The sequence below is a fragment of the Sabethes cyaneus genome, chromosome 1 (genome assembly GCF_943734655.1).
Source record: "Sabethes cyaneus chromosome 1, idSabCyanKW18_F2, whole genome shotgun sequence".
Taxonomy (NCBI): Eukaryota; Metazoa; Arthropoda; class Insecta; order Diptera; family Culicidae; genus Sabethes; species Sabethes cyaneus.
Window position 1 is genome coordinate 57,524,442 of NC_071353.1, and position 60,948 is coordinate 57,585,389.

Consider the following 60,948-nt stretch of genomic DNA (forward strand, 5'->3'; position numbering starts at 1 on the left):
CTCCAAAAACACACACATGCCAAATTTGGTTCCATTTGCTTGATTAGTTCTCGAGTTATGAGGAAATTGGTATTTCATTTGTACAGGAGCCCCCCCTCTTAAAGTGAGGAGGGGTCCTAATTCAACATAGAAAATTTTCTTGCCCTCGAAAACTTTCACATGCCAAATTTGGTTCCATTTGCTTGATTAGTTCTCGAGTTATGTTCTCGAGTTATGAGTTTGTATGGAAACCCCCCCTCTTAAAGGGGAGAGGAGTTATAATTCCCCTTATAAGGAGGGGAGGGGTCTCAAATTACCCTAGAATAAATTCTTGTCACCAAAAACACCCACATGCCAAATTTGGTTCTATTTGCTTGATTAGTTCTCGAGTTATGCAGAAATTTGTGTTTCATTTGTATGGGAGCCCCCCCTCTTAGTGGGGGGAGGGGTCTCTAACCATCACTAAAACCTTTCCTGGCCCCAAAAACCTCTACATGCAAATTTTCACGCCGATTGGTTTTTGATTCTATAAGGAACACAGGACAGACAGACAGAAATCCTTCTTTATAGGTATAGATGAATTTGTAAAGTCAGTTTTTCTATTCTAACTCTTTTTGTAATTATTGTATGATTTTTTCATGTATTACAAAGTTGTACAAATAATAAAAATACACATCTTTGCTGAATTTAGTATACCTCTATGTTTGCTTGTTTAGGAACTGTAGAACTTTGATTATAAAAAATACCCTGATTTTGATCCGAATTACTCGACTACCAACATACGGATACATCTTAAACATTTTACATTTGCTGATAGTTTTGCTGCATACAGACGCCATTTTTCCATATGAAGAAACGAGAGAAAATTCCAGTTGGGGCCAATTGCGGCACACCTCATATTTGTCATTTGTCATTTATTTAAAAATTCATTGGACACAGTGCGGTCTTAATGAATACTAATAATAATAATAATAAAAATAATGCTAATAATAATGGTAGAACAAAAACTTAAATACAATTACTCTACACACGAAGAAACACATAACTATTGTCTTTGGGAGAGTCGTCTTCTAAAAGTATCGATTGAGATGTCGAAGTCAAATAATTCGTAGACTGTGTTGAACTTGGCTGCCATGTACCTTGTTGGGCTAAATAGACTGTAGTTGACTCTCCTTGCTTCGAGATAGAGAAAGTTCCTCGTTCGAAGAGCTCGTTCTGGGGCGTAGAGATTGAGCTGTTCCAATAAAGTTGGGCAATCAATTTGTCCGTTCAAGAGCTTAGCAACGAACACAACTTGGGCGATGTTGCGCCTTTTTTCGAGCGTTTCGAGTCCCAACAGTTGACACCGTGCAACATATGGGGGTAGGTCCGACGGGTTACTCCATGGCAGCATGCGAAGAGCGTAACGTATAAACTTTTTTTGCACCGACTCAATCCTTGCAATCCAGTTAGCTTGAAACGGGCACCAGACAACTGAGCAGGATTCGAGTATTGAGCGTACTAAGGCGCAGTATAGCGAACGGAGACAGTAAGGATCCTTGAACTCATCAGCAATTTTAAATATAAAGCCAAGCTGCCTATTAGCCCTAGAGACAATCTCTTCAAGATGCAGGCGAAAGGTAAGCGCACAATCCAGATTTACGCCTAAGTCACGAACGTGGTCAACTCGTTGCAGTGCATGACCCAGAATGCAGTAATTGAAAATAATCGGGCTCTGATTGCGGTGGAACGTGATGACATTGCATTTGAGGACACTAATAGTCAGCAAATTTTTCGTGCACCAGCCTTCAAATGACTCGATCATCTGTTGTAGTCTCGAGCAATCAAGTACGGTTTTTATAGTCAGGTATATCTTTACGTCGTCAGCATAAAACAAGCGGCATTCATTTGGTAAGACTATAGAGAGCTCGTTGATGAATAAAGTAAAAAGCAATGGGCCTAAATTGCTTCCTTGAGGAACTCCCGAAAGATTGCAAAACAATTCCGACTCTTCTTGACCGATTTTGACGCATAAACTACGGCCGGTAAGGTAAGACCTCATCCATCTTGTAAATGCAGCAGATATTCCAAGTTTCTCCATCCGATTCAGCAATATTTCGTGGTCGACACGGTCGAATGCAGCTTTTAAATCTGTGTATATCGCGTCTACTTGCGCGCCTTTCTCTAGGCTATTTAAACAAAACGAAACAAATTGCGTAAGATTCGTGGCAACAGATCTTTTGGGGATAAAACCGTGCTGATCGAGAGATATGTAATGTAAGCTACTGGTGAGAAGTGCGTTATGTACAATTATTTCCAAGACTTTCGAGCAGGCACAAAGTGACGTGATGCCGCGGTAATTTTCCATGTTTCTCTTATCTCCCTTTTTATGCCCGGGAAACATAATGGATTTTTTCCACAATGTGGGAAATACATTCTGCACCAGCGAAAAGTCAAATAACATTGCTAGCGGACGAACAACAGCTGTGGTACATTTTTTCAGAACGCACGAAGGGATTCCGTCTGATCCAGCAGCGAGGGAATAATTAAGCTTTTTGATTGCAGTTTCAACGAGATGATCAGTTATATGGAAAGTGTTCAAATTGATCATATCAGGCGGTGTGTCTTCGACAGCAGAGGCTACTTGTGCTTCCGATGCAATAAAAGTGTTGAAGGAATTTTTGAAGTGGGCAGCAAAGAGTTCACATTTTTCACCTGCTGTGTTCGCGCTACAGGTACCCAAAAACATGTTCATAGGCAGCCCTATCTCGTTTTTCTTAGAATTCACAAACGACCAGAACAATTTTGGATTTTTACGCAACATGGCTTGAATTCGTGAGGTAAATCGTTTATATAGCGATCGATTGTAAGCTCTGTAGTTACTGCTCGCTATATTAAATTGTTGCTTTGAAAAAGGACAGCGGAGCCTGGTGTATTTTCGTAGGGCAGAAGACCTGAGACGCTTCAAAAACCGCAGATGAGCGTCACCCCACGCTGGTTTTCGAGGTGAGTTGCGGGTGGGCACACAGTTAGAGATGAGACGTGTCATAATTTGAGTGAAATGACTAACGGCATCATTAACATCCGTAAACCGGTCAAGGCAACGCCAATCAACACGAGCAATAGCTTCGGTAAGAGCGGGAAAGTCTGCCCTTCGAAAGTCCAACTCTCTTGCGTCCGAGGTATCTTCAAACTCAATAGGTGCTGGTAAATCAACTGTAACTTCCAGAGCAGGATGGTCAGCGTCGAGTGGGGTTATAGGATCTACTGCTTCCTGTACTGAACAAAACGGGGTTGCACATTCATTGACCAAAACTAAATCGAGAAGACGTGAGTTTCGGTTGACTACCGTATTAACCTGCACCAAGCCTTGGAGATAAAAACCATCCAGAAGAGCAGCGCAAGCCGTCGAAATATGCGATCGCAAACCATCGACCATAGGTGGTACACTTGATGAGAAATTCCAGGTGAGACAGGATTGATTATAATCGCCGAATAACAATGTGAGATCGGAAAGGCCTAGGTCCGAATAAACAGCTTCGATAGAACGAATGTGCTCCTTAATACTATTCGGATCCGCTTTACGGTCGGGGGGAAGGTAAATTACTCCGATGCTCATCGTTTGACCGGGCAACCTTACTCTTACCCATATTTGTTCTAATGAGTTACATATGGGAATGGGATCGATGGAAGCGCTTAGCCTCGTGGAAACCGCGATCAATACTCCGCCGCCACGTGATTTGTTGCTATTGTATGAGCTCCGGTCACAGCGGAATACCGTGAATGTGCTGCCGAACAACTGCGCAGAGTAGATTTTCTCGTCGAGTCAAGTTTCAGTGAGGACGATGATGTCAACATTGGATTCCGCTATAGCAACGAAAAATTCGTCGATTTTAGTGCGCAAGCCTCGCACATTTTGATAGTAAACCGACAAGCGCCCTTTCTGCGTGCTTTGAGTAGTTGTAGGTTGTACGTTAGCTGATGGCGAAGGGAAGCAGCCGCTGGAAGATGTGGACTCTTCAGACAGTAAAATGTCATCAGACAGTGAGTACTTGCCTGAGTTCGAGGGCGGGAAGACCCCTTCTCCAGTTCCGACCGCAGGACCGGGACGGCTATGATGAACGCAGGCTGCGAGAGGCTCGACTGGGTCGGACGGACAAGGGGCTTCCGAGATACTGTACACATTGCGTCCCGGTAAAGATGCGCATACAGCGTGGGAGTCGGCAGCAGAGAGTATGCATGGGCTGGTACGAGCATTATTGCTGAAATTCTTTGAACCGTAAGGGAGCGAAAGATGTCCAAAAGCAAAGCGGTACTTGCCTGTGCAAGCATGATGGAAGACCTCCTCTCTACCAGCAACCACAGGACCGAGACGACTATGATGAGCGCTGGCTGCAGTGGGCACGACTGGGTTGAGGTGATCGGAGGCTTCCAAAATGCTTTCTACGTTGCGTCTCGGTTTGATATGCAGTTTGATATGCTACTTGCTTCGTTTCTGTGATGTCGGTTTATGCTAATCTTGTTTCCTAACAGTTTAAAGTATTAATGCAATGAATAATTCTGACATTTTACTCATAACAAGTTTACTGAAGAATATACGTTCGTATATACGTAATATACGATTTGTAACTTCATAACAATATGGCATTCAAAAACCTACACATGTAGTAAAAAATACAACAGCGTGAGTAACCGAAAGTTAATAAAAATTGATGAAATTTATTCAAGAAAACTTTATTGTTGTGAATCAAATAGAATGGCATTACAGGAAATTATGCATAGTTCGAAAACTTATAAACTAGACCTTTACTACGCAATGTATATGTTAAAGAATAATATTTCATCTTACAACTTACTTTTACTTGCACTTACCCTCATTAGTAACAACTTACTCAGAAATTTCATGAGAAAAGGAACTATCAAAATTTATAAGTGCTTCTATTTGGTTCAAATTTTGTTAACTTTTTCAATTTCCAAAAGTTTCATGTAAACCAAACGTGTCGATTTCTATCTCAAATAGCAAGTAAAATCGTATAACAAAGGTTCCTTTCACCACTAGCTGGATTAAATCAGGTTTTTATATTTTAATTCACAAACTTAGTAAGATTCATATATCAGATTACCTAATCGCGTTTTTCTTAATAATTTGAAGATGATGGAATTACCATTGACAGTTTGATGCTCATGAGTCATGACGGAGGTTGATCTTAATAGAATGGGATGGGAATCATTAAAAGAGATCCAAGTCTGCTGATATTGAACTTTATTAGTTCAGCGAGGCCCTTTAAAGAAGACGACAAAAAGGAAGAGTTACCAGTGTATAAATACTTTTACTTTTTCGATACACAACTTTCATATAACTATTTTCTCAAGAATGTAAGTAATCTACTGTTTATTATTAATAGAACGTCAAAACTACCTACCACTAGAACTAGGCCTAGGCCGAAAAAATAGAAGCAATCGCTTAATGCGCCGAAAATACCCTCCCGTGCCCTACGTGTGCGTTTATGTGCGTATGTGCAAATATAAATTATACTCATACGCTTTTCCATTTAGGACCATGAGCTAAGAGCATTGTTAGACCGTCATCCAAGATTCAGAAATCTGTTATCTGTACGCCAGCAAACTAAGCGTCAGTGTCACTCTGAATCATAAAAAAATTCTGCTGATGACAAGAGTCATTTGTGACCATTTCTTCGCAAAAAGGATTTGGGAAGACCAAAAGTAAGTTTTGTTTAATACAGTGGACTCTCGGAGAAGTTAATCGACCAACGTCGAATAACTTCTCCGTAGTCCTACGTCAAAAACGACACGTTCGTTGTCCCCACAGATCGCAAAACGCGCGGGGGTTACAGCTACCCAAGCAACCAAAAGTTCGAATATTACTTGACACGCGAACTCGAAAGTTCATAATTAGTTCAGATTCAGTTCCGTGGAACTTTCTTGCTGATTAGTAGTGTATATCAAGTATACGTGGAACTAAATGCCTTAAGAAGTGCTGCGAGTACTTCATAGATACTTCAAAGCTATTAGGATGCTACATGAAGTTCTGAAGTAGCTTTAGTTGCTAACAAGTTCTGCGTGCTGCTTTTTTGTTTATATTTCTGGTGATCAAACCACCCAAGTAACAATTTCAGGCTGATCAAACGCTTTTATAGCTGATTTTATTCAACCTGTGGCTGATCTATGGTTTAGGTTTAGAAATGAAAACCTTTTTTCAGCTCTTAAACATCTAAATCTGGTGATTTTATCAAGCTTCAGGCTAATTATTAGCTGCTTTCGAAGCTGCAATGAAGCTTAATAGAAACTTTTTTGCACTTTAAATAGCCAATTTGCGCAATGCTGTCAATTCTATTTTTAGAACAAGAAATAGTTTTGCAATCTACTTTTCCAGTCGCTTAATCAACGCTTCATCAACCTTTATGCAGCCAAAAAAAAATTTATTTTTAAATTTAAAAAAATAGAATGCGTCGTTTTTATTTCGCCGTGAACGCGATATTTTTAGTTTCGAATAACTTTAATTCGTACAAGTAAAGTAAGCTAGCTAGCTAATTACAAATGCATGTGTTTTTTTCCGGGAATTGAACCCGCCATCTTTTGATCCATAAGCACTCACCGTATGATCCGCCCCATTTGCGTCTGCAGAACAGACAGTGAGAATATCTTTACACCTGAAGCCTTGCCCGTCTAGCGTGAAGCAGTCGATAATGTCGATAACTGACAAACTTTTACCGTCAGTCGAATTGCGAAATTTTATGATCTGACAGTATGTGTGCTGTGAGCCGAAAGAAAACTTGGTAGAAGTTCGTAAAGCCACTTTAACACCCTTAAGCAGACTTAAAGTAGTTGGAAAGCTGTGAGCCTAATGAAAGCTTCCACTCTACATTTTAACACCTTTAAGCAACCGTAAAACGGTTTGATGTTTATGGCTGTTTAGAAGCAGATTGTTTAGTAGAAAAATCCGCTATTAAGCTTGTTTATCAGCTTTTGGGAGAGAACTGGTTTGAAAAACTTAAAGTAGCTTAAACATCGCTTATTTAAACACCATTTGAGTGCTTACTTTATGCAGCTTTGATCGCCTTAAACCAACCCGTAAACAGGCATTGCTCTTGCAATTCAGCTACCGTTGTTACTTGGGCAGCAGAACCTGAAACTATTGGAGATTAATTATTTTTATTTCACTTGAATAAATTTAATCCTCGCACATTTCTAATTACAAATGTCGACCAACATTTGAAAGGGGCGGATAAGCCAACTGTCAAACAGAACGAGTGAGAGTTATTTTTTGCTGAAGCAGCATAGGAAAATGAACTCTCACTCGTTCTGTTTGACAGTTGGCTTATACGCCCCTTTCAAATGTTAGTCGACAAATATAAATTAGAATGTAATGCTCTTCATTATTGTGTTGTGTTGTGTAGCATATGCTGTCGGTATCTCACTACTATAGTTAATTGCCTGGTTCCAAATTTTATGTTCTATAATTAACTCGCGCTGCATAAAGCTGCTGCAAGTTCTAAAACGAACTTTTACTTAACAACTCATTGGCAAAATTCACATCGCTTGTATACGACAAAGGTGACGCAGTGGATCGGTATAGGTTTACAACGCGGAACACCCGGGTTCAAACCCAACAGCAGGCAAATGCAACGAATATAGAAGTTAGGTAGAAATATAAAAATAGAACATATAGAAGTGCTGCTAAATTTGTTTTTTCTTAGTTTTTGACAGTTTATTTCGAAGCTGCTTAGCGTTCTATGCAGTGGACCCAAGACAGCTTGAAAGTTCTGTTAATTACTTAAAAGTGACGCTGCTTAGCAAGTTATAGATTGATATACATAAAGCTGTTTAACCCTTGTTAGACACCAGTATTCGAACTCTTGGTTACTTGGGTAGTGTCTTATAAATTCTGAAAATCAAAGTGCTTTTCCAAGATTTCAATAGAATTTAGTAAAGAAATGTTAACACAACCATAGTGCGTCATTAGTTTTGTATTATATAACCTGACGAATTTTCTAGATGATGTTAACTTTGGAGCTGATTTTCTCTTACTTCCCTTTCCTTTTGACCCACTCATTTTATTACAATAATGCTTTACAGCGCCCCCCCCCCCCCCCGCTCTGGAAAATCCCCCTTAAAAAATCGGGGGGCAAAAAATAACTTGTAGGATTGAGTTAATTTTTTTTCATTAAGTCAATTGTCTGTGGGTTCTACAACCTGAAAAACTTGAAAAATGAGTGTACGAGTTGAGTTAATGCTTCTAGCACGAAACAGAAATGGAAATTCGAACAAAGGAATTTCCGAAAATCGGCCGAATAATTTTTCTTTCGTTTTTGTCGTTTTCCGTAGATTTTTGCATGGAAAATAATAACGTATATATTAAAAGCAAGAATAGATTTTGTTTTAATGTTTAAACTTTAAGTAAAAATGCCTAAAATTAATATTTTTTTACTCGATTAAAAAAAATTCTTTGTTTTCTTTTTCGACCTCCCCCGCCCCCCCCCCCCCTTTAGTGGCCCTACACCGGAAAGACAAAAACTTAATAAAATATTTGTAATAGCCTTACTGAATAAAATGCATATAAGCTATAAACGATTGAACGGTATAGTATACATTTTATTTCAATAACACGTATATTCGTTGTGAGTCAGGTAAGACAGTAGTAATGAATATACAATAGTTGCTTGCAGTAAATTGAAGTTTGAAAATAAATATGGCTAACTGAATTATAGATACATATTCAGATACTAAGAAATAAAAAATGATCTAGTAACACTCTATTGGCAGGCAACCATGTTGTGTGTGCCAACATGATGACACGTTGAATGTCAGAAATGAGATAGCACTTCGTCGCTACGTTTCACTCGACTGCCGCGACATTGTTTTGGGCCCGCTGTCAAATTTTGAGCCCGGGACATTCAGTCGTAGTCACTTACTACAGCTCGATATACAGATGTCAATAGGGTGAGTAGAAAGGCCAGGTCACGCCGCTAGGTGGTTTAATTCGGATTTTTTAAGAACAACTCACATTAACCAGTCGGTGGGTATTCACCATAGTACCCAGTTTTGGGGGGACGTACATAAAGTGCGAAATGGGTTAAATTTTACCCATAAAAATGTAACCGATTCTTAGCGTGTAAATTTTTAGCTTCACTCTTCACTTGCTCTTCACTATAGTCCCAAAAAATGAGTTTTCTTCGTCACCTGTGTAAGTCAACACATTGGAACGTACCGGCTGTGGCAAGGGCTGTGGTCAGAGACGCCATATTTTTTAAAAAAATGTCTGGAACTGCTCGAAAACTGAAAAAATCGAGCAGTTTTTCTGCTACTTGAATTTTTTGGTTTGAAAATAATCTGCGAAAATCTATACACTTTTTTAGGAAGTCTGTGAAAGTTTAAAGAGCTTCGAACAAAAATCTGCACCAAAACAATAAAAGCCATAAAAACTGCAAATATCTGCAAATATATAATGATCTGCAAGACCGTTCCAAAAATTTGGAATTTGCAGACAAATCTGCAAGTCTGGTATCCCTGGCTGTGGTACCGGTTTGCAAAGGTCATCTACACGGTCATCTATAGCCAATGCGATATATACATGTGTGGCGATGTTGGTTAAGTGGCGTTAGTGCAACGAAGAAATTTCATCATGGTGTGAGTGGAAGCGTAAACCGACCAATCAGTGAAGCGTCAGGTCAAACTTCAAAAACAAACCCCATTGTCCGACATCACAGCAACTGAAATAATTGATGGGTCCCAAATTTAAGCATGTACAAATATCTGTATTTGTGGCAGCTTTGCTACTACAGCAAAGTTTCGTTAATTGGTGGTTCGTTAATTGGGCGGTTCGTTAATTGGGTGCTCGCTAATTGGGCTATGTGACAACTTGAATGTCAAAATTGTATGGAATTTCCGAGTTTAGAAATTTCTAACAACTGTCAGTCGGCCCAATTAGCGAATCAGCTGGAGTGCAGTCGTGGCCCAATTAACGAATTCAGGCTGTAATACCATCAAATGTCTTCTTCCACACCTTTTTGAACCTCATTGATCTATAGCGACCAGTCAAAATATGAACTTCGTTTGACAATCATATGATGTGCGCCTATATACTATATACCATACACATACAACACCGTCTTACCTTACTCACTCACTGCTCACTGTGGGGACAGGAGGCTGACAGTGACATGCGCGATTGCACGCGTGGCAGCAAAAACACGAAAATGGAGCAAATTAAAACATTGAATATGGACCAAAATCGTAAAAAAAGAAGTCGAAACTACGATTTAGCCAAACAGTTATAGAAGAATGCTTTAAAAAAAAAATTGGAAATAATATATATTAATATAAAGTTATTTAACTGGTATCACTATTGTGGGTGCAAACCGTGTCAGGCGCATGGTCATACTTACACTATATTGATATCTGTATGTAGTTATAACATCATATTCGCGGGTTTCCGGAGCATATGCGGTCATATTGTGACAGGGATACCAGATTTGCAGATTTGTCTGCAAATTGCAGATTTTTGGAACGGTCTTGCAGATCATTATAAATTTGCAGATATTTGCAGTTTTTCTGACTTTTATTGTTTTGGTGCAGATTTTTGTTTGAAGCTCTTTAAACTTTCACAGACTTCCTAAAAAAGTGTGCAGATTTTCGCAGATTATTTTTAAACCAGAAAATTCGAGTAGCCGGAAAACTGCTCGATTGTTTCGGTTTTCGAGCAGTTGCAGACATTTTTTTTAGAAAATATGGCATCTCTGTATTGTGATTATTTATCGTAGTTAGAAAGAGGTAAAGCATTTTATTGTTATAGAGTGTTTCCATAGTTACGTGCGTTGAAGACTACTGCGAAGCTTTTTTGAACTACTAAAGCTCAGCTTTTAAGCGAATGAACAGCTGTTTATCTAAATAAATAAAAACGCGATATATGATAACGCAGCAGCTGTTTCAATTCGATGTGTGAACTGGTGAGTAAATAATCGGATGTGCAAAAGTATTTGATGAATGAACTAAGATGTGCTGAAACAAAATAAAACAAGTTGCGCGTAAACAAACTACATGAAAATGCTTTTGTAAGATTACGAACAATTTGTATTTAGGTTTATTCATAATTACATATGTACCATAAATTCTGTGCCCGCCCAAATACCTACTCGAATTTGAGTTTGTGGAATACAAAATCATTGCAATTTTAAGTGATTTTAAGCCTCAGTCAAAACGAATTCGCTGCGATAAACGGTGTTTGTACAATTTCATAATATGGAGTTCGAGCTAAATTTAAACCTCAGGGTTTTTTGTTTATTTTAGCATTCTCATCGGTTTTCAGCGTAGGAATGCCATTTCTTGTCAAGAGCCGATATCACCTCTGCCTAATATGCACCATACTGTCCTATCTGAAACATTTATTATTTAGTATCTACTTGATAAGATGAATATAAATGTAAGTACCGTCAAGCGAGGTAACTTGAAACAATGCTCAACTTGGAGTAACAGTAAAAAATTATGTGAAACGCATTTGAGGACATCTAATTAACATGGAGTTGTTAGGTATAGGGAACGATAACACATATTCAGAAAAAATATGTGGTATAAATAGGTACTTGCTGTCGTAGAAATTGTAAACTACAGTTTTGGAAATGACAATTTGCAAATGTTGCAAAAAACGGAACTTCTCTTGAATAATCTTATAAAATACATGGTAACTCTTCGTAACTAGGCCACTTATATTGTTATAAATGCAGTACAATTAGGTCTGAGAACGTCTACTTTTATCACTTCTCAATGATGAAATATGCTTTAGTGTAAACAAAGTTGATTGAATGTTTAGTAGGGTAGATGCTCCAGTAGTTGTGGTAGTACCAGTAGTGGTGGAAACTCGAAATATATCATAATTTTGGCGGATTTCGAGATAATTTCCGTTTTCTATTGTTAAATATATATTTGTTAACAGTTTTATCTAAGATACACAGTTAAAATTCAAGATGTTGGTGCAAAAATTACAAATTCCTTTTCAGCAGTCCAATAGAGTGCAATTGCTTAAGAAATTCGTAACAATCCATAGCATTTTAACAAGCATACGTTGTTAACCACCTGCTGCCATGCTCATTACAAGCGTTGCTAAGGCGGTAAACAACATTCCACTATTATAGGCAAATTTTCCACTATTATAGGAACATTACCACTACTTTAGGAGCACATACTAATGTCAGGAAAAGCAATATTTTAGATATATTAACCAGCAGAATGGTATAATTTTGGTATGTATTTAAAGCCAACACTATGGTGCACCATATTATCATGTAGTTCAATTGGAAACTGATAAATTGAGCGTTCAAATTGTCTTTACACACTATCCCCCGACATAATCCCTCCATTACTGGAGCATCTACCCTACTCAAAATAAATTTCGCGTTGAAATCCTAGGAAAAGTTATGTGAATATTTTCCATCTAACTTTTCCTGTACTATTTACGTGATTTTTAGGTAGTTCGCACGCATAGTAATGCGTTTACGTGAAAATCAGATAGATACTATTATATTTTCCAATAACAGTCATCTGAAAATCACGTAATTGCCTGTAGAGAAATTTACGTGATTTTTCACGCGGAAAGGACGTGTGGATTATTTTGAGTGAGTAAGAGTAGGGTAAGGTGGGGCAAGACGGGTCACAGGGCAAGATAGGTCAGTTGCATTAACATGAAAGTTTCAGCTTAATCCAAGTCAACGATTTTTTCATATAGTACAGTAGACTCTCGGAAAAGTTAACTCTCTAAAAAGTTAATTGTTCAGAAAAGGTAAGCGAATATCAGCTCTCATGCAACGCTCTAAAAAGTTAATTTTTACCTTAACTTTTCTGAGAGTTTTGATTTATTGGTTGTCCAAGCGTTCGTACACACACGTGTGTTTACCTTCTATCTTTATTTCTCATTTTTCGGTTTATTGTCGCCTTTCCACAGTCATACAGAGTCATACAAAGTCGCATCATAACTGGGATCAAATTAAACTCTTGTACCGGATAATTGCAACAATAGCGTATTGAACTCTTTGCTAGTTACACATAGTTACTTCAGGATTATTGATAACATACTGGAAAAGCGCAAACTCAGATTGAATTTTAAATTCAAAAGAAGGAACAGCAATAAACTAAAAATAAACGCGAACATTATCAAAACGTAGTCGCACACTATACGAAAAAAAAAACAAAAGTAAACTAGTGTAATCGACTATTTTAAACTTACTGAAAGGAACTAAATATTATTTCATAAAGATCTTGATACATATTTCTTTTCATTACAATTTCAAAATATATAAAAATGTGTATCCTATATCCCGGAATGCATTTTTCGCTTTTGTATTAATAATTTTCAATGATTTTTAGGACTACTCGGAAAAGTTAATATTTCGGAAAAGTTAATCGACCCATTCCCCAATCGATTAACTTTTCCGAGAGTTTACTGTACCTAAACTAACGCTCTTTCATAATCATCATGATTCGTAACATATCTTTTACCCGTTTTTGTTAGAAAAATTTGAATGTAAAATCGCTGCATTTCTTACGCGATACATGAAACGATACAAAACGAAGCAGATCCAATGATTCGTCAGCATAAAATATAGCAATATGTTTTCTGTGTGCTCTTATCATTTGTAAAACCACATAGGATAACAATATTTGTTATATACTACAAAAGTTGTAAATAAACATGTATATTGTTCTACCAGCTCAACAGGGGCAAGATGGGTCACATTGAAAAAAGCTTGTGTGGCACCCTATGTTAGTCCATATATCTGTATTTTTAAGTTTCTTTATTGTTTTAAATGACTTTTTAACTGGCCCGGCGTATATTTTATCGATAAAACAGTTAATCCGGGAAAAGGTTAGTTTGTCAACATTTCACTTTTTATCTGATATAATTTTTATTTTGTTTCGATTATTTTTGTCGCCGATTTTGAAGCACCAATGAATTATTTTTGTTTCTGTAAAGAATTCATAAAGGTTTTCGATAAAAAAAATTCGCTTTTTGTTATGTGACCTATCTTGCCCCGCCATTTGACCCATCTTGCCCGTACTGTTTAAGAGCTTAAAATAACATATCTTTTAAACGTATTTACGAAAAATATATGATCCTCGAAAAATCGCGTTTGTTATTTTTTTCTGAAGAGATTATTAGTGACTCCATCTAAATAAATGATAAGTGGGTTAAAATTGAATGCGTAGAAAAACGCATCGGAACTTTCCTTAGGTGACCCGTCTTGCCCCACCTGACCCTACTAAAGAAATTTCAGACATCAATCCATTGAAAATTGATACTTTACCCATCCTTACCTGCTACTGTTAGGATATTAGCTAGGTACCTTTACCTACCTACATTTATTTGTTCAAATGTGTGCGGATTTTTGCTAACCATGTCCCCAATGGAAACGTTTTTCTTTGTTTTCTAGTCGTTGTATACAGTTTTGAAATAGCATTTTTTGATAACTTCACGACGAAGTAAGTGTGTACCTGTCTAAACTGACAGTTAAAGCTACTTAGTAATAACGAAAAAAGGCAGGCGCCGCGACTTGTCTCAGTATTGACCTACTAAGCAATTAACTTCGTCGAGTCACGTCTATCTTCGTTGCACGATTTTTTTTAAAATTTGATCGAATATTGTCGTTAGTGAATTTGATACATGTTTTCAAGGAATGGTCTATTATGACGTTTAGTGTGTTGTATTACGTTATTTTAGTGTGTCGTGATCTTTTAATGTCTATACAGGTAACATTGGGTTTCTAAATGTGTATAGAAAGTCTTACGAATCGATTACAGCTCTAAGAAAGCAGGTAATGTTAGAAGATCTTTTACTTGTCATGTAAAAAACTAAATATGTATAAATTTAAACTGAGTTTTTCTGGCCAAAGTATTGCATTATAAATAGATTTAGATAATCTTGTGGATAATCGATCAAATTATATAAAAAACATTCACGAGTTTACGCTGGCATTAGAATAAGTTCGCAATGCGTATTTGATTTTGAGATATTTCGGTTGTTAATATTTACTAAATGTCGTTAAATTTTGAGCAATGCTATTTTAAGCAACTAAAATGACGAAATCAATTGGTTTTATGCCTTGGCGAAATCGCTAGTTTATGATGCGACACCTCTAAGGACGTTAATAAGCATTTCCAGCCCATCTAGCAAAACGGTTTGTCTCATCTATATTTGATAGTGGTGAAATTTTGCAAATATGTTGGATATCTAGCACGGCTTCATTTTTCTATTAAACATAATTTTTTTTGTCTAGAGTAACTTTTCAAAAAAAACTTATTTACGAAAAACTGAAGAGCTTCACTGTTTCAAGTAGCTGTAATTTTGCTCTTACTTTTACGTGAGAAATTGTGAGTTGCTTGCTTGAAAAATGTAAAATTTGAAATTTGTTAAAGATTTAAAAAAATCTGAAAGAATGTCCATACATAGCTCTTAGACATAGACTTGGACATACAGCACTCGTTCGCTAATTGCACGAATGAGGCGATGCGATTAGCGAATTTCGGTTTTTAATTGCACGATGGTTGCCAATATTTATTGTAAAACATAATGCGTTATCACTGTAAAGAACTCTTCACATGCATTCACACGTACGCTAAATTTTGGGAAAAACATTTAAATTTTTACAAACGAACTAAAAGTTTAATGAAAATGTGTTCAATTAGTCAAAGTTTGGCCAAATTTGTATGAATTTGCTTGTAATGTATCTACGTAATGTAGAGATAGAGAATTTGCAACGCTGCATTTTTGTTTATAGCAACCACCTGGGAAACCACGTGTAATTTGACAGATAACTGTTTTTTAGTTGCACGATTGTGCAGTTTGAGGACGTGCAATTAAAAGACGGTGCGACTAGAGGACGTGCAATTAGCGCACGAGTGCTGTACATAGTTTCGAATGGGGGGGTTATGAAAAAGTCCACGCTTGTCCACGGAAGGGGGGGGGGGAGAGGGTGTGAAAAATGTCCACGTGGACAAGTTTTTTTTTCATCAAAAAAATAGAAATTAGAAATTTTCTTATAGGAAAGATTAAGCCTGCGGTGTTGAAAATTGGTATTTTTCTGTCGACGTGGTATCTGGATGACCCCTTTTGACTTTTGCAAAGTTTTTTATTTCAGTGCATTATTTCTGAAAATATACTTAATTTTCTACAACATTAAATGATTATTTTCCAAGATATGATTTTGTGAATAATAAATAATTTCATTTAAGCCCTTTTGAAAAGTTGCTCTTGACGAAAAGATGTGTTTAATGGTGTTTAACGTTGACCGAAATGTTTTTTTCAAGCATTTTGAGCTGAAAGTGCTCTAATGCGATAGCAAATCATTCTTATGCGGTTTAAATGCTCATTTCTCTATTACCTTAAAAGGAAATCACCACACGGCTATAAATTTCGGTTTAGAAGGCAGTAGTCATTTCACTCATGCTTCACACTTGAATAATGGCGAATTTTCGCTTCCATCAGCGTCGAGAAAACGTTTTTCTTAGCCATCCATTTGTACTACTCACCCTCGTAAGCGCTCCGTGGAAATGGTTCCCACAACGGGTGATGAGAATTGTCGCGCTTGATTTATCCTTATATTCGTTGGACGGAGAAATCGTCCTACGGAGTGATGGTTGTCAGTTGAAGCTGTGTCTTCCCACCGAGTGGAATAGATAACATTGAGGTTCTATTCTTTGCGTAATAGGAAACACAAGGAAAACATCTGTCACGCAAGTTCGAGGCTTCAGTTGCTGGTAAGTGCGATATAAATAATGTCACAATTGGTGAATAGTATACGACGGCAATGTGGTTTGGTTGGGCATTATTAGACGGTATGAAAATATACTGTTTTACTACCGAACTTGAATTGATTCCTCGAAATAAGCCGGCGGACGTACATAACGTCTAAAGGCCCCCATACACGTACGTACATGTTGGCCGAAATGTTGGTGAATTCATGCTCGTCGAACACGCTCGCCGGTGTGTGAGTGCCACGAACCAAGCTGACAGAAAAAAATGTTCGGCTCGTCGCTCGACCGGAATGACCCTCCAACATTTTGTTCATTACCAACCCAGCATATGCGTACGTGTATTGGGGCCTTAAGGGGAAACCGAAAATGGCTCAAAGATGGCTGGATAAATGGCTACCGTTTGATGCATGTATTGTTTTGTGCCTTAAAAATGCATCTGTATTGGCAGAGCACGCTTTCGCCACGTGATCAGTGCTTCTAGTGCTGTTATAATTTCCTAAAACTTGTCATTTCATTTATCGATCCGCTATATATCAACAAACGCTCAACAAAACATAATTGCTAATGCAAAATAAATTTAACTGATCATATAGATCATTACGTGTTCATAAAACGTATAATCTGGAATTATTTAATAGATATTTGGTTGCGCACATATTTCGTTGCACTAGCGATTTCCGAAAAAACAGCACCACGGTCTCAAAGTTTCGCCACATCAATAAGCTTTTAAAGAGCTTTCAGCTTTTGCCGCATAGATAAGCTTAGAGTAAAGTAAACACACGGAACTGGCCTTCAATGCAAACGAATTAATTAACTATCCTATTGATTCTATGCATTATTCAGTTGCTGCTGGAACTCTTTAATGAATCGGAATGAATGGATAAAGAAAACAAACCATATTTTGGGAATTTGGAGTCGCAGCGGTTGGCTGCCGATCAGCTGTGTTTACATTTGCAAGCTCTGCTATTTGACATATATTACTAATACTAATGCAACATTCAAATAAACGTTTAGGTTTTCAACGAACACATGAGATGTACAGTACAGTGTTTGTCGCTCTAATACTATAACGTGAGCCACTTTTGGTTTCTCCTTAAGAATGAATTTTGATTTACCATGTTGAAAAATTATTTTGTTAGTCCTACTTTTTTATTTGTAAATAATATCGTTATATTGTAGATCCAGTATTCTCCCTTGTTTCGCTAGCCTTGACTACTTTGACATCACGCAGATTTTAACGTCAAAGCAGATTTTAAATATTACCTAGGTACAGTAGACTCTCGGAAAAGTTAACTCTCTGAAAAGTTAATGGTTCAGAAAAGTTAAGCGAATATCAGCTCTCATGCAACGCTCTAAAAAGTTAATTTTTGCCTTAACTTTTCTGAGAGTTTGAATTTATTGGTTGTCCAAGTGTTCGTCCACACACGTGAGTTTACCTTTTATCTTTATTTCTCATTTTTCAGTTTATTGTCGCCTTTTAACAGTTTCATACAGAGTCGCATCATAACTGGGATTAAATTAAACTTTTGTACCGAACAGTCGCAACGATAGTTCAATACGAGCACGTAGTTACTTCGGGATTATTGATAACATATTGGAAATGCGCAAATTCAGATGAATTTTAAATACCAAAGAAGGAATTAAAAATAAGCGCGAACATTATCAAAACGTAGTTGCAGAAAAAACAAAAGTAAACTAGTGTAACCGGTTATTTTAAACTTACTGAAAGGAACTAAGTATTATTTCATAAAGATATTGCTACATATTTCTTTCCATTACAACTTCCAGATACATAAAAATATGTATCCTATATCCCAGAATGCATTTTTCGCTTTTGTATTTATCATTTTCAGTGATTTTTAGGACTACTCGGAAAAGTTAATAGTTCGGAAAAGTTAATTGACCCATTCCCCAATCGATTAACTTTTCCGAGAGTCCACTGTACTAAGCAGTATTTAAAAAAAAATCAATCAAAATCAAAGGCTGAAATTAAATAGCTTGAGCATTTTTTTAAGCTGAGGCCGAGACTCTAACAATAATGGCATGTAATTAGGAGCTGTTATCGAAGTATCCTCATCTAAATTAGTCTAACAAAGTATAAATTCTGACAAGAATCACCAGCATTACACCTACTATAGCTGCGGTGTGTCTTGTGTTTTAACTGTGGCAAGCCGACACGCTGACCCTGGCGCCCAGGGCATATCCTGATTGATGGCATCATAAACGTTCTCTTGGTCAATTTAATATCCAAGTAGAGTATCAAGCTTCCCCGAACAACTGCGCTAACGAAGTCAAGGCAGTCTATTTTAATGTACAATGCCATCACTTCTAATGACAATTTCTTTACCGTCGAAAGAACTCTTTGTAGCGACATTACTTCCCATCTTCTGGAAGTGTCGGTATGGTGTAATGAATAAACTTTTTAATTAGACTCGTTTGACTCGAAATCTCACAATGCCGTGAATCCTGCCTAGCGGCATTTTTTTTTATTTTTTTTTTCAAATGAGATTTCAACCTTTTCTTATCGTATTCGCACGAATCGTTTCGTTTTTTTCATGCTGTTTCAATCGGAATAATCAGAGATGGCATTAAGGCCGAAGCAGCGCAAGCATCAAACAGCATTGGTACGATCGAGAAAGATAGCATTTTGAAAATCTCTAATATTTCTTAAATAACGCTACAACATAGTTTTTCGAACCATCATTGTGTGTAAAACCCGTACCTGATATGATATATCACTGCAGTTGAGTATTCAAAACCATCTAATAAAAGTGCACTCTCATTGAAAATTTTGCTGCGTCTTTTTTCTCTCTGGCTGGCTTGGCCTTAACGGGAAACTAGCAGTCATTAACTTTTTTGAACCTAAAAGTAGGTTTCTGTTTATAAAAATCTAAATACTGCATTCTTCTTGCCAATCTGAATACACCGAATATATTTTCATAAACAGAACTTTTGTTTCAAACAAAAAAACTGCTTTTAAGATTGGCAGAATCGATGACGACTAATTTCACACATTGATTTCGAATAGAAATCCTTGAATTTTTTTTTGCAATTAGGCTACCGTACCTTCTTTGTTAACGTATTTGAGTACTTTCGAAACACTGCGGTGATCGGCCACACGAAACGTCAAAATTAGAATCAAAACAAACTATTCGTTCGTCGTGGCTTTGTGTAATCTAATTTTAGCAGCAACAAATTTAAGGGATTTTTGTAAAACAACAGAGTGTTTCGACGTTTCTCCGTGTCGCTGACGTTTGTTGAAATATGTATGTTGCGGCTTAAGTGAAAAATGCAAAATGGTGAAGATTGTAAACTAGGGGTAAGACGGGCCACTTTTCACAGGGTAAAAGGGCCATGCATTGTAGCACTAATAATGTTAGGAGGTTTTCCTGTGTGATGTTCGTTTTTGTTTGCGTAGATGTCTCGAAAGTATATTAAAAAAACTTCGCGTGTGCAGTAGACGGCGGATCAGATGAATCAGGCCAAATTAGCCATTGATAAAGGTATGTCCATCAGGACAGCTTTACCCCATTCGGAATTCCCTAGACAACTCTTCGTCGGCAGATTAAAGTACGTAACGATACGATACGTAACAATGAGGCTCGGAACTTGAACTTGTTCAGCATTTGCTAGAACTGGAGGAGCGGTTCTATGGACTCAGTATAATCAAAGAACTGGCATTTGAGTTGGCTGAGCGGTATAACTCAATTTTATGTTAGTTACAAGCTAATTTTATGCTATTTTATGAAAAATCTTTAAAAAATTTGTTTCTGTTGATTGAGTAAATACTATTGAAGTTAGTTTTGCAACTCTAAAAACGCATAAAAACTGCCATTAATCGTCTAACTCCGTCATGGTATGTCTTACCCCTTTGGTAGTCCTTCTTATTACGCCTGAAAATTGACGCTTGGTATTTAGACGGTTCAAAAATTGACGAAAAGTCGTGGAAAAATACACAAAACAAATTATTGTATAATTTTTAATGATAGGTAAATAAATGCTTATTCGTGTGTTACAAGAAAAAGTGAACAATTTGATTGCTTAGGGGGACCGTCTTCCCTTACTCTAAAAATGCGATTGTTACGAGATGGACAGTTTTCGCGTCAACTCGGCTATGAGGCTTGCAGCACCCTCTCATAATTCAATGAAACTCGGTGTTGAAGAGTTCATGCAAATAAGCAGCATTGTTATTTAGTTTTTCCGAAATTAATCCAGGCTAATTTCTATAAAGCCGCCGGATTTTTGTGCAGCAACTCGAAGGGAAATGACGGTAGACATTTTCAAGCATATGATAATGCCGAATTTTGCTAAGAAATATGTGATTTGGCAGGCTATCTGTACCTGTGGCTTGAAAAGCCACATTTTTATTGCTTCCGGAACCGTGCGCCAGGAAATTTACGCGAATGTGTGCTGCCTTTCCTGAAGCAACACGATTGTTCCGTGGTGTTTTGGCCAGATTTGGCATACTGTCATTACGGAACAAAGAACGACGGAACCGGCAGAGGACCCAAAAAACTGTTGGAAGCGAGAAGCAGTTTAGGGCAAACTGGCGTTCTGTGGCAAGCAAACTGACGAGGTGCCTGTACGTGTACAGAATCCGATGGCAGGAGTTAATCGAAAGGTCCGGCAATTCGGATGAGCGTCTCATTGTCATTGTCGTGATCATTGGCTTGCACCTCGTATTTATTATTTATTTAACTAGTTCATCTGAGACAATTTCCTAATGAAAATAATTTTTGGCCTGGAAAAAGCAGCCTTGAGCAAGCAACATATTCTTACTCAGAGCGGCATAAAAACCCAGTATCTGTTAAAGCGTAGTTCTTACCAAAGCGCAACATTTCTCATTTAATTTCCTGAAAGTTCCAAAATCAACAAAATCAGACAAATTGTTTAGTTTAGAGGATTACATTTTTGTTGCCACTTTATCGTGGATACAATGTGGATAGAACACTATATGCAACCGCATTTATTCAAAGCAAAATCATTGACCGCATTAATAGGTATGATGGAAAAACGCTAAGTCGTGGAAGTGGAAACGAGGGTTGCGTGGCGTGTGAAAAAATGACGTTTAAAATACCACGTCAATTCAAGGTTTGCCATAAAAATTATCTTTTAATAGTTTTGGGGAAAACATATCCGCCTATAAAGGGTTTAACTTTAGTACTGAGTATGTGCTTGAACGTATAACTACCCTATTAACACAGACAAACAGAGTTAACACTCGTTTTCCATTCTTCGCATCGATTAAACCGTCACTTCAAATTTAGGCTTAGTAAGGAAGGTCTCCGTTTTGGTCAAAATAAGGCTTTTTAACGAAAGAAGGGGATGTCCCCCATAAAAAATACTTGCTAGTTCGAGGGATACTCCTGCCTGTTTCTCTTTGATATTGTCGTTCTATGTTCGTCTATGTCGTTCATAGATGGCACTGGTGTTCAGGCAAAATGTGTGGTACGAAAATTTTTGTTGATTTTTCTGCCAAGTGTTATGTCTGTTTGTTTATGCTATTAAGATTAGAAATCACAAAAGTTTGTTCGGTTCAGCTGTGTTATCCTTCCTACAGTGCGAGCCTCAACAGTAGAAATTCGTTAATGAGGGATTCAGTTGCATAAAGCGCATATAAAGGAATTCAACATGCTAAATTGGGTGATTCTTTAGCGCTGGCCTTATGTAAAATTAAATCTTGCAACCTGCTTTTTTGCCATTTCACTTATTTAATGTGCCAATTTTCCTTCCATGTGAAGCCTCCAGTGATGCCGTTATCCTCGCTCAAACGAAAAATTGCCAACGGTGGCTAAAGTTAATGAATTGAAGGCGTTCTCTGGTTTCGTACCGCCGCACCGGTCACGTGGTAGGCCATTAGGAAAAACGTTCGGGCAACTGGAAATAGCGCAGACTTCCCAGGCGTCCCAGTTCTACAGCTTGTCGGTATCGTTGGCTACCTGTATACAGATAGTTGGCTTCGTTTCGTTCCAGTGTTTGAGTGTTTGTGTGGGATAGAGGACTGAAATGTACTGTAAACGAAATGGATCCTGTAGAAGAACATTCTATAAAATTAATTTTAATTATCACAACGAATGTCGCACTTCTGAATTATTTTTTTTCTTTACTGTTTCAGCCATCGTATGCTACAGTATGCGTTCAAAAAGTAAGGTTTTTCTCTGGGCGGGCAGTGCAAAATTCTAAAACTGCGCGAGTCATCCATGATTTAGAAATCTATTATGTTTATTTAGAAATCTAATCTGGTTTTTAAATTATTGAAAAATAAACTTATTGGTACAATGGACTCCGTTGAATAAACTTTAAGAACAGGATCCGGGAGAGAAATCTGTATCTGAAATTAAGTAAAACAGTATTTTGCAGGATTACCAATCTGATTACTTATGTTATTGTCGGCAGTGACCAGTTATATTCTAACGAATCGGTTTGACGAATGAAAGAGGTGGATGGTATTCTCTAGCACCACCACCAGCAAAATCAATGCGTTCGAAATAAGTCAAATATGAAGAAATAAAGACTTGTCAGTAGAATACTCTGGGCACTTACATGTGCTTCACTTTACTTAAATGTGCTCAACATATTTTTTGTTCTTAATTTTGAATCTATTTTGTTAATTTTAAATTTAAAGAACTTTGAAAAAGATGAAGTGCACTCACGCTTTTCTTACGCAAATGTTGCTAAATGTGCTAGTATCGTACTAGAGGTTCGCATCCTGTAGCTATAGGGGAATTCGCTTTTTCCATATCACAGCTTTAGAGCAGCGACACGTAACGAGCTCGGGGAAACTAAGTTTTTACGAAAAAAATAAAAGATTTCCTCCCATGTGGACCCAAGCGTTCACGGCAATGTGGCTGTCGGAGGGCGATGTCACATTAAAAGTGATAAATTTTTGCTGCTAATATTCGTGTTTCGTGAAAATTGTTCGAGTTTTTTTTCAGTAAAAAGTAGCGCGATCTTGGCCTGCCAAGCCATAAATTTAGACTTACGACCGGTACTTATTGCTTCTGGGTACTCTTCTTCTCGTCGGGTGAATTGTGCATTCTTTACGTCGCGTGGATTGAACTGGGACGTGCCAACTTCTTCGAATGCAGGCGCCAAACATTAAAGACAATAATAAAACTCACTTTTTAATTGGATGATTTAGCCGTAGCTGGAAGCTGCTGTTTACGATGATTATCCGCGACGTGGTTTACGCTTCGTTTGAGCAAGTTTACGTTAGAAAAAATCAGAGGGGTTGTGTACCAGACACGACCACATATATAGGTGACGCAGGACTACGTAAGTCTCTTTGTAGTGATAGTGGCATGTATTCATGCTTGTAATCATTCGATTCTTCATGTATACATGCTATATGCAACATATATACATGCTACATGCGTTGTATGTAACATTTATCAAAGTAGTAACATTGCATACGTTCAATTCTCAAAAGATTGTGCATTTGAAAACAATTTAACAAAATCAAGAACAGAAACTATTACTTTCCTGATACCTTACTGAAATTAAGGATTGTTTTTATTATCCATGGTTTCCCACGTTGAAGGGATTTTACCAATTCAATGCTATTTTATCAACAGCACTTTTTTTCACTACATTTCTAAATTTTGTCACTTGTTTTGGCTTACTTCCCAAGTACAGATATCAAATTGGTATAGGTTTAGATCATCGTAAAGAATCTTCCAACCAATCACGAAGCGAGAATTCTGGTAAAACATAGGTTCATTATTTTCAATTTTTCAATAGTTCAACATCAAGAATCCATACTTTTCTTCATTTGGGTCACTTCTTAGAAGATTTTCCGATCGATTGGTGTAAGAATATTGAAAATCGGTCGGAAAACCGCTGAGCTATTAGCGCTCAAAACCTTTCATTTTTCGTGACGCTCGCATTTTTCGATTTTTTGGAATGACACCCTTTCTCAAAAATTGCCGTAAGACGTAGTCCTACGTCAAAATTCTGTAAATATGAGCCAAATACTGCATTTTAACCCCCTTTAATTTGCAACTGATTAAAATAGGCTACCCTAAATAGGCTAAAATAGGTTAAAAAAAATTCTCTGCAATCCAGGAAGAATATTATCTGGAAAAGATTTTCGTCAAATTTTTACGGTACTGTAAAAATTCAAAACAATCCGGAAAAACTAAACTCTGTTCTAAATCATAAAAAATTTAAAAACATATCTATCTTGTTTGTTAATTCGTTTGCTGTTTTTGTTGTTTCTTAGTTATGAAAACTCGATGGAACTACTGTCAATATTACCAACTTTAAAACTTTATAGTCATGAGCCAAGCATTGTAAAGTAAATTTTTTTTGTTAGATTATGATCACTTTAACTAGCTTGGGTCATTTGTGACTTCTGCGGGGTTGGGATTTGAACCCGGGTCCTCGGCGTGAATGCTAACCACTACACCGGGACTAACCTGTAAGATTTTTCGTTTTAATATAAATGTACATTTTCGCTACAATTCAGAAACAAATCATTTTGGAAAAATATTTCACAAAGTTTTCTATGGTGACAGAATACTCAAGAAAAGTCAGAAAAACTATGGCAGGAATTTTAAAAATGTTCTGTTTTCTGGATAGGGATTACTTTTGGAATCCACATATGTGGCAATAGCAAGTTCTAAAAGTGTTCTGAAGACAGTTTTTACGTAAAAACTTGTATTTCTGGATGCATCCCAAGTTATGCGCTGTACCGTATTTATATCACAAAAAGTAAGTATCCACGTAAAAAATTTTGTTCAAATGGGAGAGGGTATTCATTCACTCGAAAATGTTCTTTGAGAAGGACAATTAATACAGACTCTAGAGAAAAAAATGAAATTTTTAAACGAGCGATTTTTACAAAATGATTTGTTTCTGGATTGCTGTAAAAATGTACATTCATATTAAAACGAAAAATTTTACTTTACAATGCTTGGTTCATGACTATAAAGTGTTAAAGTTGGTAATATTGATATTACCAGTAGCATATTTAGTATGATTGCTATGTTTTAAATTGCTGGCGGCACCATGGCAATTGAATCGCGTTGAGATTTGTAAACATGATTATAACAAAGTCTGTTTTGAGATAAGCGGTAGTGGACATTAGTGCTGCAGAGGTTCCAATGCTTACCACATTGTTCAGAAATGGCATATTCGAGCGATGATAAAAACAATTCACATCGTGGAAATAATTGATATTGGATGATTTTTCTTATATATGAAATTTCGTTTGACAAAGCAAAGCTTCTTAATTTGACATTGAACTCAGGTGCTTGGTGAAAAATTAACGATTATCGGAGCTCTGCTGTAAACCCAATTGCAAAGAAACGGTTATAAGGGCGATGCAGACTAAGTTCAGTGCACATATATGCAAAGTCTGCGAATTTTGACACATACGCTTAGTCTTTGGATAGAGTTATTCTGGTTAAAGTGGTAAAGTGCAAGAAGTGATCCAAAACGTTGAACGAAAAATTGCAGATCAAACAGTGCAGTCCATGAAAAGATTCTCAGCACCAAGAAGTAAGATTTTAAATAATTCGGTCAATGTCACGATTGTGCACGTAACAGTGACTTTTTCAAACTTTCTGGTGTATTTAAAACAGTGACTTTTCGTGAAACATAGTTTTGACTCTAACAGCGTCTCCCAGTTGATATATGCGAACATACGATGACTAGTTTGTTAAGCATACAGCGAGACCAACTAGGAGGCTTATAATGATTAGGCAATTACAAATATTTTAAAGAGTTTTTGTCCCTCCGGTGTTGGGTCACTCAGGGGAGGGGAGTAGAATTTTTTAATCGAAAAAAGGATTTTAGGCATTTTTATTTCAAGTTTAAATGTGAAAATCAAATCTATTCTATCTATGCTTTTAATATATACGTTATTATTTTCCATGCAAAAATCTACGATAAACAGACAAAATCGAAAGATTGTTGGCCGATTTTCGGAAATTCCACTGTTTGAATTTCTATTTCATGCTAGAAGCGTTAACTCAATTCGTACACTCATTTTTCGACTTTTTCAGGCTGTAGAGCCCAAAGACAATTGATTTTATAAAAAAACTCATAACTCATAGTCAGATCAAAAGAGAGACCGATGTATAACGTGTCGGTATTGCCTACATATCGGCTCGTTGTAGATAACTAGTTTTGCAGTTACTACAGCTTGCTGCTGGCGCTAGTGTATCATTGAATCGTTCATATACACTAGCACCAGAAGCAAGTGGTTGTCACTCAAATACTAGCTATGTCAACACGGTAGAAGAGTTTCAGACGCAACTGCCCCATACATTGGTAGTAGTGTAAATAGAGCACCATATGCTGAAATTAAATGCAAAACTGCTAGTAAATGAAAATTGGTATATATTTCCATATCAGAGGCGAATTTTTTTGTTCTTCAGTGATAAAAAGAAGTAGATTTGTTGTGTGATACCATATTCACAGTTGTTTAGTTTTTAGAATAAGTAAACGTGATCATAATTGTGTGTTTCCCAAACCATCATCAAGAGCGGATACGCGTAAGCGATTGCTTCTGTTTTTTTCAGCCTAATTACGTGCTAGTAAAAAAAACAGAGGTTTTGATGTTTATTGAATAAAATTTAGCAAATTACTTACATTTTTATGCAAATAGTTATAACACATTAAAGCCTATGAGTGTTACATTCGTTTCAGTATTGTTATATAGCAGTAAAGTTTTTATTTCGGAAAGCGCAGCCAAAAAAGGCAATGTATGCCGACTTTAGTAGCGTGCTGGAGATACCCTTCAGCGCACTATGGGCAAAAACGAGAGAAAAAACGGACGCAATTAAGATACGGCCTGCAGGCTTATAAAATATAGGTGATCTTATGTAAAATTTTCCGGAGAATCGCGTGGTGCCCACCCCTTTCCTGTTTGTCATCGGGAAGTGCCCCATTTTGCACATTTTCGCCTATTTTTAACATTTTTCATTCTTATTTGATTATTCCAAGCAAGGTTTAGTGCAGCGGTAGAAAGGTATTGTAAGAGTATAATCAATATATATATATATATATATATATATATATATATATATATATATATATATATATATATATATATATATATATATATATTGATTATACTCTTACAATACCTTTCTACCGCTGCACTAAACCTATATATATATATATATATATATATATATATATACTAGCTTACCCGACAAACTTCGTATTGCCACAAATTAACCTGTGTTGTACATAAATCATGAATCTCGGATGATCTTTGTCACTATCTCGAGTTTTGCAAGCCCCCCAGTGGGCGGCGCTTCCGACGGCGGGTCACCGGCAACACTCGCGACCGGCTCGTCCTGAATGATCTAGTGTTACTATAGATAGTTTTTGTGGTCTTGTTATTGATTAATGTTTTATGGAAGAGTCTCGAATTTCTCGAGTTGGATTAGTTTTTGAGTTTCGCAAAAATTTCTGTTTTATTTGTATGAGAGTCCATATCCCCCTACCACAGGGGTGAGAGGTCTCTAACTATCATAAAATAAATTCAAGACTCAAAAATCTCCTACATGCTAAATTTGGTTCCATTTGCTTGATTAGTACTCAAATTATAAGGAAATTTGTATTTCATTTGTATGGGAGCCCATCCTCTTAAAAGGGAAAGGGGTCGTAATACACCACAGAAAAAAAATTCTGCCATCTAAAACTCTCACATGCCAAATTTGGTTCCATTTGCTTGATTAGTTCTAAAGTTATGAGCAAATTTGTATTTCGTTTGAATGGGAGCCCCCCCCCCTCCTAAAAAGGTAAGAAGTCCTAATTCATAATGGGAAAAATGGTTGCCTCCAAAAACACCCACATGCCAAATATGGTTCCATTTGCTTGATTAGTTCTCGAATTATGAGGAAATTTGTATTTCATTTGTGTAGAAGCCCCCCCTCTTGAAGTGTGGAAGGATCCTAATTCACCGTAGAAAATATTTTTGCCTCCAAAAACCTCCACATGCCGAATTTGGTTCTATTTGCTTGATTAGTTCTCGAGTTATGGGGAAATTTGTATTTCATTTGTATTGGAGCCCCCCCTCCTAATGTGGGAAGAGGTCCTAATTCATCACAGAAAAAATTCTTGCCACCAAAAACACCTTCACGCCAAATTTGGTTCCATTTGCTGGATTAGTTCTCGAGTTATGAGGAAATTTGTATTTCGTTTGTATAGGACCCCCCCTCCTAAAGTGGGGAGGGGTCCCAATTCATCATTGAAAAAAAAAAAATTGTCTCCAAAAACACACATATGCCAAATTTGGTTCAATTCGCTTGATTAGTTCTCGAGTTATGAGGAAATTTGTATTTCATTTGTACAGGAGCCCCTCCTCTTAAAGTGGGGAGGGGTCCTAATTCACCATAGAAAATTTTCTTGCTCTCGAAAACCTTCACATGCCAAATTTGGTTGCATTTGCTTGATTAGTTCTCGAGTTATGAGGAAATTTGTATTTCATTTGTATTGGAGCCCCCCTCCTAATGTGGGAAGAGCTCCTAATTCATCACAGAAAAAATTCTTGCCTCCAAAAATACCTACACGCCAAATTTGGTTCCATTTGCTGGATTAGTTCTCGAGTTATGAGGAAATTTGTATTTCGTTTGTATAGGACCCCCCCTCCTAAAGTGGAGAGGGGTCCCAATTCATCATTGAAAAAAAACTGTCTCCAAAAACACACATGTGCCAAATTTGGTTCAATTCGCTTGATTAGTTCTCGAGTTATGAGGAAATTTGTATTTCATTTGTACAGGAGCCCCTCCTCTTAAAGTGGGGAGGGGTCCTAATTCACCATAGAAAATTTTCTTGCTCTCGAAAACCTTCACATGCCAAATTTGGTTGCATTTGCTTGATTAGTTCTCGAGTTATGAGGAAATTTGTATGGAAGCCCCCCCTCTTAAAGGGAGAGGAGTTATAATTCCTCTTATAAAGAGCGGAGGGGTCTCAATTCACCATAGAATAAATTCTTGTCACCAAAAAAAACACCCATATGCCAAATGTTGTTCTATTTGCTTGATTAGTTCTCGAGTTAGGAGGAAATTTGTATTTCATTTGTACAGGAGCCCCCCCTCTTAGAGTGGGGAGGGGTCCTAATTCACCGTAGTAAATTTTCCTGCCCTCGAAAACCTTCACATGCCAAATTAAGTTCCATTTGCTTGATTAGTTCTCGAGTTATGAGGAAATTTGTATGGAAGCCCCCCCTCTTAAAGGGGAGAGGAGTTACAATTCCCCTTATAAAGAGGGAGGGGTCTCAATTTACCATAGAATAAATTCTTGTCAACGAAAACACCCACATGCCAAATTTGGTTCTATTTGCTTGATTAGTTCTCGAGTTATGAGGAAATTTGTATTTCATTTGTATAGGAGCCCCCCCTCCTAAAGTGGGGAGAGGTTCTTATTCATCATAGAAAAAATTCTTGCCTCCAAAAACACCTACATGCCAAATTTGGTTCCATTTGCTGAATTAGCTCTCGAGTTATAAGGAAATTGGTATTTCATTTGTACAGGAGCCCCCCCTCTTAAAGTGAGGAGGGGTCCTAATTCAACATAGAAAATTTTCTTGCCCTCGAAAACTTTCACATGCCAAATTTGGTTCCATTTGCTTGATTAGTTCTCGAGTTATGAGGAAATTTGTATGGAAACCCCCCCTCTTAAAGGGGAGAGGAGTTATAATTCCCCTTATAAAGAGGGGAGGGGTCTCAAATTACCCTAGAATAAATTCTTGTCACCGAAAACACCCACATGCCAAATTTGGTTCTATTTGCTTGATTAGTTCTCGAGTTATGCAGAAATTTGTGTTTCATTTGTATGGGAGCCCCCCCTCTTAGTGGGGGGAGGGGTCTCTAACCATCACTAAAACCTTTCCTGGCCCCAAAAACCTCTACATGCAAATTTTCACGCCGATTGGTTCAGTAGTTTTTGATTCTATAAGGAACACAGGACAGACAGACAGACAGACAGACAGACAGACAGACAGAAATCCTTCTTTATAGGTATAGATATATATATATATATATATAGAATGCCAGTGTCGCTGCAGTGCGCGTGGTAAACATCACACATGTTCAGATAATGTATTTACATTATATATGCAAATGTGTGTGTGCCTGAGATTCATTAAAAGGGAATCTCATTTCAACTATGGCTGCCAAGTAATGTGATTGGAAACTTCGCTTGCTTCAAATTTCTGAAAAAATCGGTGCCAAAGGGCACAGTTTTGGGATTCTATTCATCCGGACGAAAAGAAAAAGAACGTTTGAAACCATTTCACTGGCATAAAAACACAGCGGAGAGCGCACTGATGACAGCATCAACCAGCGCACAGATAAAGAACAGATAAATAACAATGAGCAACTTTGACAATGAAGTTCCTGATGCACAGACTTGATACAGATTGTTAGCATCATGTTTACCACAATGAGTCCTGTAGAAAAACAGCGACACTGGCATTCTATATATATTGATTCTACTATTGTAAGTGACTGCGTATCGCAAAACTGGTGAGGAGCACTGATTGGCAACCTGTTCTAATAATGCTGGGCAGTCAATATTTCCCTGCATTAGATCAAACAGGAGCATCCTCTGTTGATTGGTACGACTTTCCGACAATATAGTTTGAGTTTGATCAGCTGACGACTACGACTACGACGGTATTCGCGTTATTCTACATCAACATAACGCTCAAAGGTCCTCGGCTTGCGTTCGCCGACGACATAAAACTGTTCGCAAAAGGCAATGACTCATCTGATACTCTCGCACTCCAGAAGCAGCTGTCGATATTCGCCGAATGGTGTAAAAACAATCGTCTAATACTGAACCCCGATAAATGCGAAGTGATTACGTTCTCGAGAATTTTGAATCCGATAATCTTCGAATACCGACTGTCAAGCATACCTTTACGACGTGTAGATTACGTCCAAGATCTCGGGGTACTACACGACTTCAAATTGTCCTTCGAACAACACGTTTCTTTCATTGTCGACAAGGCTTGCAGAAATTTGGGATTCATCATGCGTATCGCCGATAACTTCAATGATACATGCTGCTTGAAATCGCTCTACTGTGCGTTAGTTCGTTTCAATCTCGAATACTACGAACCCGTATGGAACCCGTATTACCAAAACGGTGTCAACCGAATCGAGCAAACGGTGCAGCGGAGGCTCATTCGCTTTGCCCTCCGACGGTTACCATGGAACGACCCAGCCCGACTGCCAAGCTATGAACAGCGTTGCAGACTAATCAACCTGGACTGTTCTTGCAAACAAGTCGGGACTTGACTGAAGTTTTTGGAACGTCTTAGTAGAATACAAAACATGAAATTAAATAAAAGAGAAAACTTTATAATTTAATTCTACTATGTATATTTATTCGCGACATGTACATAGTAGAATTAAATTGAAAAGTTTTCTTTTTTACTTAATTTCAAGTCGGGACATAATCAAAGCCGTCTTTATATCAGATATTTCGACGCCCCTCATGGACTACCCTTGGATATTAGAAAGAATCGACATCTTAGCTCGGTCTCGCTTAACACGGAACAATTTATTCTAGTGTATACCAGACAGGAAAACCAATTACAGCACCTTTCACGCTATAACTAGCTTACACTGTTTTGACTTTGACGTCAGCCGCAACGTGCTGAAATCCGGCTTCAGGATATTAGCTAATAGTTTTTACTAGTCATTAGGATCATCAACAAACTAATAAAGAACCTAAGCAACAATGTGAGTTTTATTGCACTCTTATGGAGGTTTTTATGACCAATTTTGATCTTAAATGCCATCGTAAGAGTGTAATAAAACCCAAATTGTTACTTGGGAAGTTGAAGCTAAACCTACGCTTCTCAAAAGATTGCTTTAAATATGTTAAAACATTAGGGTGAACCTACAGTTGATAAAAAAGTGAATGAATTAATTATCACATGTTAAAACATAGTTGCGGGATTTGTTTTATTTTTATCAATGACTCAATGCTAAGTAATTGAACGTAATTTTCTTAGATCTAGCTAATATTTGGTTTAGATTAAACCACCAATAACTGTGAACTAATTACACGATTCTATTTACAATAAGTAGGTAGGAAACTATATATTACATTTACAAGTTCTTTTTGTGGAAAGGTATGCATCGCTTAGGCATTCTTCAATTCAGTGTTATTAATTTTTGAAGTAGGTATCTCTTTCGCGGAGTTATTTGTTTTACAAAAGTTAAATTGTAACAGAACAGATCGCTGTTTCGAATTTGAACAACACACGTGCGTCGCTGAGCCTAGACGCCGTTATCGGAAATAAACCGACAAAAGTTCCGGATAATACCTACTTGGGCAGTTTATTTCACCATGTGAAGAAATCGAACCTAAACAAAAGATACTGCAGACGCTAGAGGAGAATCTGGTGCATTGCCTACACAAACAAATATATACGCGACGATCACGCGCTAATTGCTCTAGTGGCAGACGATTCATTTTATTAGACCAATAGCGTTAAGTGATTACGATGTTACTGTTGCTCCAATATATTCAATGGCACCGAAATGACTGTGATTCAGTATGCGCGTGGCATTCCGTTCGTAAGATAGTGTGTTGAGTTTTCAGGAAAATCAACAGAATCCGTCGGCACGTTTACTTCAAATAATTGTGGTAGCCACAATTACTATAGCTGGCAAACATGAAACATAGGAAAGGTTGTTTACGTTCCGCTGATAAACTGATATCTAATTTGTACAGCGCATCGTTGCCGGTCTGACTCTGATTTCGGTAAGAGTGTTTTAATCTTTTTCTTTTGTTTACTATCCACAGTTTACATCACTTCGGTGGACGATAGCAGCAACCAGCAGCCTCCGGTGTTAACTATACCGGCGGCTCTTCTACCTCAAGTATCATCTGGTCAGCATCCTGTACCGTCAATTGATCTCAATATGTCACTTAAGCAGCAACCGCTGCAATTGACCGATGAACGCTATGATCCAGTGGATACACTTCAGCGCAGCTACGATCTTGAGAATGGACAAAATGAAGAACCAACCGTCAAGTAAGAATTGTGAAGTTACGAATCGTAGGGCTTTTTTTGGTCAGAGGATTGTTTATCGCTTGTGCAGCCAGCAGGGTATAAGGCTGGGAAATGATTTGATATTTCAAAAGTTTTGAAATCTCTTATGAGGAAAAGTCTTGTGCAGATTATTGAGCAAGTTGTGTACATAACGTACTTAGTGGGAGCCTTTGATTCGGTGAGAATTGATAAGCTTAAGATTAAAACATTTTTAATTAATGATGGAAATTATGTGACCAGATCACCAGATTATACCGAAGCTTACCGATTTTCCGGTCGAGCAGTACGAAGTTACGTCTGAATCTGACTACAAAATTAAATTTTGATTAGAAGTTCTCTAAGTTATAGACGAAGAACTGTTTCCATTAATAGACGCTAAATTCTGGGAAGAACTATATATTTGTTCTTTTATTTATAGTGCGGTACTATGATAAACATAATGATTTTTTATATTCAGCACCTCTTTTATAGTTTCTGTATTAATTTCATAGGATCATTTAACAGGACTGTTAATTTACGACAGTCGGTTGCTAATTTTAATTATTAACTTACTCGTGCATATATCGAGGTCAAATTGAATTATCAGAATGATTCGGAAACGAATATGAATCAGTGTAAGTTTTGTGAATAGATACTAGTTAACCTATCCTCCAGGGTTTAAAACCGGTTGCATGTTTCTGGCACTTTTTTTTTCAAATTTACTTATTTCCAATGGCAATGAGACGTTATCGATTCTTCACTAAATCCAGCTCCGAAGGCCCGCGGCTGTTGTGTTGTCATTATCAATGCTCTCACTTGCACCATGTGCTGCTGTAGTTATCGACAGTTTTTCATTGTCTCGTAGAGGCACCCATGAGAAATGACGAAAAAGTATTAAATGTTTGTCTTGACCTTCAACGATTTGTAAGACGATTTGTTCCCGAGAGCAGTTTGAAAAATTAAAATCCAGTTTAATTAGGACTCAATTTCTGACAATAATAATTTCTATCACTATCAGTTTTTGTTTCACGAATATATTAAAAGAGCGATTGATATACTCAATTGATATGTTCATTGGCGGAACTAGAGCTCATTTCTTGTGGGAGCTATAGCCCCTGTAATTTTTTTCGACCATTTTATTTGGGCGGACAGGTTCATTTTTCTAGGGTGGGGAGGGGGGGGCTAAATCTCTCCTAGGGAGTGCTTAGCCCCCCCACCCCCTAGTTCCGCCGATGGATATGTTATTAAAGTTGAATGTTCTTTCATGTAACATATAATGGCAATTCAAAATAATTAACAATAATATTAAGTGATTTATTTGGTCATTTCCAAAATATTTAGGTATTTAATTTAGGTGTCGAATCGTGGAAGGTTCTTCCGACTTGATATGGGTATTCGTGTTTTCATAGTTAACAATAGCTCCGCTTCACGGTAACATCTCGTTAGAATCACGAAGGTCTCTTACACATCTCGGTGGTTTGAACCGATGGTGACAGGAGATCTCAGCTCTATCCATCTCAAATTAGTTATTGTCCTCGCTGTAAAAGTAAATATCAGCGATTGAAGTTGCTTCGATACCGGACCTGCAATTCTCTCCGCGAGAGTGTTATTATTATTATTATTATTTATTTATAATTCATCGAACGCTAGGGTTTACATGAATGACTTAATACTACGTAAGTTGTCACAAATTACTTAAATTCAGACGATTTTTAAACACATTGATACTGACATTAAAGTCGAATTCGTCAAACACTTGATTAAAAACTAAACACATTGCTCTAACAGGTTCGTTCTGCGCGTATTCGGTTCTATAAAATGGTAATCTAAGGAACGGTCGGAGTCGAAGATTTCTTGGAGCAACGCTAACATTGATCTGACTCAAAATTTGAGGAGCGTCTATTTCACCTAACAGTAATTTTCCAACGAAAACAGCCTTGGTAATGTCACGTCTTTTCGACAGAGTGTTCATGCCAAGCAACGCACATCGACTCACGTAAGGTGGTAAATCGTTTGGGTTATTCCAAGGCAGAAACCTCAAAGCGTAGCGAATAAATTTCCTCTGAACCGCTTCAATTCTTTTAATCCATACATCATGATATGGACTCCATACTGCGGCTGCTGTTTCAAGTGTTGACCGCACAAGTGAGAAGTACAGTGCCCTCAGGCAGTACGGATCGTTGAATTCCTTGGAAATCCGGAAGATGAACCCAAGATTGCGACTGGCCTTCGCTATGATGTAAGAGTAGTGCTCCCTGAACGACAGTTGTGTATCGAGCAAAATACCAAGGTCCTTGAACGATGAAACTCTTTCGATTACTTCACCATCAATCTTGTACTGCCAATGTACTAGATGCTTTTTACGCGTGAAAGAAATTACGGCACATTTTTTCACACTAATCACCATGCGATTTTCAGAACACCAATCTGCAAACAAGTTCACCATCCATTGTAGCTGCTTGCAATCTTCAATGGTTCTCACCCGCAAGAATATTTTCAAGTCATCTGCATAGAATAGTCTGCATCCTTCAGGTATTAGTAAACAAACATCGTTGATGAATATGGAGAAAAGCAACGGTCCGAGGTTACTCCCTTGTGGCACACCAGAAAAGTTTCCAAAAGCATTCGATTCGTGGGACCCAAGTTTTACACACAATCGACGGTTCGTGAGATATGATGCTATCCATTCGACAAAGCTAGTTGGTGCACCTAGACGATCAATTTTTGCAACTAGAATTTTATGATTGACTCTGTCAAACGCTGCTTTCAGATCCGTGTAGATGGTATCAACTTGGACACCTTCGCTCATATTTACCAAGCAGTATGACGTAAACTGTAGTAAATTTGTAGAAATAGATCTTCCAGGAAAGAAACCGTGCTGATCGGTTGAGATGTAGGATTTGACTGCTTGCATCAGTTGCCTACAAACTAGCGTTTCCAGCAGTTTTGATCCAGCACTTAGCGATGTTATGCCACGATAATTAGAGATGTTTCTCTTTTCTCCCTTTTTGAATACTGGAAACATGATCGAGTTCTTCCAGCTGTCCGGAAATGTAGATTGGCTCAACGAACTGTTGCATATGAAACGCAATGGTTCACATAACGCACTAACACACCTCTTCAAAACAAGCGTAGGAATTCCATCAGGCCCTGAAGCAGCCGACGATTTAATTTCTTTGATCGCAGTTTCAACATCTGTAGTAGTGAATTGGCCCACACGGAAGTCCAGCACATCAGCAGGCACATTTCGCAGCGCTCTCCTCACTTGCTGATTGCTAATAGCTTTCTCATCAAACACACTCGAGAAATGTTTAGCAAATAGATTGCATATGCCGTCGACAGAATCTGCACACTCGTCGCCAAGAAACATACTCGATGGAAGACCACTCTCATTGCGTTTTTCGTTAACGAACATCCAGAAACGTTTTGGGTTGCTCTTGAGGTTAGATTGTGTACGTCGAACATACCAAGCATAAAGTGTACGGTTATAACTTTTGTATCTAGTGCTAGCTGTCGCAAACACTCTTTGTGCAAAGATGTTTCGATTTCTCGAGTATTTCCGGAGCGCGGCGGCTCTTTCGCGTTTTAGTTTCCTAAGAGTACTGTTAGACCAGGGAGGTTTCCGCCGCGGTCGGGGAGGCGGAACGTGAGCTCGGAACAGTTCGGTAGTAGTTGCTATCAGAAATTCCACAGATTCGTTGACATTTACCGCTTCATACAGTGGGGACCAGTCAATAGTCGCGAGAGCTTGGTTAAGTGAATCAAAGTCAGCCCGTTTGAAGTCGAATTCTCTGTCGTCATCTAAGTTTTCGAAATGAGCAGGAGCGGCACACGAGAGAGTAGCACTAAACGGAGGATGCTGCGGGTCGACTCGGGTTAAAGGCTCAACAGATTCTGATAATTCGCAACACGTTGTTACATCATCATCGACGAAAAGTAAGTCCAATGTTCTACCATTCACATTCCTAATAGCATTAAGTTGCTTGAAGTTCAGAATGGACAGTCCATCTAGAAGGGCTACGCTGGAAGTTGAAAACGTTGATTTAAGTGGATCTGGGAACACAAAGTTTGCAGCCCCCGAGTCAGACCATGTTAGACCGGGTTGATTGAAATCGCCAAACAACAAATGCATATCAGACATTCCCGAAGAGCTTACAACAGCGTCCACTGACTCGATCAGCTTTCTTACTACATCTACTTCAACTGCGAGATCCGGTGGGACATATGCTACACCAACTTGTACTTTTCTTCCGTTTCCATCTACACTTATCCACAACTGCTCGATATCTTCATCAACGCGAATCGTGCAGCGAGAAAAGATAAGCCGATTACGGACCGCAATCAAAACTCCGCCACCTCTCAATTTTCCAGAACGAATTGGGTCACGATCTTTGCGAAAAACGGTGTACTCTTGGCCGAAAAGCTGGGGTGACTGAATCTCATTATATTTGCTTATATATTTGCTTATCATTGTGAACTCAACCTTCGCGCTGTAAATCATGTGTTTATGTTTACATTCGTTGTGCGGCAGGTGTCTAAAACGCACCCAAGTGCAAGGTAAAATGTCTGTAATGTGATTCGGCTAGACATAGGGCTCTATTCTGTAAGTCACGTCGAGCAACTCGGCTCGACTCAGTCACTGTCGAGTGTCGAGTGCAAGAAGAACGGGCAGCATAGCGGTTCAATGCACGACCAAAACAAAGCTAGCTCAGGCGTCACTTGCTAACCGTTTAGTCACTAGCTTTTTGGCGGTGGACTCAGTCGAGTTACTCGACAAAATCGGGTCGCCTGTGACTTACATAATACCAAAAGTCGACTAGTCGAGCAAAGTGACACTCGACGTGACTTACAGAATAGGGCCCATACATTATCATTTGTCAACCGTTTGCGCTTGGCTGATTGGAAAGATTAGTTTACCCAACAAAGCAAAGACGAATGCTTAAAAGTGTTCAAGCAATTGGTAAAAAAATAATCGAATTGGAACCCTATTCAATTTTTTTTATTTTATATTAGAGAGGTTTTCAGCCTGCGGCTGGTTCGCCTCTCTATTCAATTTTAAATTAGATATATAGAGTGGGCCAAACAAAGGCTGGGAATTTTAGCATGACCAGAAGGAGTTAATAAACATTTAATTTGGCTTGATCCCAACCAGATAAAAATTTCACTCTAATAATGGAGAAAAATCGTCATCTCAAGAAATAAGATAATTATTGTCGTAATGTTTTTACTATAAACATGTGTTGTAATTTCCATAAAATATTGGGAAAACACAAAGTACTTACTAAAATCATTTACTAGACATTTAATGGTTAAATATTTCCTTTGCTGTCATTTTTTGAAGTTTTTGATTACTCGTATGATTGCAGTCATATTCATGAATAGCAAACTGCTTTCAGCTTGCGTTTTATTTAAATTGAACCAAGTTGAATAGCGTTTGACAATTGTAATTTCAAGGTTATGTTCAACAAAATTAGGCGGCGGTTTCGGCTCTGAATTATCGTGTTTTGCGATGCTGAACGTGCGACGATACTGAGTACGAATATTGGTAATTATTTGCTATGAAAAATGTACAATTCTGAGTTGACATTTTATAGTCTATCATTAGCTGCCAGAAACAAAATAATTACGGTTTTGTGAAATATTTCGAGCTGGAACTCTTGGGTTCTCTTACTTACTTACTTTACCAGCCGAGAGGCGGGGTGGCTCCTGCCGTATCAAGAATTCCTTCATTGTACTCGGTCCTGGGCTACTCGTTGCGCGTCTCGACACACGTAAGTCGGCTTCAACCTGGTCGAGTCAGCTAGCACGTCGGGCCCCTCTATTCCTGGTGTCAGTGAGGTTCTTGAAGAGAACGGATTTCACCACACGGTCGTCCGGCATCCTTGCGACGTGGCCGGCTCACCGTAGTCTCCCAACTTTCGCCAGGTGTACGATACGAATCTCCAAGCAGTGCCTGGAGCTCGTAATTCATACGTCTCCACCACTCTCCGCTTTCCGTTTGTACTACGCTAAAAATAGTCCGCAACACCTTTCGTTCAAATACGGCAAGTCTACGTATGTCTTCCGTAAGCAAAGTTACTGTCTCAAGTGCGTAGAGGACTACCGGTCTGATTGTACATTCTACATGCGTTTTGTACATCACCAGCTTTGTGCGGCGGCGTATGTTCTTTGATTGAAGCGTCTTGTGGAGAGAAAAATGAGCTCTGCTTCCAGCTTGAATGCGTCGTGAGATCTCCTTACTCGTATTATTGTCGACGGTGACCAGAGATCCAAAATATACGAACTCATCAGCCACTTCCCGTTAGTCACCGTGTCCCCAAAACGCGCACGTAGCATATCACTTGCTGCGGGGTAGCTTTGATCAGCCGCGTTAGTTTGTCCGGAAAACCGCGTATTCGTGCATTGTCTGCCGTAGCTGTTCGCGTTTAACTGTATCGTCCCGTATCCCGATTGATACTGCCCTACGAGTTCTCTTGCTATTGGGGATAGACGACGCAACAGAATCTGCGAGAGCACCTTGTAGGCGGCGTTGACCAACGTGTTGCCGCGGTAATTACAGCAATCTAGCCGGTCACAATTTTTGTAGGTGGGACATACTACACCTTCCACCCACTCCTCCAGTAGTTTCTCCTCCTCCCAAATCCTAGAAATTATTCAATGAATCCAATCTTGGGTTCTCTAGTAAGGACTCGAACAAAAGACAGTTTTAGTTTTTAACAGAAGTCGCTTCAACATTTCATTGCAAGTGACAAAGAAAATATTCTTAGTTGGCCTGACGTCTTCAGACAAAGCCTCATAACATGATTTCGCGCTTCAACTCGGTTCATGGCCGCTAGTTACCAGTTCCGCGGGTACTCAGTGCTCATCAGATCTTGCTACCACTTTTCGACTTGCTTGTACCATTTTTCGACTTGTTTTTACCGGATTTGATGCAGGATCAGTGCACTTTTACGGAGTATCAGACCGTGGAGTCCGTAGTAGGCATGCCCAGCTAGCATCAACTCGTATATCAATGTACAAAAGTTATAATAAATATCTCAATTCGAAATCGAAGTCGTAACTATAAAGCTGGATAAAGTGGAACCAAGTTGATTTTATATCGTATATAATAATAATAACTGACATACATACGACTTTCAGCACAAAAATGTATAGTAGTACGGAGGGACTCGCGCTTAATCGGAAATTATCGTATATAAATACTTATTACGACGTAGCGTAGCGGAGCGTTACGACTCTCAAAATTATTCGTAATCACGTATATCGCGTCCAAAATAAAACGGATATGCCAATTTTGCGCATCAAATTCGATTTATTAGCATGTATATCTGTACGTAATGCTATTTTTTATCTTTTTTATGCATGGGAAAATGCTAGCTGGGTGACTTTCGCTGATAATACGCATTGTATTCAATCTCACGGCTGGTACTGTTATCCTCGGTTACCAGTGAGCCAAGGTGGATGAATCCGTCGACAACTTCAAGCTCATGCCCGTAGACTACCACAGTACATACTCCCTAAACGGTTCCGCTCGTTTGGAAAATGTCGCAGTCACGACAGATCAACCTGCAGATTTCCGGCGTGCATAGCTTGAAGAAGTATGAGTATGATCACGCTAGAGTTGGTCATGCCGTCAAAAGTCGTGAAGGTAACGACAGCGAGCCCATCGCTGCCAAAACTGGTTTAGGGTGGATGGTGTTCGGAAATGGCTCCAACATGGAGAAAGCTGAACGGTACGTGAACTACCACAGCGTGAAATGTTGCGAGTGCAACAGAGATTCTGTCGAGGATCTTCATGAGATGATGAAATCGTACTTCTAGCTCGATAGCCTCGAAGTAGTTAAACCGGACCAGCTACTGATGTCTCAGTACGCGCACAAATGCTCCTAGAAACTCACACTCGTCGAACAAGAGTTGGCCGATACGAATCCGCCCTTCTCTGGAATTACGATAATCCCGATCGCCGTCGTCTTCTGGGTGTTTAAAAACTCAAGTGGCGTAAAGAAGGTTCAGCCAGCTGTAATAGCAAAGATCTTGGATGGCGGGATCGATTCACAGACAATTTTATTTGTTTTGAGCTTTGTGCGTGCGTCGAAACGCTCTCTCCGACTACCGTTGGATGCAACAAACTAATAACTTCCTGCATTCGAACTTTCTCCTCAATTCTCCTCTTCGAATTCGGTGAACCATCATACAAGTTTGCACATAACTTGGTTGATATTAGACTGTTTTTAAAGCGTGGCAAATACTCAATAAGACAATTATGTTAGTTAAATTTACATTCAAATAAACCAATAAACAAATAATGTTTGGCTTCCGGACAGTGAAGTCATAGCGCTGAAGCGGTGGAAATGCTTAGAAAACCGTAGGGTCATCTTTTTTCTGTGCTGGTGCAGAGTTTCGGGTTACAGTGAATGAAGACATCCGCCAGTTGTTCCACCAGATACCTACTGATGCGGGTCGAACACCAGCACTGCCTACGTTTTTTCTGTAAAGACGACGATCGTTTGGTGCCTGCATAATACGTGAAGAATAGTAGCTGTCGACGCAATAGTTAAGCGTCATGATGTAGACGACATGCTCATGAGCGTGGTGCTCGCCAAAGAAGCGATTCGGGTTGTACAGGACGCACACATCATCAGCCGGTTTTGAAATGTGGAATTGGATATCGAACTCCGGTAGTGTTTTGGCCCCGATCATTGAAAAAACAATGAAGGAACAAAACCATGACATTGGGATGTAGAGGAATACCTAGACGGACTGCCTTACCTACAGGGTTTCGGCCCAATAAAACGTGTAGTTCATCTTAAGGAACCGTTGGGCAAGGAAAAGAGAGCTAGGACTCATCGTACACATTTTGATGTCCCTGAAAGTTGATTTAAGAGTTCTGGCGAACGATGGTTGACTGGGACAATCCATTTGCGGACCCTAGTACTTCAAATGGATATCGTGACTGGCAGTCTTCCCACAGATTGCAACATTCGAGGTTCTGCGTTATTTCGGGACTAACGCGCGTAGATTCTGTAGTGCAGATGCATACGTTCGTCAATACAAGCGAGAATGGATTTCCAGCAATGGTGTGCGTTGGTGGTGGCTAAAACAAGAGTCGCGCCGCTTTAGTTTTTGTCCATTCGCCGTTGTAAATTGTCATCGGCGTGCGTCTTGCGGTTGCGATATCGAAATCGGTTTCGATAAACGTCAGCCAGCGAACGTTCTGGACAGATTCGAAGGATGTACTCTGCTGGATCCGTTCAGGTTACTGGCGGTATAGCCATGTTTAAGCCTTTGGCATTAGCGAAATCCTCGAGACGACACATGTAGTCGATTGGCGATCGATATCGACGAAACACAACGTTCCCGAGGAAGGGACGAAATAGGAGCCAGCATCTGACTTAGCAAATGACAGTCGTTGGTTCCGTAGACTGCAATTCTTTTGTCAGAGCAAAAAGTCTGGCCGGTGTATCTGTTTTCTGGGAAAACGGATGAAGAAAAACTTCGATCTACTGATTCACAGTTTACCAAGTAATCCGCCAATTCGCACACAAGGTTTCAATTGTGTGGTGGTTCAAAGTGGTTCAATTCAAGGTTAATAAAGACAGGTTATATAGTTTATTGACCTGAACGTAACAGAAACGTAACTGAGGCGGAGGAGGTGTTATAGATTGACGGTAACCAAATAGTTACAACAACCAAGAAACAACTTAGGGAAAGATGTACATTTGTTCGGTGTTAAATCAGACCGGACTAAGTCGCAAAATTTAATTAATTGAGTTAATGACAGCAAACGATCAAGAATTTACTAAGCTACATTTTACCTTAATCAGAATACATAAATTTCACAAACAGCCAGAGTTATGACATGAACTCGAACGATTGATAGCTATAAACTATAGAGGGAGAGCGGCAAACTTTGAACGCGTTTTTCTCGAAATCAGAGTTTTATCACTTGGTTCGGTCTGACTTAACACCGATCATTTGGGAATATTAAAAAAAATAATAGAGATAATAGAGAATAATTTATTTTTCAGTTTACTATTGTTGTTGCTTCTCGCTGGAGTTTGGTTAATTTTTCCCGTTCAGCAAGTCTTTGGGTTTATCTTCCGGCAACTTACTTTGGTCCACGTCTTCCATTTCGATGTCGATTTCCTCGATTTCTTCGATAACCGGTAGCACTTCTATTGATTTAGGCTGAGGGTAGGATCCGAAACGGAAAGGAGCACGCTCCATGTAGCGCGGATGCTGAACCAAGGTGTTCGGGATATCCAAACGGGGTTGCAGGAACTGCCAATATTCTGTGCAAACCTCTTCTACGTTGACCGATGGGTCCACTTCAGAACCATTATCCATTTCTCAAGTAGGTAGAAAAGATATACCGATCTCGAAATAAGCAGTTCTAAACTGCACGAATGAAACATGCGAAAGTATTTGACAGCGCAGGTTGTGAACGAATAGCAATGTATTCTTTGATTGCCTATAAAAGAATCCTCATTTAACATAGTATCGTTCCGATTCAAAAACTTTGTTCAAAGTAAAATGAAAAAAAATGTTTGTGGTAATAGTTTTTCCCTTACGATTTGGCGACAAAGAGCCCAAAATAATAGTCGGCCCAAATTAGAAGCAGGCCCAAGAAATTTTTTGCTAAAGGATTTGTTATATCATAATTTGCTGTTTCATTTTAGTTCGACATTCAACAACTTGGCAAGCGTTAGATTGCATATTGATGATTGAGAAATGATCGATTGCATTATATTGTTTAAGTCAATAATCGTTTAAATAGATTGTTTATTTATGAATCATATTTACTTAATATTTACTTAAAAATTTTCGTACATAATACATAACGTATAACAACGTTGAACGTAACTGCATTGCAGTAGTGCGTCGTAGATTTCGTAGCAAATTTCTCGACTTGCTTCCTCAAGAGAACAAACAAACAATTCCCCTGACAGTATGTGCCCATTACCATTCCATATCCGATACCGTCGCATCGTATGTACGAGCTTTCGATGTGTTTACACCCGATGAGATGATTAAACTTTTCCCATCCGTTTCATTTTATGCTCGTCTGCTGTCGGATGTTCCTGTACGGATGTTTCCTGGTCACATGAAACCGTCTGCGTGCCAAACTACAGAAATTCTAGAAGAATTGCCACCCAAAATTGGTCTATTTCATCTCAACCGCTTGCGCTGCTGGCAATATTCTTCCTGCTCTGGGGGATTGCGTTTTCGCTGCTGCCCAGGGAAATGACCGAGCCGAATACTCCATTTATGAGACTGTGTTTTCTGTTCGTCGGAGCAGAAATCAGCGGCATATTGGTTTCACTGACTGGCCTGCCTGACATGCTTGGTATGCTTTTCTGGGGTGTTCTGTACACCAATGTTGGCTGGGCCGATTTCAGTGGATTGCAGAAGTTGGAGGTTTTTCTACGGTGAGTATTTGCTATATTGCCTAATACGATCTACTGGGAATGCCGGCTTCCTTATACAACAATTGCAGGATTAGAACACGAAATGTTTTGATTGTAATTAATGTTCTAGTAGTCCATACAATAAGAGCGATGAAAGCGCCTGAAAATATATACATATATATATATATATATAATTGGACATTTTGTTAAAAACATATTTCCAGGGAGATGGCTCTCGTCAACATAATGCTGCTGGCCGGACTCGGTTTGGATTACGATTCGCTAAAAAAACTTTTTCGTTTCATCATGCAGTTAACCCTCATTCCAACGATAGTTGAGGTGGCTGCAATTGCCATACTGTCCAGGTTCCTGCTGGATTTGCCTTGGATGTGGGGTGTTTTGCTGGGGTAAGTAAGCTATTTCAAATACCTTTTGTTTCTTCAACCGTGATGCCAGACAAAGATGAAAAACCTGCATCGTAAATATGGTTTTCGATGCATTTTCTTTTGAAGCTTTGACCGCAGACCACCGAGACGAACTTACTGCCATGTGCGGCGATAAGTACGGAGAAAAATCCTTTAATTTGGTTTTAAATGCATTTTTTTCGAACTTCGTGAAGCGAATAATGCTAGGAGCGCTAGCGGAGAGCTTAATGGAAATAGCAATCCGGTAGAAAGCCACATTAAAAGAGGTTTCCACAGCAGAAAAATTGAAAATGGCGAAATTCTTTTCCATTTTCCACAATAGGGTCATTCAAAAGATCGACGAAAGAAAACCTCCACCCTTTGGCTAGGCGTAAGTGGGTAGGTCGGAAGGGAGAATTTCTGCTGATTTTACCTCTGGCGTTCTTGATTTTTTGAAAGCTTCATTATAGAGCTCAACGCAGGCATATAGAAAAGTGCAGAACGCAGGAGAAAGTTTTTTTTTCGACTCTGATTTGCCCTAAGTGCAGCACAGATTGCATTTGCGGTGGTGTTGTGTGCTGTAGGAATAATAACGCTGGAAATCAATTTGGGTTTCATCCCTAACCGCCAGCACGGTGGGGAAAGGAAAACTTTTCTTTTCAACTGCGTTATTGAATGCTAACTTACTGTTGGATGTAGAAGTTAGAGAAAAGTTGAAGCGTCGTTCGGTCGATTACCGTCAACAGCAGAATTTGTAGTTTCGTTTTTGCATTGCATTGCACTCAACAATGGCGTATGTGTAATTTGTTTTGAATATTTTTCTAATGCACTGAATGTTACAATCAGTCTAGCCATTGGATAAAGATAGAGATAGTTGACAATATGCAATTATGGTACCACATTAGTTCATGTGACAAAATGTAGCTCAGTGTTCTACTCTTTGCTGATTCGTAATTTACTTGTAGCCATTGTTGTTACTCGTTTCTAGTTATAACTGAAGAACAAGGCTTCATATATGTATACTATCTATATTATCTGATAGTAGTTGAGTTTACACTTGTACTAAAACAGACCCTAAATATTAATGCTCAGTAATAGTTAGAATGCACTTAACATCAACGCTTGGTTCTAATGTTTTTCTACTCTAAATAAGACGGAGACGTAGATGAAGACATTCAGCACTTGAATCCTTCTGCTAGTTTTAATTCTTTGAGAATTGAATTGTTTAACTCTAGATCTCAAAACAGCAAAACTCGATTTTATTTGCTGCAATAATTTCAGTGTTTGTGTTTGAATCTAAATTCTAGTCAATTTTTTCACCCTCAGTCGCATTGGCTATTTACATTACAATTTTTGCAAAGTTTCTAAAGTCTATATTCCAGGATACTTAAACTAAACTGAGAAAAAACAGAATAATTACAATCGATACATCTTCGATTTCAACCAAAATTGGTATAATAACACATTCCGAACCCCACATCTAGATTTTATACGGATTGCTAAATGCCCTTTGAAGAAACGCTTCTATAATTTTAACAGATTTTCAAAAAAAAAAAAATGAATGGCATGGAATGTTCCATATTTGTCACCTTTCAGTGTACTCCGTAACTTGCCATACTGAAGAAGCTTATAAGTGATAAACAAAATGCGTAAATCTGAAATTCGAAAAGATCGCATGAATTTGTACTAAATTTAAATGGAATTTTCTTCTTACTTTTCTCGTTGAATTTGCACTGCGTTTCCGGTTATGGGTTTCATACAGTTGAAATGCGAAAAAATCCGGATTTTTTTTTTTCAAAGTATCACCGAATTAAGTTAAGGGTGTATAGAATAGGCATTTGTTTTTAAGATAAGTTCATTGGTTCACCTTAACTATATCGTCTTCGGAACAAGTGCGTTGTGAATCACTGCTGCACACTCGTAATGAAAATCCCGGGTTGTTCACTCGAGGGTATGCTGAACTGTTGAATATTCTCAAATCCACGATATGTCTTGTCCAGAAATTTAAAAGTGTTGACTCTTTTCAAACGGAACCCGAAGCTGTCGTCAAGAGACGCCATGACAATTGCAGGAGTTTCGCAATTCTTCATATGTCCAAGCAAAGCAAAGAAGAGAGCTGGTCTGAAAAATTTCAAAGTACAACTGATACCGGACCGTCAATGAGGCCGCAACCGCGGTGCTAGGAGAGGCAATCTCGAGCGCACGAAATGATTGGTTTGACGCGGAATGCCATCAAGTGATGGAGAGAAAAAAAGTTTATCTAAGCCAGTGGTGGCCATAGTATAAGCATAATGCGGGTTAAATCGCGGCCTGCGGCATCGATCTAAGCATTCAACATTGCCACGACGGAAAATTTGGCCAAGTATCGACGACCGCGGAATGAGTTGACCATTGAATTCAGAGATGGAAAAAATCGTCAGAAGATGGAAAGAGAACGTTAAGAGCTAGAACAATTATTTTGAGCCAATGAGACGCGTAAGCTCCATGAGAAAGTGAACCAATCTCATAAGCGACACGCACCGAAACCCGATATGTCTAGGGACGAGGAGGGAAACCTATAGCGAATTCATAAATTAACCTGGGTTCGTGCTAACTCGAACCCGAAATTTATGAACGATACGGGCAGTTTGACAGATCGACCCGTAAACCGTAATGCTAGACAGTTTTAACCTGCGCTTCAAACTGAATGCTGTCAGTTTAACCGAGATGCAATCGGTTAATTTATGAACGCTTTGACAGCACTTCGATTAAAGCTGAGTGCTAATCGACCTGAGCCAGGTTAATTTATGAATTCGCTACTACAGTACCGCCCCGCTAATCCGACAAATTTATAGCCGGATTAGCGAATTTTGACTCGATAATCCGACAGTCAAACTGACGTCAGTGTGAGTTTGAAATGTGGTTTTGTTTACATCCATACGTAAACAACTCCGGAAATTTTTGAAAATATCTGTCGAAAGTACGCAATAACTATGTTTTATACTCGGTAATGCTCAATTTCGTCAACAAAATACTTTGAAATTCTTAGCTAGTGTCGAAATAAGCACATCAGTCTATTGAGAGTAGCAATGAAAATATTATAGCCATGGCAAAAGTGAACGTATTGTCGATTGAGAGTAGCAATGAAAATAGCATAGCCTTGGCAAAAGTGAACGTAGTTAGAAGCAGCACCTTGTGCCATTTCCATTTAGTTAGAAAGAGTGCCATTCTGACTTTAACGGAGACGCCAAACGAAGGTAGTGTTCGATAGAAAGAAGTCAAATACAATATGTTTTAATTCGGAATTTTCCAGAGTAGCGAGATCCGGACTATTGAGTCGTCGGATTATTGGGTGTCGGATTAGCGGGGGGATACTGTAGTCTCAAACAAGCACGAGGTGGTCGACAGGTGACTGCAGTTTTTCAATGAGCATCTCAAAGGTGATATAACAGAAGGAGGCGCAACAGAAGTTACCCTAGGAGTGCCTATAGGCACGATAACAGCGTGCCGGTTCCCGATCTTGAAGAGATCCGGCAAGAAATCGGTTACCTGAAGAATAATAGAATCGCCGGGAAGAACCAACTCCTGGCAGAGCTCTACAAAACTGGCCAAGAACCACTAGCAAAGACACTTCACTGGATAATTTCAAGGATTTGGAAGGAAGAGAAACTACCGAAGGAGTAAATGGAAGGTGAGGTTTGTTCCACCTACAGAACGGGCGATCGGTTAGATTTATGAGGGCCCGTGCTAATGCGGAATAAATTTTTACATTTCGACAAATCCTTCAGAAATGTCGGGAGTACAACGTGCCCAAACATCACATTTTCGTAGATTTCGTGGCAGCAAAAAATACAGTCGAGCGCGAACAACTATGGCAATAATACACGAGACAAACTGACACAGCTAATCAAAGTTACCCTGGAGTGAGTGATGAGTTATGTGCGTGTTTCGGGGGCACTCTCGAGTCCTTTCGAATCGCGCAGCCGGTTGCTGCAAGGGGATGGACTGTCCTGTGTGTTATTCAACATCGTTATTAAGGGGGGATCTGGCGAGCGGGTATTGAATCGAGAGGAACGATCTTCAGCAAGAATAGCCAATTCTTAGCCTTCGCAGACTCCGATACAATTAACGTATGCATTAAAAAAATGGACTTTTTTCGGATGGTGACAAAAAAATAACTAAGACAGCTAATTGAGTGTGATAAATTTATATTAGCTAACTTGAAAAAAAAATCTACAGCTCTATCAGTCGAACTCTAAGCGTGATGACGAAAACAGCGAAGTTACTCCGTTCAGCAGTGTGCGCGTTCAAAGAACGGTATCCCGCCATGTCTAAAACAGACATCGCGCGGCACTTTGTGGACGCCGGATACGCCCGTTCCGGCATCTATAACATCTATAACAACTATTGGACAACAATCAGAGCATCGAAAGAAAGCCCGGTTCCGGACGGCCCTGAGCGACAAGAAACTTCACAGGATGCTGAAGAGGAAGACCGAGGGGAAAGTGGCTACATGCGCTTGGCCGGGAGGTCGGTGCAAAGGGCCAAATAGTGAAAAAGTACCTGGCAAACATGGACATACACGTCAGAAAGCATCAGTCCCGTCGTACATCAAGAAAAACCATAAGGGCGAAGATGCGGTGTTCTAGCCGAATCTGGTGTCGGCCCACTACTCGAAGCGATCGTTGGAGGAGATGGAGTGGCTGAATATCAAAATCGGCGAACCCGCCCAACGTCCCCCAGCTGCGTCCCTTCGAGAATTTCTGGGCAAACCTGAAGCGTAAAATCTACTCCAACAATTTTGTCGTGAAAACTGAGAAGGAATTGGTAAATAAAACGAAGAAATAACTCAAAAACATGCCTACACGCACGTTTTTTCCGCCATGGCGAATGTTCCGGTCAACTGCCGAAAGGCCGCTCGCAAGGGCGTAGAATTTTTTTGCAAGTCAGCTAATATAATTAAGGGGAAGTCGTCTATGCTCGGACACTTTAGGTTTTTAAGTTAATACACAAAAAATACCGGATTTATTACTTCTATATACACTTTAATGAAGAGAGAAACAATATTACAAACAAAAAATACAAAGCAACAAAATTTGCGCTGCAAGGTTGATTTTGAAAGTAGATAGTATTTTGAGTACAAATTAGCTCAAATCGGAAGCTGTTCTCTATGCTCGGACATGATAAACTGATCTATTAAAACCATCATCAGTAGAAGAAAAAGATCCTAAAACAATTTAAAACTTCAGCACAGACCTTGTGATTCCAGTCCTGGCAGATTTGCTGTATAAATGCTTTTTTTTTGAGTGGTTTTAACCCAAAGGGTCATTCGCCATGTACAAATGTTGAATAAAGTTCTATTTACATATTTTTTTGCGGAGAGTACTTGGTAATGCGAAATGCATGCAAAAATTTACGCGGCAACTCCATTTACAAGGCATATCGATAGGTTGACATTTTTGCTGATATTTTAATGCAATTTTTTCTGATATTTTCTACGTTTTGCATCACTAAAATAATAGTATTACTGTCTGGTGAATGACAGAGGGAGTATCATGATATACCGAGAGTTCCACTCATCTTTTACAGACAAGTCGAATTCAAACGAGTTCTAATTGAATCGAAATTTGATCCGGCAATAATAACATAAAAAACAGACACTGATAAAGCATGCAATATGCAACTGAAACACGAATATTTCTGGATAATAGAAACTAAGTTTCTTTCTTTAAGGATAGCAATACAAGTTGTGGTGATATTCCGGAGCAATACTAGTTGTGGCCGTATGCATTACAAAAATAAACAAAATATGGACGGCGATGAAAAGAACTACAAAAGGTTTCTTTAAATGCTACTTCTACTAAGCCTTCTACAACAAATGCTTCGATTGGTGTCAGTCCCGGTGTAGTGGTTAGCATTCACGCCTCTCACGCCGAGAACCCACCCGGGTTCAAATCCCAACCCCGCAGAAGTCACGAATAACCCAAACTGTTAAAATGACTATAATCTAACAAAAAAAAATGCTTCGACGCCCTGCCGGTCCTCCAGGCGGTAACTTCCAGCAAGCCACTTCATACTGCATATATCCCCGTTCACCACAAGCCCCGAAGGAAAGAACAGCAGCTTGGATATTCTCGTTCGGACATTCGGACATTCGCTTCTCGCTAATCGTCAGTTACAGAGGGACCTTCTTTGGAAACTTTGTGTGGAAGATATATTTGAAGCCATCGCTTACCTTCTTGGTGGGGCGTAATGTACCCAGTGCTTTGCCAGTCGTTGTCGTCTAACATCAAGTAGGTGTCATCATCCTTCGCTGGACAGATGTTTTTCACCAGCACCTTCAGCCGTCAACCAGCCTTGACTGACGCATCCACATAAGAATGTCCATTTTGGCGAGGTACTTCTTCACTGTTTAGTTCCGACCTCCGCGGAAGGCTGAGGGCACCTTGCTCTCGGTGTCCCTTTTCAGCTTCTACTGCACTTAACCAGTCTCTAGAAGGAAGAGGATATTGCAAGTGCCGGGTCGGCTATATCCGGTGGACACTAAGTGTCTCACGATGTCCAACTTCTTCATTCCGGACTGCATCTGGCAGTACGAACAAAGCTAAACTGATAAAAAACTGCTAAACTGCTAAAAATCAATTGATAACGCTGTCAAATTGTTCATGTACACAATCAATTCCTACGATTGGCGGTACATAGGTGGGTTCACCACCAGTTGGCTGGGCAAGCGCATGAAAAATTGCTAAAATCAGTTAATTTTTTATGCATATATATGTCCAAAAATTATGAATTGTCGACATATATAGTCGACATATATATGCGTCATATATAGTACAGTAGCTTTGCTTACGGAAAACATATGTGCACTTGCCGTATTTGAACGAAAAGTATTGTGGACTATTTTTGGCGGAGTATAAATGGAAAGGGGAGCGTGGCGGAGGCGTATGACTCACGAGCTACAGGCACTGCTTGAAGATTCCCATCGTACACCTGGAAAAAGTTGAGAACTGCTATGAGCCTGCCACGTCGTAAGGATGTCGGACGACTGTGCAATAAAATTCGTTTTTTTCAAGAATCCCACCGGCTCCAGGAATAGAGTGGCACAACGTGCTAGATGGCTCGACCAGGCTGTGGCCGACTTGCGTATGTTGAGACGCTCAACGAATTCGCGACGAGCCCAGGACCGAGTACAGTGGAGAAGAATTCTAGGTACGGCAAGAGCCACTCCGGAATTCTGCTGGTAGAATCAATTTATGTTTCCGAATTTTTTCGAGTTCAATCTTCGTACATGAGGAATGATTGATAAACAATTGGTGTGGGTAGTTCTTTTTCATAAAACCGATTAAAATTGAAATAACTTGGCAATTGTTGTGTGTTAATGTGTAAACACGTGTGTTCTTGAACATTTTATAGATAAAATTTTGTGTTTTCTCAGATTATTTCTCGATTATTTGGCAAAATCAAGCCAACAGAATAATAATTCGTCTTAGGACTAGCGCGATGTAGGGTAAAGAACTAGTTTTAAGCAGTCTAAGCGGGTCACTGATTGTTTTACCTTATTACAAGCGATGGGTTGACTAAGTGGGGAATATCAGCATACCAATCTTCTTGCTATCTTTAGTTCTTCAAGCTGTTACCATTGGAAGACACTATTGTTGAGCTAAACTTTTGATTTTTCGCTTTAAAAGTTGGAGCGGTGGAACTAATTTTGAACACACCGAACCCATTTTCACCCGCAGGGTGCTGTTTTCAGCAATCCTGAAATCTGAATTTTTTTACGTCCCGTTAAAAAATCCCTCGAACTTTTCCCCCTATTCAGTAAGTTCGCGTTCCTATCCGCGACCTACTAATCGGCATCTGATGCGTAATCGGCATAGCGTATCGGCATATGCGTAAAATGCCGTCTGTCTAAATTGTTTATCGGGGCATACACTCACCGCACCGTTCGGCAAACGGTATTCGTCGTCTCTTTTATTCTCTGGTGTTCTTATGGGAAACTGCGAGTTTGACGTCTCACTCGCTGTTCATAAGGATGGTGGGAGAACAAAAGAGGCAAACATAGAAGTGCACACGATCTAACTTTAGAACAGTGTTGTCAAAGCAAATAACATTGAAACACATCGTTGCTTCATTAAATCACTGAGAAAATCTTCGAAAATTATTGAAAAAGCTGTCTTTTGTGTTGTTTTTAATAAAGAAAAATTAATTATGAACATACATTTCTCTTAAAAGTATTGAACCACGTTTTCACCATAGGAGGTTTCAGTTAATTTCAAACTTAAAATTCTTATTTCCAGAACCGAAACAGTATCTTGGCAACCGATAGTTCATCAGTTGTGCTGCAGCTGCTGCTACTGGTGAACAGGTTCCATCAATTCAGAATTTGATTTCAGTTTTGTTAGAAAATAATAAAACTTTCGGCTAGTGACAAAGCCTTAGATAATAGAAAAAAAGAGACTGAATAATATGGTATGTGACAATTGAGTGCTTGACTTTCAGAGTGGTTGTAATCAGTGCTGAAAATTTGATGAATTCGTCAGTAGCAAGGTGGCGATTGCTGAAGAGCAGCTGAAAAATGTACGTTTTTGGACAACAATTTTTAATTCATCATATTTCTTGTCGGAAACCCAATAAATTGTGTTTGTGTGAACCAAATGTATGGTTAAGTGATTTGTGAAGATGATCCTATCAAAAGATTTTGAAAATATGAATAAAAAAGTGCATTTTCGGATCATTTATGTTCAACTGATTAAAATAGGTAACACTGCTTAACTCGTTCCTTACCCTATTATTGTTTGATTGATGGATATTTTTATTGTATGTTTAGCTAGCGTCGATATGTGGCATTGCAAATAACTGTTTTTTTTCCTGTATGGACTCATCACTGCGACCAGTATCGTTGATCTATTGTGATATCGCCCGGGTGTTTGCTGTATAACATGCACTGCATTTTTTGCTATAATCGCTATTGAATGAGCGATATGCTTATTAAATTTTTATGCGTGCTTGCGTGTATGTAGTGGGGTTTACCAGTAGAATCAATATATATATAGAATGCCAGTGTCGCTGTTTTACTACAGGACTCTTTGTGGTAAACATGATGCTAACAATCTGTATCAAGTCTGTGAATCGGGAACTTCATTGTCAAAGTTGCTCATTGTTATTTATCTGTTCTTTATCTGTGCGCTGGTTGGTGTTGTCATCAGTGCGCTCATCGCTGTGTTTTCAAACCAGTGAAATGTTTTTAAACGTTCTTTTTCTTTTCGTCCGGATGAATTGAATCCCACAACTGCGCCCTTTTGCATCGATTTTTTCAGAAATTTGCAACAAGCGAAGTTTCCAAACACATTACTTAGCAGCCATATTTGAAATTTTAAACTGGTTGTCAAAGTTTGACAATGAGATTCCCCTTTTGATGAATCTCAGGCACACACACATATGCATATATAATATAAATACATTATCTGAACATGTGTGATGTTTACCACGCGCGCACTGCAGCGGACACTGGCATTCTATATATATTGATTATACTGGTTTACCCTTCCTTCAATGCTAGATCTACTTTATCTACCTTTCTACTCAATGCCAGTACTGTCTCCAATTACAGCCATCCCTGGCGAGGGGCCGACCAGTACAATTAACTATAAAAAGTGACTTTTTGGACTATCAAGAGTGCTTTTATGGTCGACATTTAGAATTCAGCATGAAGGAAGGGTAATGAAGGAAGGGCATGAAGGAAGGGCTCACAATAAACCCATGCTAAAGTCACTTGACATCGAATGGCCTTGATCCTACTAAGTTTCGAACTCACGACCACTCGCTTGTCAAAGCAGACTCGGTAACCTTGCGGCTACAGAGCCCCCCTAAATAACTCATGCTCATTACATGGACAGTTTTTATGTTGCATTACCTTACGTTACAGCAGTCCAGTTACCTGTTCCATTAAACCATCACTTCCTGCCAGTGATCTGTACTTCTGCGTACTGTCCTGTACTCTAACAGCCGACTGTGAAGTCAGTCGATAAAGAAGGGTCAAGTCTTCCAAAGATGTTTAAACCCAAGGCTTTTTTCCTGCCAGTGAGTGTGGGTTTAATAAAAGTTTCAAGCGCACTTGACGAAATAATACCGTGTACCCCCGTTGGTATGGCCTTCTTTAATCTGAACATTTTTAATCTGTACCCCGGTGGTATGAATGCGTTCACATTAAAAACCGATCAAGCGTCACACACAATTGACGTTAAAGTTGACCGGTCAAATAAAAAAAAGCAAAAAATCTTAATGCGTTTCCTCTTGCTCAGGAGCTTTGGCAATATAGCTCATACGCAACTTACCTCTCTCCAGTAATCAAAATAGACCATTTTAGTCGAAACTGCCGAGCCAATTTCGTCTTCTACAAACCGAACGTTCAGAATTCGTACATGTTTGAAATGTTTTCAAAACGTTTGTTTTCGTCAAATCAAAACAACAAGTTCATAGGGTGCGCGTCTTGCGCGTATATGAAAATGCATAGAGTTACCAAATATTCAGATTAAAAATGAACTCGCCCAATCTGAACGAGCTGTTTTTCATATTAGCGGGGGTTGCGAGTACCATTGGCAATGTCTCATGCCCGCTTGTCCGCTTGCAAACTTTTACACTTCAAAAACAATTCACTTTGCAACGTCCAACGGCGATTCCGGCAAACGAGCAAATTTCTTATCACTGAAGTGCGCTAGCGAAATTCAACATATTTTTAGGTGGATTCCATTGAGTTTCCCCCATCCGTTCGCGAGTGGCATCTCATTGGAATTTTTGTTCATTTTCATTTAACCAGCATCTCTTCCCAATTTTCACTTAAGCGTATTTTTTTTTTGGTTTCTGCTTCGGGCGCTCGGTTTCCGGATTCTTTCCCTTCCAGACTGGTGGTAACAGCGGTTTCACCCAACGTCGTCGTCACGGTGCTGTTGCGCTTGCAGGAGGAACAGCTCGGCCTGAATAAAGGAATTCACACATTAATCATCGCTATGACAAGCTGTAATGATGTTTTAGCTATTTTCCTATTTGGCGTCCTTCTGGGGGTGACATTTTCTACTGGTAAGTACATATATACTTTAATAAGCAGCTATGGTTGGGATGCAACGTCGCTAGGAATGCCACAGAATTTTGCATGTTTGGTAGAAAATGATCTCATTCTAAAGTATTTCGTTTCAAAACTATAATAATATTTCACTCTTACTATCGCCGACTGGGGTTTCGTGTCGTGACTAAAGATAGAGGGGTCTGGTCTTTCCAGTACGTGTTGGTTTCCCAGCTGACTGGTGGCACCTGCTGCTTTGCCGTTTCTTTGCGGGTAGTATTCGTACCGACGCTGCACCTAAACTTTGGAAGGGATTTCGTGTACATGCTTGTACTACACTATTTATCTTTTCCCCACAGGTGACCTCACGAGCCAGATTCTCCAAGGACCAATCGGTATCGTAATTGGTCTAGTCTTCGGCGGTGTATGCGGGATCGGGTTGCTCTACATGCCCTCTTACCAAGCGGTAAGTCCTTGTCGTCAACGAGTATGAAACACAGAATAACAGACGTGCCATTCAGCAACAGATTTAACACCAAATATTCATACGAGCTCAATTGTCCGTGATGGTTTCACCCAAAAAAGTCCGTATTTCACTTTCTTTTAAATCGAGTATTTTCAAATATACTGTACTAGTGAATTGTCACAAGTATGAGTATTTGGTATCAAATTATGCACTAATGATGCGTTCTATGGGTGATGCGAGGCTTTCACTCGCTTGAAGAAAGTGTCGTAAATCATGCTGGTTCTTATTGAAATTTTAATTATTCACATACAGAAATACACCAACGGGTTGCGCTTCACGATGACGATCAGTGCCGGGACTCTGTCGGTGGTCGGAAGTAAACTTATTGGATATCCTTCGGCAGGTGCTTTGGGCTGCATAATGACGGCTTTTGTCGCTGGTACAGGTTGGAAGAAGCGTCCCGACCAAGATACGAGTGAGGTTGGCATGTACCTGGATTTGCTGTGGAAGTTTCTGAAGCCGGTGTCATTCTCGTTAATTGGAAAGGAAGTGAACTTTTCGGTCCTGGAAGGAAATACGGTGTTATATGGTGCAGTCACGCTGCTGGTGGCTGTTTTGGTATGTGAAGTCTTAATCATCATTTTCTTTATATTACATCTATTCGGTTTGGCTCCGAGATAGCTTGTGGTGTGAAATTTTAAAACCCCTCATGTCGTAATTTGTAACATGCATGTTTGGATCTAAGCTAAATTCATGAGGGCTTTTCATTGCAGTTTCGTCTGGTGTTCTCGTATCTTTCGACACTCGGTAGTGACTTAAACTGGAAGGAAAAGGCTTATGTTACGCTCTCGGGCTTCCCGAAGGCTACCGTACAGGCAGCCCTTGGCCCGGCCGCTTTGGATTTGGCACGCAGCTTGAACGCCACTGATCAGCTTGCCAGGGCGCAAACGGTGCTTATAGTGACGGTATTGGCTATCATCTTTACCGCCCCCCTAGGGGCACTACTCATGATAAAACTTGCTCCCAAATGGTTGAAAAAAGGACCACCAGAGATGTAACTGACAAGTGTACTTAAGAGCGTTACAGACGGGTACTTAATTTTAAGTAAATAAAATAACTTATATTTTTGTGTCATTCACAAATGTTTCCTGAAGTAACCGTTGACAAAGAGACCAGCGATGCCGGCATTTGATTAGCTTAAGGTTGTTGTCTGTGCCATACAACTTCTAAGCAGCACTTTTTTTACATTACAAATCCGGCTGAACACTGACCAAAAGATGATAAATTATGACCAACCATCATAGCATCGTTGCAGGTTGCAAAATGTAGTGTGAATTCCATTGGCATAAACTGGCAGATAACAACAACAACGCATAACTTTCTCATCCAGGCGGTGTCAGACTATGCTTCGATCCTGAAAGTTTTAAGCCGAACGAAATTTGCGGCACGGTATCCAAGCTGTGCTCGTCTTGTTTACCGTACGCGGCCGCTAGTTGGTCTTGAACACAGCTCATTGTCGGTGTCACTTGATTACGTTAAATAAAATGCTTCCTTTTTGGATTGTATATACCTTACGATTAATATTTTCAAATATAATTTTAACGTAAATCAAGTAAAGATGAGGTTGGCTAGGAAAACGAATAAGCTCAGAAGAATATTGTATTCTTTTCACAATGTTCAGAGTTGCTACAAGCAATGTAGAAGAAGACATATTGTTAGCAGCTAATGTGAATCTCACAAGGATTAGGCACGCAAAGTTTCTGGTCATCTGGTTACTACATATAAGACAATCATGAAAAGTAGCTAAACTTCTTTAAAAAGAAGTGTACTTATAATGGTGTGATTAATATATTGCGGCAAACAATTCTTATTTATTAAAGCTATGCGCACGAAACCTGTAAGCGCTTAGCCACTAGAAGGAAAGCTCGAACAGTTAACCATTTCCCGGCGGCTGGATCACTAAGCGAAATTCGGATATTTTTCGTTGATAAAAGGATAACCGGGTATAAAAGATTAATTCATGAATAATAGCTATAGCACCACTTGAAAAATGCAGTCTTTAAGTTTTCTCTCTTTCAACGAGTATAAGAGAAGGTAACAAGCTTAAATCAAATAAAAGCTGTATTCGAAGAAAGTGACTCTCACAGAATTGTTTACCAGTGCAGGCTGTTATTAAATACTTTTGAAAGAAATGAAGAACAGGTTATTAGTTATTTACATTAATTGAGAGTAATCTATATGTTTTAGAAGAATTGTCTACATGCAGAAATATCTCATAATAAATTAAATCTACTTAGTTTCTGCGCAAACAAGTGCGATGGTTGACCGAAGTCAAAGAACTCTTTAATATTTGAGAAAATTCCAATGATATAGTTCGTTATTGGCTCATCAGGTTCTGTGCCTGCAGTGATAGTGTAATGCAAGGTTGTTTAACTCACCTTGGTGTAATGTAGTGTCATGAGTGATAAGCTAATGCTCGTTTTATGACGGTTGGAAATTTAAGATGTATAACAGCTTTCAAGAGTCCAAGCTGTCATCGCCGTCGGTCGATAGTTGTAATCGCTGCTAGTTGTAAGAATAGTTTTAGCACAGGCAAACGGACAAGACACTCGCATCAATTCCATTGTCCATGAAAAAACCACTAATTTTTCAAAAAAGCATGTTCCGCAACATGGTCACACCGCAGCGCTCGAGTGTTGCTTCGAGTTTTCAATATAACTACTCTGAGCAACCGAACGTTCGGTAAAAATTTTGGTAGTGCATATCGACGTTTATGGATTTTTAGTAATGCTTGGTAACACAACTTTTTTTACCGAACTTTCAGTTGTTCAAATTTCGGTAAAGTTTTACTAAATTCGATACTTTTTTAAGTGTGTGTGTATGTGTCGGGTCAGTTCGTCAGTGGTATTTGTATAGGTATTATCAGTCAGCCGATTCTAGGTTGTTTTCGTAATGTCCGACGGAAACGATAATGCGACTGCCGCGAGCAATGCGCATTATTGTATAAAGTGCGATCAAATCGTTGTCGTTACGCGGGTGGAACTAAATCAATTGCGGAGTCAGATAGAATCTGGATTGCAGTGACCCAGTAAACCATTTGGTTTGTATATCTCGATTGCAACTGAGATATACGAAATCATATCTGAACAAAAAAGTTACATTTCACGCCATAAGAACATATATGTACCAAAGTGGAGGCGATATACGTGCGAAAGCTTTGACAATTATTTGTAATTCTCTTTTGCGTAGTTTTCATAACACGCAACTAAATACTCCTGAATATATGATTAAGATATTATCAAATATTGCAATCGTCTATACTGCTTTATAATTCACAGTCATGAATTGTATATGAAGGCACGCACGACTGCAAAACAACTTATTGTTCACTTCATACATACACACTTTGACATACTCTAATCATTATACAATTCCAATGTGAAATTGACATGAAAACGATTTAATGTGAACTTTCTATTACGATTTTGTGTTATCTGGCGATTGCATGGCAAATTGGGATGGTACATTGAAGTCGGGTGTATCGTTCAACGAGTCGTCTGTCAGCAAGAGTAGCCGAGTGTCACAGAATCTGTAGCTCAGTCTGCAACTTCTAGAGGAACAACGAAAATTGAAAAATATGCGTGCCAAAGAGGAACTACGTATGCGAAAGTTGGAAGAAGAAGCCAAGTTGAGGTAGATAGAGGAAAAGCAGGAGTATCTGAAGCAAAGGTACGAGTTGGTAGTACAGATAGAGGTCGAAAAGGATTTGTGTAATAGGAAAAGCCGAATCAGCGAGAAGAGTAGACGCGGTCGGATGGAGAAGTGGCTCGCGAAAGATGCTTAAACGGACGGAATCCAGGGCATCTACATCCGGACAGAAAACTACCCCATCAGTTTTTTTT

At 39.0% G+C, this 60,948-nt stretch overlaps 1 protein-coding gene across 2 annotated transcripts; it reads left to right on the plus strand.

Moving 5' to 3' along the window:
- Positions 1-10,734: 10,734 nt before the first annotated feature.
- On the plus strand, positions 10,735-59,368 carry LOC128745495 (sodium/hydrogen exchanger 9B2). Of its 2 annotated transcripts, none has more exons than XM_053842571.1 (8): positions 10,735-10,925; positions 33,499-33,730; positions 44,860-45,156; positions 45,360-45,542; positions 56,422-56,597; positions 56,940-57,046; positions 57,359-57,664; positions 57,820-59,368. In XM_053842571.1, the coding sequence occupies exons 2-8, from the start codon at positions 33,618-33,620 to the stop codon at positions 58,102-58,104; spliced, it is 1,467 nt and encodes a 488-aa protein (XP_053698546.1). In that variant the 5' UTR covers positions 10,735-10,925; positions 33,499-33,617; the 3' UTR covers positions 58,105-59,368. The 2 variants fall into 2 exon arrangements, with proteins under 2 accessions (XP_053698546.1, XP_053698553.1); XM_053842578.1 differs by lacking the exon at positions 10,735-10,925 and adding an exon at positions 16,662-16,722.
- The last annotated feature ends 1,580 nt before the right edge of the window (positions 59,369-60,948 follow it).

What these genes read in the sequence shown, in the direction of transcription:
- LOC128745495 (XM_053842571.1), top strand. Translation starts at nt 33,618, where the DNA reads ATGTCACTTAAGCAGCAACCGCTGCAATTGACCGATGAACGCTATGAT. An exon ending in GGGGGTGACATTTTCTACTG is followed by an intron (nt 56,598 to 56,939) that starts GTAAGTACATAT and finishes TTTTCCCCACAG; the next exon opens with GTGACCTCACGAGCCAGATT. An exon ending in CGCTGCTGGTGGCTGTTTTG is followed by an intron (nt 57,665 to 57,819) that starts GTATGTGAAGTC and finishes TTTTCATTGCAG; the next exon opens with TTTCGTCTGGTGTTCTCGTA.